General features: G+C 46.0%; 2 protein-coding genes across 3 annotated transcripts; one reads left to right on the plus strand and one right to left on the minus strand.

The window, feature by feature from the left end:
* Positions 1 to 11220: 11220 nt before the first annotated feature.
* Positions 11221 to 30061, minus strand: LOC136612248 (cathepsin L-like). Of its 2 annotated transcripts, none has more exons than XM_066592463.1 (8): positions 30043 to 30061; positions 26573 to 26676; positions 26228 to 26370; positions 23535 to 23723; positions 21836 to 22018; positions 19317 to 19476; positions 15287 to 15404; positions 11221 to 11578 (listed from the first exon to the last, which is right to left on the minus strand). In XM_066592463.1, the coding sequence occupies exons 2-8, from the start codon at positions 26673 to 26675 to the stop codon at positions 11476 to 11478; spliced, it is 999 nt and encodes a 332-aa protein (XP_066448560.1). In that variant the 5' UTR covers position 26676; positions 30043 to 30061; the 3' UTR covers positions 11221 to 11475. The 2 variants fall into 2 exon arrangements, with proteins under 2 accessions (XP_066448560.1, XP_066448561.1); XM_066592464.1 differs by lacking the exon at positions 30043 to 30061 and adding an exon at positions 26830 to 26846.
* Positions 30062 to 65659: 35598 nt separating this feature from the next.
* On the plus strand, positions 65660 to 66589 carry LOC136610073 (olfactory receptor 6N2-like). The gene has a single exon (XM_066589340.1). The coding sequence runs from the start codon at positions 65660 to 65662 to the stop codon at positions 66587 to 66589; it is 930 nt and encodes a 309-aa protein (XP_066445437.1).
* The last annotated feature ends 5500 nt before the right edge of the window (positions 66590 to 72089 follow it).

Consider the following 72089-nt stretch of genomic DNA (forward strand, 5'->3'; position numbering starts at 1 on the left):
ACCTTCTTCACCAATCTTGAAGAGTATCTACAAAAACATTGTGGCTAAGAGCAAATGTAAACTGCACCATTGTATTAATGCCTTAACGCCACAAGACGTACATTTACGTCCCGGAGGTTCGGAGTTTGTATGGAGGGTGAATGGGGTCGATCCTGATCCATACAATGTGGGTGCCAGCTGTTTCTTACAGCCGACAGACGCCCTCAGCAGCTCCGATAAGCAGCGCAGCTGATCAGAGCTTTTAACCCTCTAAATGCCACAGTCAATTCCGTTCAGAGGTCCCGCACTCCCCCCCCCCCCCCCACATTGAGATTGCAGGTTGCAATGTGGTTGCTATGGCAGCCGAGGGCCTCCTGAAAGGCTCAAGAGCTGCCACTGCGGATTTCCTATCAAGCCATGCCTGTGGCGTGGCTTCATAGATTGCCTGTCAGATTGCGGTATAATGCAATGCTATGGCATTAAATCATACTGCAGGAGCGATCAAACAATCGCAAGTTCTTGTCCCCTGTGGAGACTAAAAAAAAAAGTAAGAATTCATGTTAAGTTTTGTTATTTATTAAAAAACAAAAAAAATTAAAAAAAAAAACTTTTGCCATATTTAGAGTACAAGAATCTAAATAATAAAACCCCAAAACATATTCGGTATCGCTGCATCCATAAAAGTTAAATCTATCAAAGTAACACATTATTTAGCCTGCTCGGTGAACATCTGAAAAAATAATTAACAACGCCAGATTTGCGCTTTTTTGGTCAACCTGTCTCCAAGAAAAAAGTTATATGTACTGGAAAATGGGACCAATACAAACTACAAGACGTCGTGCAAAAAATGAGCCCTCGCATGACTATGTCAACGGAAAAATCGAAAAGTTATGGCTGTCAGAAGATGGCGGCAGAAAATAATGATGTCAATGATGTCAATCACTGAATGGCTGGGATTACTTCATCAAGCACTGGCTCTGATTGGTTAAGCCACGGCGCTCATGATCCAAGCAAAGCAATCTCTTGCTGGAGGCAGGGTATTCGAACTCCGTTATCAGGAAGAGAATGCTCTCTCAGCGCTGAGGACTACACAGAAGACTGCCGGAGCACCGCAGTCCAGAGTGAGGGACCAAGACGCCACCTGCTAGGTGAGTATTTTTGTTTTCATGTAGTGTAGCTAGGGCTTATTTTCCGGGAGGGCTTATATTTCAAGCTTTCCCCACTTCTACCGAAAATCAGGGTAGGGCTTATTTTTGTGGAAAAACGGTAGGCCATATTGATATCATTGGCTTGCTTACTGTATCAGGGAGAGGGTTCAACATGCTCTGCAGGCTATTTGTGCAATGTTGGCTTTGTAGCAAGTAAAGAAGCAGGCAGATGAAGGCTCCATTACACCTAGTGAGGGCCTATGTAAGGATTTAGGCTACGTTCAGACGAGCATATTTTTGCGCGAAAATCCGCGCGAAGAAAACTGCGCGCCTATTAAAACCATAGAGTTCCTACTAGAGATGAGCGAACACCAAAATGTTCGGGTGTTCGTTATTCGTAACGAACTTCCCGTGATGCTCGAGGGTTCGTTTCGAACAACGAACCCCATTGAAGTCAATGGGCGACCAGAACATTTTTGTATTTCGCCGATGCTCGCTAAGGTTTTCATGTGTGAAAATCTGGGCAATTCAGGAAAGTGATGGGAATGACACAGTGACGGATAGGGCAGGCGAGGGGCTACATGTTGGGCTGCATCCTAAGTTCACAGGTCCCACTATTAAGCCACAATAGCGGCAAGAGTGGGCCCCCCCCCCCTCCCAACAACTTTTACTTCTGAAAAGCGCTCATTAGCATGGCATACCTTTGCTAAGCACCACACTACCTCCAACAAAGCACAATCACTGCCTGCATGACACTCCACTGCCACTTCTCCTGAGTTACATGCTGCCCAACCGCACCCCCTCCCCCCCACAGCGCACACCAAAGTGTCCCTGCGCAGCCTTCAGCTGCCCTCATGCCACACCACGCTCATGTCTATTTAGAATTGCGTCTGCCATGACGAGGGACCGCAGGCATACACTGCAGAGGTTGGCACGGCTAGGCAGCGACCCTCTTTAAAAGTGGCGGAGCGATAGCCCACAATGCTGTACAGAAGCAATGAGAAATAGAATCCTGTGCCACCGCCATCAGGAGCTGCACACGTGGGCATAGCAATGGGGAACCTATGTGCCACACACTATTCATTCTGTCGAGGTGTCTGCATGCCCCAGTCAGACCGGGCTTTTTAATTCATAGACACAGGCAGGTACAACTCCCTATTGTGAAGTCCCTGTCGACCCACAGCATGGGTGGCTCCCTGGAACCCACCGGCGGTACACAGAAATATCCCATTGCATTGCCCAACACAGCTGAGGTAGTAATGTCGTGCTTAATGCAGGTGGGCTTCGGCCCACACTGCATGCCCCAGTCAGACTGGGGTTCTTTATAAGTGGACACATGTAGGTTTAACTCCCTGTGGACCCACTGCCTGGGTGGGTGCCAGGAAGCCACCGGCGGTACATAGAAATATCCCATTGCATTGCCCAACACAGCTGAGGTAGTAATGTCGTGCGTAATACAGGTGGGCTTCGGCCCACACTGCATGCCCCAGTCAGACGGGTTCTTTAGAAGTGTACAGATGTATTAAAAACTCAGTGTGCACCTACAGCATGGGTGGCTCCCTGGAACCCACCGGCGGTACACAAAAATATCCCATTGCATTGCCCAACACAGCTGAGGTAGTAATGTCGTGCGTAATACAGGTGGGCTTCGGCCCACACTGCATGCCCCAGTCAGACTGGGATTCTTTACAAGTGGACACATGTAGGTTTAACTCCCTGTGGACCCACTGCCTGGGTGGGTGCCAGGAAGCCACCGGCGGTACATAGAAATATCCCATTGCATTGCCCAACACAGCTGAGGTAACGTCAGCTGTAATGCAGGTGGGCTAAAAATTAATTTGATTACACTGTAGGCGAGGGCCCACAAAAATTGCTGTATCAACAGTACTAATGTACATCCCAAAAATTGGCCATGGCCAGCCAAGAGGGCAGGTGAAACCCATTAATCGCTTTGGTTAATGTGGCTTAAGTGGTAACTAGGCCTGGAGGCAGCCCAGTCTAACGAAAAATTGGTTCAAGTTAAAGTTCCAATGCTTTTAAGCGCATTGAAACTTATAAAAATTGTTCTGAAAAATTATTTGAGTGAGCCTTGTGGCCCTAAGAAAAATTGCCCGTTCAGCGTGATTACGTGAGGTTTCAGGAGGTGGAGCAGGAGGAGGAGGAGGAGGAATATTAGACACAGATTGATGAAGCAGAAATGTCCCCGTTTTGGATGGTGAGAGAGAACGTAGCTTCCATCCGCGGGTGCAGCCTACGTATTGCTTACGTATCGCTGCTGTCCGCTGGTGGAGAACAGAAGTCTGGGGAAATCCAGCCTTTGTTCATCTTGATGAGTGTTAGCCTGTCGGCACTGTCGGTTGACAAGCGGCTACGCTTATCTGTGATGATTCCCCCAGCCGCACTAAACACCCTCTCCGACAACACGCTAGCCGCAGGACAAGCAAGCACCTCAAGGGCATACAGGGCTAGTTCAGGCCACGTGTCCAGCTTCGACACCCAGTAGTTGTAGGGGGCAGAGGCGTCACCAAGGATGGTCGTGCGATCCGCTACGTACTCCCTCACCATCCTTTTGCAGTGCTCCCGCCGACTCAGCCGTGACTGGGGAGCGGTGACACAGTCTTGGTGGGGAGCCATAAAGCTGGCCAGGCCCTTAAAGACTGTTGCACTGCCTGGGATGTACATGCTGCTCGATCTACGCACATCCCCTGCAACATGGCCCTCGGAACTGCGCCTTCTGCCACTAGCGCTGTCGGCTGGGAATTTTACCATCAGCTTGTCCGCAAGGGTCCTGTGGTATAGCAACACTCTCGAACCCCTTTCCTCTTCGGGAATCAGAGTGGGCAGGTTCTCCTTATACCGTGGATCGAGCAGTGTGTACACCCAGTAATCCGTAGTGGCCAGAATGCGTGCAACGCGAGGGTCACGAGAAAGGCATCCTAACATGAAGTCAGCCATGTGTGCCAGGGTACCTGTACGCAACACATGGCTGTCTTCACTAGGAAGATCACTATCAGGATCCTCCTCCTCCTCCTCCTCCTCCTCAGGCCATACACGCTGAAAGGATGACAGGCAATCAGCCGGTGTACCGTCAGCAGCGGGCCAAGCTGTCTCTTCCCCCTCCTCCTCATCCTCCTCATGCTCCTCCTCCTCCTCCTGTACGCGCTGAGAAATAGACAGGAGGGTGCCCTGACTATCCAGCGGCATACTGTCTTCCCCCGCCCCCGTTTCCGAGCGCAAAGCAGCTGCCTTTATGGTTTGCAGGGAATTTCTCAAGATGCATAGCAGAGGAATGGTGACGCTAATGATTGTAGCATCGCCGCTCACCACCTGGGTAGACTCCTCAAAATTACCAAGGACATGGCAGATGTCTGCCAACCAGGCCCACTCTTCTGAAAGGAATTGAGGAGGCTGACTCCCACTGCGCCGCCCATGTTGGAGTTGGTATTCGACTATAGCTCTACGCTGTTCATAGAGCCTGGCCAACATGTGGAGCGTAGAGTTCCACCGTGTGGGCACGTCGCACAGCAGTCGGTGCACTGGCAGCTTAAAGTGATGTTGCAGGGTGCGCAGGGTGGCAGCGTCCGTGTGGGACTTGCGGAAATGTGCGCAGAGCCGGCGCGCCTTTACGAGCAGGTCTGACAAGCGTGGGTAGCTTTTCAGAAACCGCTGAACCACCAAATTAAAGACGTGGGCCAGGCATGGCACGTGCGTGAGGCTGCCGAGCTGCAGAGCCGCCACCAGGTTACGGCCGTTGTCACACACGACCATGCCCGGTTGGAGGCTCAGCGGCGCAAGTCAGCGGTCGGTCTGCTGTGTCAGACCCTGCAGCAGTTCGTGGGCCGTGTGCCTCTTATCGCCTAAGCTGAGTAGTTTCAGCACGGCCTGCTGACGCTTGCCCACCGCTGTGCTGCCACACCGCGCGACACCGACTGCTGGCGACATGCTGCTGCTAACACATCTTGATTGTGAGACAGAGGAGGAGGAGGAGGAGGAGGGTGCTTTAGTGGAGGAAGCATACACCTCCGCAGATACCAGCACCGAGCTGGGGCCCGCAATTCTGGGGGTGGGTAGGACGTGAGCGGTCCCAGGCTCTGACTCTGTCCCAGCCTCCACTAAATTCACCCAATGTGCCGTCAGGGAGATGTAGTGGCCCTGCCCGCCTGTGCTTGTCCACGTGTCCGTAGTTAAGTGGACCGTGGCAGTAACCGCGTTGGTGAGGGCGCGCACAATGTTGCGGGAGACGTGGTCGTGCAGGGCTGGGACGGCACATCGGGAAAAGTAGTGGCGACTGGGAACTGAGTAGCGCGGGGCCGCCGCCTCCATGATACTTTTGAAGGACTCCGTTTCCACAACCCTATACGGCAGCATCTCAAGGCTGATGAATTTTGCGATGCGGACGGTTAACGTTTGAGCGTGCGGGTGCGTGGCGGCGTACTTGCGCTTGCGCTCGAACACTTGCGCAAGCGACGGCTGAACGGTGCGCTGAACTACACTGCTGGATGGGGCCGAGGACAGCGGAGATGAGGGTGTGGGTGCAGGCCATGAGGCGGTAGTGCCTGTGTCCTGAGAGGGGGGTTGCATCTCAGTGGCAGGTTGGGGCACAGGGGGAGAGGCAGGGGTGCAAACCGGAGGCGGTGAACGGCCTTTGTCCCACCTTGCGGGGTGCTTGGCCATCATATGTCTGCGCATGGTGGTGGTGGTGAGGCTGTTGGTGTTGGCTCCCCGGCTGAGCTTTGCGCGACAAAGGTTGCACACCACTGTTCGTCGGTCGTCAGGCGTCTCTGTGAAAAACTGCCAGACCTTAGAGCACCTCGGCCTCCGCAGGGTGGCATGGCGCGAGGGGGCGCTTTGGGAAACACTTGGTGGATTATTCGGTCTGGCCCTGCCTCTACCCCTGGCCACTGCACTGCCTCTTGCAACCTGCCCTGCTGATGCCCTTGACTCCCCCTCTGAAGACCTGTCCTCCTGAGTAAGCGTTGCACACCAGGTGGGGTCAGTCACCTCATCGTCCTGCTGCTCTTCCTCCGAATCCTCTGTGCGCTGCTCCCTGGGACTTACTGCCCTTACTACTACCTCACTGCAAGACAACTGTGTCTGATCGTCATCGTCCTCCTCACCCACAGAAAGTTGTTGAGACAGTTGGCGGAAGTCCCCAGCCTCTTCCCCCGGACCCCGGGAACTTTCGAATGGTTGGGCATCAGTGACGATAAACTCCTCTGGTGGGAGAGGAACCGCTGCTGCCCAATCTAAGCAGGGGCCCGAGAACAGTTCCTGGGAGTGTTCCCGCTCCTGAGCAGGTGTCATTGTAGTGGAGTGAGGAGGCTGGGAGGAAGGAGGAGCAGCAGACAGAGGATTCGAATTGGCAGCAGTGGACGGCGCAGAACTGCGGGTAGACGATAGGTTGCTCGAAGCACTTTCTGCCATCCAGGACAGGACCTGCTCACACTGCTCATTTTCTAATAACCGTCTCCCGCGTGGACCCATTAATTGGGCGATGAATGTGGGAACGCCAGAAACGTGCCTCTCTCCTAATCGCGCAGCAGTCGGCTGCGACACACCTGGATCAGGAGCTTGGCCTGTGCCCACACCCTGACTTGGCCCTCCGCGTCCTCGGCCGCGTCCACGTCCTCTAGGCCTACCCCTACCCCTCAGCATGCTGTATTACCAGTGATTTGATTTCACAGGCAGGAAATAAATTGGCGCAAGACTGCAGGCCAAATATAATTTTTGCCCTTTTTGGAAAACGAAAGGCCCCACTGCCTCTAGTGAATGAATTATCTAAGTTTAATAACTGTGCTGTGTCCCTGCTTATGTGTCACAGAACGTGAGGGTAGCAGAGTTATTATAACTCTTGGAGAGCAGGTATTTTTTTTCCCAATTAAGGAAAGCAAATGGCGAACCCAGCAGTAAAGCGTAGCTGGGTGCGTATGATTTAGCAATGTTTTTCACGCAGCTCACACGTCTCCACAGGCGTAAGGACGGACAGAGGCTGGACAAATAGATTTGTTTTCAGTTTTTTCCCACCAACAGGCAGCACTGCGTATATTCAATGAACCTGAGAAGTTTAATAACTGTGCTGTGTCCCTGCTTATGTGTCACAGAACGTGAGGGTAGCAGAGTTATTATAACTCTTGGAGAGCAGGTATTTTTTTTCCCAATTAAGGAAAGCAAATGGCGAACCCAGCAGTAAAGCGTAGCTGGGTGCGTATGATTTAGCAATGTTTTTCACGCAGCTCACACGTCTCCACAGGCGTAAGGACGGACACAGGCTGGACAAATAGATTTGTTTTCAGTTTTTTCCCACCAACAGGCAGCACTGCGTATATTCAATGAACCTGAGAAGTTTAATAACTGTGCTGTGTCCCTGCTTATGTGTCACAGAACGTGAGGGTAGCAGAGTTATTATAACTCTTGGAGAGCAGGTATTTTTTTTCCCAATTAAGGAAAGCAAATGGCGAACCCAGCAGTAAAGCGTAGCTGGGTGCGTATGATTTAGCAATGTTTTTCACGCAGCTCACACGTCTCCACAGGCGTAAGGACGGACACAGGCTGGACAAATAGATTTGTTTTCAGTTTTTTCCCACCAACAGGCAGCACTGCGTATATTCAATGAACCTGAGAAGTTTAATAACTGTGCTGTGTCCCTGCTTATGTGTCACAGAACGTGAGGGTAGCAGAGTTATTATAACTCTTGGAGAGCAGGTATTTTTTTTCCCAATTAAGGAAAGCAAATGGCGAACCCAGCAGTAAAGCGTAGCTGGGTGCGTATGATTTAGCAATGTTTTTCACGCAGCTCACACGTCTCCACAGGCGTAAGGACGGACACAGGCTGGACAAATAGATTTGTTTTCAGTTTTTTCCCACCAACAGGCAGCACTGCGTATATTCAATGAACCTGAGAAGTTTAATAACTGTGCTGTGTCCCTGCTTATGTGTCACAGAACGTGAGGGTAGCAGAGTTATTATAACTCTTGGAGAGCAGGTATTTTTTTTCCCAATTAAGGAAAGCAAATGGCGAAGCCAGCAGTAAAGCGTAGCTGGGTGCGTATGATTTAGCAATGTTTTTCACGCAGCTCACACGTCTCCACAGGCGTAAGGACGGACACAGGCTGGACAAATAGATTTGTTTTCAGTTTTTTCCCACCAACAGGCAGCACTGCGTATATTCTATGAATAATAACTGTGTTGTGGCCCTGCCTATACAATTCTTTCCCTGCAGTATCAATGGAGGGTGGAATGCTCTGCAGAGGCGATTTTGAGAAGCCCAAAAAAAATGCAGCACAGCCAACAGCAGCCTGGACAGTACTGCACACGGATAAATATGGCCCTAGAAAGGACCGTTGAGGTTCTTGAAGGCTACACTCACTCCTAACACTCTCCCTGCCTATGCAGCACTTCTGTCCCTAATGCCAGGTGCAACGGTCTGCAGAGGCGATTTTGAGAAAAAAAAAATGCCACTGCTAACAGCAGCCAACACACAGCTATCAGTGGCCCTAATAAGGACCTTTGGGGGGTCTTGAAGCCTACACTAACTACCAATTCTTTCCCTACAGCAGCTCCGGTATAAACAGCACTGTCCCTCATCTAACTCACACCGCATCTGAGGCGAGCCGCGGGAGGGGCCGACTTTTATATTAGGCGAACACCTGATCTCGCCAGCCACTCACAGCAGGGGGGTGGTATAGGGCTTAAACGTTGCAGGGGGAAGTTGTAATGCCTTCCCTGTCTTTCAATTGGCCAGAAAAGCGCGCTAACGTCTCAGGGAAGGAAGTGAAAGTAACCAGAACACCGCATGGTGTTCGTCACGAATAACGAACATCCCGAACACCCTAATATTCGCACGAATATCAAGCTCGGACGAACGCGTTCGCTCATCTCTAGTTCCTACGAAATGTTCATATGCCCATGTTTTTACTGCGTGCGAACGCGCGCAGCAACGGAGAAAGGACATGCATGGCAGTTTGGTCCGTACTGCGCTGCTCTTAGCTTTGGCTCCTATGGGACACGCTGCACGCGGGTCCGGTCGTGTGAACGACCCAATAGACAGCAATGTAATTTTTTTTTTTTTTAATGCTAAAGCTAAATGCTTTTGTGTCTTTCCCTTTGCATAAAGCACTCCATGTTGTGTTCCGGATGTGTTTTGTTGTAAACACAAATAGACGATGTGCATCCACGAACTTTGTGCAGCCTGTTATATAAAGGAAGAAACTTAGTAATCAAAAGTTCGCTGTGGCGCCAAACTATCAATACTTAAAATACTGGCGCCGTGTATATTTGCTGGGATGCTGATAGAGCTCAAGGCATGAAGCGCATCTACATGCTCTCTATGCAGCCAAAATCACATTTGCTAACACGCATATGTAAAGCACGGATCTTCGTTCATGCGCATTTTTGCGCGCACGTTCAAAAGCGCGCATGTACTCGCGGATTAGCGCATACGCATACGCTCGTCTGAAGGCACCCTTATTGAGTAAACCGTTCTACCACTTCACTTGTTAATTTAACATCTGGCTTGGGAGAATGGTGCTGAACTGACCAAATACAACCCCGGTTGAATACTAAAGCCCAGGATAGTTTGTCATTCCTTACAGCTAAGAATAAATAGGCCTGAAAAATGTAATAAAAAAGTACCATATTCAATTACCCATTAGCTGTCAATTTTTCACAGCTGGAAAAAATCTGCAGTAAGTCTGCACCAAATATCTGCATCATTTGGCGCGGATTTTGATGCAGATCTGCAGCAGACTTCACCCCTTCAATTGAATCAGCTGCAGATCTGCATCAAAATATGTATCAAAATCCACATTAACCCTTTCCAATCCACTGTCTGACCTGTGAAGACATTATGATTTAAGGCTGTACAGCTCCGATGTTGGAAGACGTCAGTCGGGGTTCTCTTACTGTATATTGCCAGCCTCTCTGCTGTCGGAGCCTATCCAACGTGTCACCTCATGCAGTACTGGCTTTAGCCAGCATATAGTGACCTCATATAATGGCAGAAAAAGAGTAAGCCCCCTAGAAAAACCAGGATACAAATTGGATTGGAAAGGGTTAAATGTGAATTTTTATGCAGATTTAGGCCGGTTTTATATGGGCAACAAAATTGCGCTATTTTCTTGTGATGCGATAATGCTACAAATTGCATGCATGTGAAAACCATGCTTTTCTATGGGTTCCTTCACATTAGTTATGTTTTGTAGCCTGCTACATTGCGAGAAAAAAAAATTGCGGGTTGCTAAATATTGCCGTGATTTGCAAGGTTTTGTAGCCCATGTTTCCCTATGGAGCCTTTCTTTCTGTTGCATTGCCTGAAAACACAGATTTTGTGCAGTGCGATGCAACTTTTACAGTAGGAAGTCCTACTGTAAAAGCCCTAAAATAAGCCCTAGCTGCATATAAAAAAAAAAAAAACTAACAAAAAAACAAATCACCTAACAGCCACTGTCAGGTCCGGCGCACTTCTTCTCTGCAGCTCCAGCATTGGTTGAAGACAGTCTTCTGTCAGCGCTTCCTGGATTAGAGGTTCAAAATCCCTGCCCCAGGAAGCACTGGCTGTGATTAGTTTCTAAGTTCCACGGCTCAGCCAATGACTGAATGGCTGTGATTGGTTCATCGAGCGCTGACTCTGATTGGTTCTTGAGAGCTGCGGCTCAGTCAATCACAGCCAGCTCTTCCTGAAGGCAGGGATTTTGAACGTCCAATCGCTCAACTTTGTAGCACGACTCATGACTTTGTAGGGATTTTCTTGTGCTGATATTGCTCTTGCCCATGTAAAAGAGGCCTTATCCACTGCAGACAACCTACACCAAATCCAATATGTGTGAATGCACCTAAAAAGGAATAAAATTGTACTGCAGAGCTGTAGCGACCGCTGCACTAGAGGGGGGCATGGAAACATTATGTTCTGCATAGTAATTCTACATTTTTCTTTCTGCTTCTGCTCAGCAAACCTTGAATGAGCCTCTTTCCAGTGGGCCGAAAGTTTGACAGGAAGGGTTATATAACATTATTTTTCTATGTGTCCTGAATTTTTAACAACAGGCAGAAGAAGACAACTAAAAGGCTGAAATCTAAGAAAGATTTTTTATTTTTTTTTATTTTTGGAGGAATTACATTTGAGTTGTAATGTGTGTTTGTAATAAAGCACTTTTCAAGTTTGCTTATGCATCTGCACTTTATTCATTCATTCATTCAACAAATATACAAATAAAAAGGTCAATCAATCTAACTGTATATTGCTAAGCTGTACAGGAAAGTCTAATAAAGATACTGTAGCAGTAGTTACAAGGACTTGCTGTATGATACTGTCTGTCAGATAGATGGGACTGATTCTTCAGACACTGAAGAGCTAGCGTGCCAGGTCCACAGAAGATGCATCTGATCCGATACCACACTTGTTCGCATTACGCTTCATCCTCACGTAACCTTCTTCACCCCAGTCTGCACTCCAGCTGCATGAAAAACAACAAAAGGAAATATTGTTAAAATACCTATTATTAGATAAGCAAACCAATCCATAGTCCCAATTCCTGCGTTGTGATTACCACTATGGAAATATATAAACAAAACATAATTATTAATAATCATGCAATGGACAAATAGTATGGATCTAACAGGACCTTTCACACAGGACGTAACAGGCTGCATGACGCACCAGAAGACGCATCAAAACCTGCACACTGGCGAGAGCGATATCGGGATATGATTGACACCCTGATATCGCCCTCGCGATTCTTCTGAAGCCCTGGATGCAAAAAGATACGACATGCTGCGATTTTGTTTTCACGCTGATTGCAAGCGTTCAAACATCGCACATGTGAATGGAGCCATTGAAAGCCATTGGCTTCATAATTTTGTGATCATAGCTGCAGCATTAGATCCTGATGTTCTACCATTGTTCTCAATGGGGTCGGTAGCAGCAGCGCTGGCCCTATTGAAATCAATTGGAGAGGATCATGATCCTCTCCACTACTGTGACAGCAGAGGCAGGGGACTCCCCACAACGAGTATTTTCAGGGTGGGCTCGAAATATAAGTCCTACCTCAAAAATAATCCCTAACTGTAGAAAAAATAAATAAAAAATAATAATAAATCACATTAGAAGCGCTGTCATCTCTAGCGCATCTTCTAACAGGTCCCTGGCAGTCTTCTTCAGCTTCTCTTCTGGCCGGGGATTGAAAATTCCCCGCCTCTGAAAGCGCTGCCTCTGATTGGCTGGGCGCTGTGACCAGTCAGAGGCAGCGCTCAGCCATTCATTGAATTCCATGAATGGCTGAGCGCTGCCTCTGATTTGGCTGAGCGCTGTGAACAATTAAAATATTTTTTATTTTATTTTTCTACAGTTAAGGATTATTTTCGGGGTAGGGCCTACCCCAGTGGCAAAGGATCGCGATCATCTCCCATTGATTTCAATGGGACTGGCGCTGCTGCTGCCAGACCCACAAAGAGCAATGGGAGAACATCAGGATCCACTGCTGCAGCTGTGACAGCCGCAGCAGGGAATTCCTTCACCGATCGTGTTCCACTGATTTCAATGGGGCTGGTGCTGCTGCCAGCCCCATTGGAGACAGTGGGCAAGATCGCAAAAAGAATGGACATGTTGCGATTTTGTTTTCACGCTGCATTGCAAGCATTAACACATCACACATGTGAGTGGAGCCATTGGCTTCAAATTTTGCGATTGCTCGCGGCGCTGCGAAATCATGCGATTTCATCACCAGTGTGAAGGCACCTTAATAGAAACACTTTTCTAATTAGCTGCTTGCCTTGTTTTTTGGCTATGACTGGGTATTCTGAGGGGCTTATGTACTTAATTATTTATAACTTGGGGGTACTGTGCATACATTCTATTCAGGTGTTCAAGACATGCTGAAAAGTAAGAATGCTTCAAAAAACATAAGTTTATTTTTGTCAATTATTTTGATGCTGTTTTGAAGGCAAGGGTGGTCACACCAAATATTGATTTGATTTAGATTTTTGCTTTGATCATTCACTTTGCATTGTTTTCATTGACAAAAATAAACTATGAACACCTTTAGGTCTCGTGTCCACGGAGAAATTATATTTAGCAAATCCGCGCGTGAAAAAAAAGGCAAATCTGCATCCCTAAGGCCCCCTGCACAGGGGCGGAAATTCTGCAGCGGGATTTCCCGCAGAATTTCCGCCCCTGCCCACCTGCATAGGATTGCATTACAATACGTAATCCTATGCAGACGGCCATGATTTGTCCGCGTGAAAATGCACGCGTGAAACAAACCGCGGCATGCTCTATTTCTGTGAGGGTCTTGCACAGGCCCGCACAGAAATTTCACTTCCGGGCCGCCGGCTCCGCTCTGCGCATGCCTTGGCTGGCTGGCAGCCGGCACATCACAGATCCGGAGTCGCAGGAGAAGGTGAGCACCGCACTGGTCCCTGCAGGGGCTTGGGTCGGGTCCCACTACGAGAATTCTCCCTGCCATCTGCAGGCGGCCATAGAAAAAGCATTGACCATTAAATAGCCTCGGATGATATTTTAAGTGATTTGCGGATTTCACGTGCGGGAAAAAACGCAACATGCTCCATTTTAGTGCGAATCACACAGAGATGGGCTCAATTGTCCTCTATCTCAATGGATCTCTCGCATGCAAAAATAAAGACAATTTAAAGTGCACCCGCTGCGGAAATCTGCAGCAGAAATCCGTGTGGCCCATAGTTTCCCTGTGGACATGAGGCCTTATTCTTCCAAGCATTCTCACGTTGCAGCAGTTTTTTCACATCTGCCAAAAAGTTTCTAAATAAATATATTGTATAGACAGAGAAGACTTTTTATATATATTTGTATCAAATTGATTTATATTGCAGAAAGACTTGAGTTGCATGGACGTGTGATATGCGGTGACAACATGGCCGTGGACATGAGCCCTTATTAAGATAATTTCTTTTAAACCTGCTAGCTGTCCTGCAAAATAATAAAGGAACATATATTTAGCTGTCTGGGACCCCCACAGCTCCAGCACTGTACCTCCCATTCACCCGTCTGGTGCTCTTTTTCCATGTTACATTAGAACTTCACAAACTAAGGGCTTATTCAGACAAGCATATATCGGCCGAGTGTGAAAACCCGGCCGATATACGCTTGTCTGAATAAGCAAGGGGAGGAGGCGGGCCTGGCTGGGAGCAGTGCACTGAGCTCCTGCTTCTCCCCCTCCCCGCCCCTTGCCACTGCTTGCAATGGGAAAGGAGGGATGAGGGGCGGAGAGGGGGTGGGAGCTCAGTGCACTGCTCCCGGCCAGGCCCACCTCCTTCCCTTGCGGAGAGGGACAGCGTGTATCGGCCGGGCGTGAAAACCCGACCACTATACAGCTGTCTGAATAAGCACTAACTGTGGCCGAACACCGGGAATGGGAGATGTGTTGCTGGAGCTGAAGTAGTATTATTTTTTAAGGATGGCCAACGGAATTAAATTTAAAAAAAATCTTGGATAACCCCTTTAGGGCTTTGTCACATGGGCGCATCGGCACGTGTGACTGTGCTCTTACTGCAAGAAGAAGACGGCCGTACTTGAGGATGGATGACTCCCCGCAGCGCAGAATAAAGAACACATGACTGGCAATGAAGCCGGTCACATGTTCTTTCTCCCGGCGCTGCAGAGAGACTTCCGTCCTGAAGTGCGTCCGTCTCCTTCCTGCAGTAACACGGGCGCCGATGCGACTGAGCCCTCAAGCTACACCCCTGTATTTTCACTAAACAACTTTCTATGACCTCTATGTATGAATTTACCTAGTTTTACAATGCGTCAATTTATATACTCATTTTCTTATTCATCACAATCCATACAGTGTGTTAAAGGGGTATTCATAGCCGAGATGGGAAACCGCTGGTATAGCTACCGGCAACTTGGCGGTAACTGCGCTTCCACGCAGAGCTGTATGCGTAGCTCTAACTGAAGTGAATGGGAGCTACAGAAACAACATAGCCCAGCCTGCTACACTCTTCCCATAACTCCCCAAACGTATTTGCATAGCTCTCATTCACTTCAATAATATGAGGTAGGTAAACTGCGCTAGGATGAAGCGCTCGCCTTTTCCAGCAGGTAGTTGGAAACCGAGGGATGGGTTTTCCCATCTCAGCCATGAAAGGCCAAAATGGAAATACCCCTTTAATTCTACGAATGAACTTACCTGTTCTTTATAATCCAGTAATCTGTATCTTCACCGGACGCTTGATCATGTTCTGTACCGTATCCCACAACAATGACGGCATGGTTTGGTTGTGTACTACAATCGCCATCAAAAATCCCTGAAATAAAATAATAATATATTTAGTTTCATGTATTCCATTGATATGCAGTATAAACTCTTTTGTTGCTGTTTGTTTGAGAGGCATGTATTGCTAGAGAGCATATAGCTGTCATGGTGTTGACTATGGAGATAAGCATCATGACATTTTAATAGTTTGGACTTACTGATGTGATAATGCCAATTACTGTGTTTATTGTTTAGATTTTTTTACATAATAAATGGGAAAGGGGTATTTTCCCCTGGACTGTTAATATGTGTATTTTTCTTATATTTTATTTTCGTTACACCATTGCGAGACAATTTTCCATTTTTGTTTTTTCATTCTTTCAAAAAAATCATAAATTGTAATTTTTCCGTCCAAATAGTCATATGAGATCTTATTTTTTGCAGGGTGACTTGTATTTTTTTTAGAGATGAGCGAGCAACCAAATGCTCGAGTCCGTGTTATTCGAGTCGTTCTTTTCGTAAAATTTGAGAGCTCTACTCGAGTAACGAACCTCATAGGCTACAATGGGAGACTCGAGCATTTTTGTATGTGGGACGCCAGGTGCCGAGCTTTTTTTTCTCCCTAGGTCGGTCAGTCTCGGTCGGTCTGTCTCTCCCATTTAACCCCTTGAGTGGCGGGTTTCCTACCACCCTGTCGTGCCCACCAGGGCAGTTTTTTTTTAAATGGTCTAATCATTGAATTTCAACTAATTTTGCAGTTGCATCTCAAGAGCCATAACTTTTTCATTTTTCCATTGACATGGCCATATAAGGGCTTGTTTTTTGCAGGACAAGTTGTGATTGTTTTAAACAGGGGGGAGGAAAAAAAGAAATGGGGAAAAAAGAAAAAAAGGGGCCATGTCATTAAGGGGTTAAATAATGTATTAACTTCCTTCTCTGGGTCATTACGACGCATGGATACCACATGTGTGATTGTATTTTTTATTTTTTACAAAGTAAAGGGAGACAAGTGTTTTTATTATTTTTATTATAATTTTTTACTTTTTTTTTTTTTTTTAATTTTTTTTTTTGTCCCTTTAGGGGACTTCCACAGGGACCCATCAGGACCCCTGATCACATTCCGGGGGTCCGATGGTGACAGCCCTTTACATGCTGCAGTGACAGCCCTTTACATGCTGCAGTCACAGACTGCAGCATGTAAAGGGTTAACACAGCAGAGATCGGAGGTTTTCTCTGATCTCTGCTGTAAGAGCAGGTACCTAGCTGTCCTCTCAAAGCCAAGCACCAAGCTCTCCCTGCAACAGAGACCATCGGCTTGCTTCTGACAAGCCGATGGTCTCTATGGCAACCTGTAAACAAAACAGGAGATTACCGACATATCGGCAATATCTTCTGCTGGTTTTTCAAAGCCCTTGCACTGCTCTCTGTGGGACTGTGCAGGCAGAGCACACTGTCACAGCTTGTGGCATTGTGCTCTGCAGCTCCCATAGTGATACATAGCCCAGAAATCTTCCGGGCTATGTCACTATGAGCAGTGGAGCTCCTCCCGGAAAATTTCCGGGCGTGCCACCGGTTAATAGAAAAAAATTGTGCCTTTTTAATTTTTGGGATTGGGGGGGGGGGGTCTAGTTTTTATGGCAAACACAGTGTGTTCATTTATTTTGTTGTTAATTAACACTAACACACGTTGTGGGCAAATTTGTCAGCCAGTATAGCTCAGTAATCACGCCGGGGAACAAAATACATGTTAACATTATTTTGTAGCTCAGTACAACTTCAACAATGCCAAAATTTATATAGTTTTTATTGCACTGCTTCTAAAAATAAAATAGCTTTTAAAATTCATATTCTGACCCTCATAACTCAAGGCTCATGTTTTGCATGTACAGCGGTAGTTTTCATTGGTACCATTTAGAGTCATAAGTGACTTTTTGGCTTTATTCACACAAGCGTATTTCGGCTGCCGTTTTCACAGCCAGCCAATATATGCTACTATCTGATGCATTGGATTCCAATGCATCAGATCACACAGGTGTATTCCCATGGCATAAAGCCACCCAAACGGCCAGTATAGTGCCAGGCACTTTTACGCCAGTCAGGAAAGATAGTCGCTACCATAGACTCCTATGGGATCCAATGACAGCAGCCGGAGAAGGGAGGTGGGAGGGAGTTTAACAGCATGACTGCTAAACTCCCTCCCCCTTCTCCCCTCCGCCTATTGCCTGCTGTTTGCAATAGGAGGGGTGGGATGGGGGGAAGCTAGTTACTAAGCTTCCACCCACTCCTATTGCTGGCTGCCGACAAGGAGCGGAGACGGGGTGGGAGCTTAGCACACTGGCTCCCACCCCATCCCGCCTCCTTCCCTTGCAGAGAGCTGGCGAGGGGGAGAGAAGGGAGGAGACCGCTTAGCAGAGCTTGGCGTATATGCGCCAGGCCCATGCCATCTGAACTGGCACACAAACGTTAGATTTGTGTGCCTGCTCACGCATACATACAATGCCTACAGCTGTGTGAATAGACCCTTTGATTGCTTTTTTCTAAATATTTTCTTGGAGATTGGATGACCCGCCCAAAAATAAATAAATAAATCACAATTCTGGCATAGTGTATTCTTTATGAAGGCATTCACCATGCGGGACAAATAATATGTCGTCTTAATTGATTGTGGACGTTTGTGGACATGGTGTTACCTATTATGTTTTTTTTTCCTTTACCTTAAAAATGGAAAAAAGATTTTAGAAAATGTGAATTTTTTTGATAATTAAAAAAAAATCTGTATTTAACTTACTTTTTTAGTCCTCATAGAGAATTGAGCTTGCAGTCATTTGATAGTTTATACAATATACTTCATTACTGCAGTATTGCATTACTAGTTACCTATTCAGGCTATCCTTTAAGCCCTGTCACAGGGATTTTGCATTGGTAGCATGATGCCTTGTGAAGGCTCCAAGGCCTACCACACATTTTTTCCTATTAAGCCCTTCCAGTAAGTTCTCTCCCTCTGTCAAGTCATTTAATTACCACAATGAGCACTGACCGCAGCATCCAAAATTATAACAGGTGAGATTGGAGTTATCTGCAGCTTTGCTCTGACAGCTGGTACTCACTGCTTATGAAGTTAATTTGGTTCCCAAGCCCACGCCATACAAAGTCCATGCATATCCAATGAACATCAAGGAATTAAAGGGTTATTTCCATTTTATTCAATGATGGCATATTATTACTATATGCCTACATTTTATGATTGCTGTGAGTCCTCCTGCTAGGATCTCTACTGATCCTAAAAATGAAGGGGAAGAAGTGCTGGACTAGCACTGAATGCTCTTCACTGATCTTCCCCTGCATGGTGGTGCCCCGTGGCCCTCAGCTGTGCAGAGAACTGCAGTGTGGTTCAATTCCAGTGAATGAGGCTGGCTGTAATTTCTTGCACAGTTGGTCGGATGGAAGAGCTGCTGATTTCCATTCATTCTCAGTAGCAATGCCGGTCCTGGCAGTTATATGTAGCGAAAGTAGTACAGATTTCCCACATTAGAAAAACTGCAACAAAATCCACCTCATTGGTGCAGATTTTGGCGAGGATTTTAGCGCAGATCCACAGCAGATTTCACCACTTCTATTGAAGGGGAAATCAGTTGCAGATTCGCTCTAGAATCCACATCCAATGTTCAAGTAAAGGAAAAAACACAGGGCATCACATAACCATTGCAGGTTGTGAGAGTAAATGTCACATGACCAGGTGGGCTGCTATGCATCAGAAGAGATACCACCAGTGCCACTTTACCTGTACTGGCCTCATAATGTTATAAGACTATGCCTTACTGTTGTGTCCCTTGCGACCAGTAAAGAACAGCTACCAGGCCTTTGTCTTTTTATGTGACAACCCTGAATTCAGCTCTGCCCTCGACTTACAGTAGTAGTTTAAGAGATAGCTAGTTGAATTTGACTTTTATCAGATATAACTCACCATTGCAGTACATACTAAAGTCATCACTTGCATCAATTCCAACTGATATTGGTCCATCAAATGCCACAGACATCGCCATATTTTCTTCTCCAGGCAGAAGGTAATATTTGCTCACATTGAAGGCTAATGAGTTGGCAGGCTTGTATAAACAGTTAAATTGCTGCATAATATATAAACAGAATCAATCAGACAGATATTTGATTTAATTAGTGTAACATACTGGATCATTAGCAATTGCTGCATTCTAAAAATGTAATGCCGTAAATAAATCATTTACAAAATACACTTTTCTATGTAATGCATTATCGGATGGAAATTCCAGGTACTGTTGGTGAAAAAATTACAGAGGGGTTCATCTCAAACTCTTTCCAATGAAAAGGTCCTTTTACATTGAACACTTATCATTACAAATCTTGCTACATTGTGTGAATCTGAACGATTCCAGTGATGATGAATCTTTGAATGCTAATTTGTTCGCAACCGACGTGCCCTGCGCATCCGCTGGGCCGAAGAAAGAAGATCCAGCCGCGACGGGGAGAAGATGAAGCCGCGGCGAAGGGAAGATCCGGAGCGGGTGAGAGGTAAGTTAATTCTTATTTTTATGCCTCATGTCCGCGGGGCAGGAGGGCCCCGCGAATCTGTAGCGGGCCTGATTTTCCCCGTGGACATGAGGCCTAAGGATGAACACCCACCTGCGTTTTTCTTGCACGTTTTTTTCACGTGATATAGCTGCAGTTTTTTTACGTGATTGTCAATGGGACTTTCTAATGTTAAAAACGCATTGCACAAAAATTGCAAAGCACAAACTTGCAATGTGTTTTTAACATTAGAAAGTCCCATTGACAATCACATTAAAAAAACGCAGCGATATTGCATGAAAATACACGCAAGAAAACGCAAGTCGGTGTTCACCCTAATGCTTCCCCTTTCCACAGGTATCATAATATTAGCAAACTAGGGAGAGAGTAACAAGCCCTAAGGCCAGATAAGAGATGAAATAGTGTGAGGACAGTCAAGTATCAACTCTTCTGACTTCTGCCAATGGGGACTCAATCCTGTTTTTCCCTGTAGGGTTTCCTTTTTTTGTACATTCATTTCTCAGCAAGGCCAAAAATGCAAAATAGGATTATTTTAAAAAGAAATAGACACTTTCACCATTTTATAGAAACCAAAGTATTACTGATATAGCCAAAATACTTTCATGGCTTTTTAGTATGGCCGCCTGCACAGACGGGCGGAAATTCCGCAGCGGGATTTCCCGCGGAACTTCCACCCTTGGAAGCTGCCATAGGATTGCGTTAGCAAACGCAATCCTAGGCAGATGGCTGCGGTTTGGCCGCGCGAAATTTCGCGCGGCAAACAAACCGCAGCATGCTCTATTTCTGTGCTGTGCTCTCACACAGGAGTGATAGTCATTCGGAAAATGGAAACAGCATGCTAGAGAATTCTTTTGACTGGCTTCCTCCATTCACTGTGAACAGTCAGTCGTTTAAAGATGACCAACTGCCTGTTTACACTGAGCAAGAAGTTGTTCACTAGTTGCTTTGTTTCAGTGAGGTGAGATGAAACGACTAGCAACTAATGGGCGATTTCTGACTCCGCACGCTGCTTTTACACAGGAAAACTACTGTTCAAAATAGTTAGTTTGAGAGATTTTCAGGCCGCCTGCACACAAACGGGTCACACATGCGGCAGCCTGCAGTAGATTCTGACCCTGCCAGCAACCGGTGTCCGTGAGTACCTGTCTTTTTCCTCTTTTCTCCGTACCGCGGATTGTCACGGCGAGCTGCTGTCGGACATGCACAGTACAGATTTTTTTAAAAAGTTTATCTTTCACTCGCCGTGGAATCCGCAACGTCAATTGCGGATGGGCCATGCGTCGGATGGCTTCCATTAACTTCAATCCACACAAAAATGGAGCATGCTGCAATTTTTCATCTGCTCACGGAAACCGCTGTTGGTTTCTGTGAGTGCGCAGGAAGAATCAATTTCCCATAGCATGCTATGAGCGGCATTTGCTGCGGATTGGCGGTGTGGATGTTGACCGCAGATTCCGCAATGTAAATCCGTTCATGTGCAGGTGGCCTTAGGTTGATAGTTGGCCGGTGTAAAAGTACCCTAAGTTACTAGTGTTCTTTGTGTGAACCTTTTCACAAACATGATCCACTTGTTCCTCTACTACAGATGGTCTTCCTGAACTTTGTCCCTTTGCATAAACGGCCGAGTGTTATAAACTTTCTCTCTCCATGTGCGCTTACTTGATGCTAACTTCACAAAACAGCAGATGCTACAAAAACTTTCATTCCAGGGCTATGTTACTATGCATATTGTTTGTCTAAGTGTTTAATGATTTGGGCTTTTTGTAACATTGAAAGTGCCTATTTATTTTATAGTAATCCTGTAAATACCAAATTTTTCAAGTCTAGATCCTTCTCTATGCAAGACAAGAGGTACTTATTTTTTATGATGGATGATATTCATATCTCCAAGAAGAGTATGAAAAATATGGAAAAGCTTACCTTGTCTGCATATTCATAATCTTGGCTTTTCATGATGCCGTGCTTTGTAACATACGCCATAGCTTTCTCTGGAAGCCCTCCGCAGCAGCCATCATTTCCTGTGTCGCAGTCTACAAGCTGCTGCTCACTGAAATTAATCAGCTCTTTGGTCTTGATACAATGATGTGACTCGAATACACCCACCTGAAATACATAAGATAGCATGTTTACATGCCACATATGTGCTCATAGCAAATCCAACGTGTATTCTACAAGAGGCAAGTGGCAAAGATTGGCTCATAGATATCTGCCACAGATGTGCCATTGATGTACAGCAGATCTACGCAAGGATTAGCCCCTTTGTCACTTAATGAGGTTGGTCTGCCGCTTTCCCACAAATCAGCTGAAATAATCTGCAGACTCATTCTCTATATGGATAATTTTGCTCAACGATGCATACAAAAATCTACTCAGATATTTTTCGGGTTACGTTTAAGGATGAGCGAGTATACTCGCTAAGGCACTACTCGTCCGAGTAATGTGCCTTAGACGAGTATCTCCTTGCTCGTCCTTAAAGATTCGGGGGCTGCGGGGAGCTGCGGGGGAGAGCGGGGAGGAACGGAGGGGAGATCACTCTCTCCCGCCCGCTCTCCCCTGCTCTCCGCCGCAACTCACCTGTCAGCTGCAGCGGCACCCGAATCTTTATGGACGAGCAGGGAGATACTCGTCTAAGGCACATTACTCGGACGAGTAGTGCCTTAGCGAGTATACTCGCTCATCCTTAGTTACGTTACAAAAACTCATTCACATGCATTGTATGTAGATGCTGATTACATGAGGATGAGCGCTTAAACAGACAAATGTTTTTGCGAGCATGAAAATCACACCCGCAAAACGTTGCGAATAGAACCCATTGATTTCATGTGAAAAGATAGGACTTGCCCTATCTTTCTGCATTTTAGTGAGTTTTAGTTGAATTCAATTAATGGCTATGCGCTGCCACTGATTGGCTGAGTGCTGTGACCAATCACAGGCAGCACTGAGCTATCATTCAATGAATGGCTGAGCACTGCCTGTGATTGATCACAGCGCTCAGCCAATCAGACCCAGGAAAAAATGCTTCAGAAGAGTGCTGGGGAGCCAGGGAGAAGACGCGCCAGAGCTGGACAGCGACGGAGAGGTGATGTATATATATATATTTTTTCCAGCAGCTAGGACTTCTTTTTAAGCCCTTACTCGAAAATACATGCGGGGGTTGCCTTCATCCCATTGGCAGCAGCGCCGGGCCCATTGAAAGCAATGGGATAGCATCACGGTCCTCTGCCACTACACGGAGCTTCGGTCACACACATTTGACAGATCAATGGAGCGCACTTTTATCGTGCACTCCATTCAACTATCTATCCCAGGTGCTTCAATAAGATTATATAGCCAGGTATCCTGCTTTCTCTGAGTTTATTCAGAGGCCTTTGGTCCAAGGAGAGGTGTCTGTTAGAGTTATGTATGCATCTAATAAGGTTGGAAGTGATAGATAGGCCCAGATTTTTTTTTAATCAAGATGTCCTCTAAGAACCTTGTATTTTGATGCAGTTACTACAAAACGACAGTTGTGTAATTTTATTCAGATGTTAAGTGTATGAGTGCTGAAGCGTGTGTTTCTATTATGTTATGTTTTGCCTTTATATGTTAATAGTAATAGTACATTAAACAGGTCTCTTACGGTAGCAAATGCCCAGCAGGATCCACAATGACCTTGGTTCTTTACATGGGTCACACAATTTGAATCTCTCCAGTCCTTTGATTTCGGCATATTAAGAGTCCTGTAGGAATCCTGCACAGGAACATTATCATGAGATGTTGACATTCTATTTGAATTGAAGCATTTTCTGGAAGTCCGTTCCTGTGGTGTCTGAAATAAAAAAATTTATTTTGATACACATGATAACAAAACGATTCAGTACAATAACAAGCAGTTGTCATACTACTCCAAGGATGGTTTCACGTCTGCGTTGGAAACCTCCGGTTAGAGTCTCGATCGCAGATCTGGGTGAAGATACCAGATATAGCACTTTTTCTTCTGTCCAAAAACAGAAAGCGAACAGACCCAATTATAGTCAATGGGGTACGCCTGGTGCTGTTTTGTTCCATCCAGATTTGGAACAGCTTGACCACAGGAATTCCCTTTTACTGATCCCCAAACAGAGCAGGTAAGCGGAATTCCCAGCGCAGGTGTGAAAGCACCCTAGTCTGTTGTATCCATGGATACACATTTAAAAGACCTTTCGTCAGAGTTGATTTGTTGGTAATTAATGGTAATTAATGTCATAGGGCCTTGTTTGGTGCAGAGTGTTAGGGCAGCAGTATGCGGTCCTAAGCTCTCGCTCACAACCTGAAGGGTGTGAGTTCAATCCCCACATGGTTCAGGTAGCCGGGTGAAGGTTGACTCAGCTATGCTGCAGAATACCTTCACAGTTATAAACATATTAAAATAATATAATAATAATAATCTTTATTTGTATAGCGCCAACTTATTCCGCAAAATAATGATATTTATTAGGATTAAATTAAAATTAGACTAGGGCTTAACATAAACAACACGCAATTTCTTATTGTTACTGGATCATATTTGCAATAGGCTTCAGTAAACAAAAATTAGAGGGGCTAGCCTCATGTATGTGAGTCAGTATAGTTAAGTCTCAATAGAGGAGACTAATTCACTGTAAAATGACACGAGCCATAAAGTAAGTTGTACTGAGAACTATTAGGCAGAACAATTGGTCTACCATATGATTCATATAGCTCAGATGCATAAATTGCAGTGTCCAAATTCCACTACTGGACTCAAAGAGGACTAGCTGACACTGTCTGTGTTACTAGATCATGTGTGCAAATACAGTTATTGAGCGTGATATATAGCTATCACCTACAGAGCTGGTTTAGCATGCACCCTCATGGTGAGTAAATAGCCCTAGCTGTATTATGCAGGCTAGGTACCAAGGTGTCACAATAGAGCCATGCATAGAGTTATAGTAAACTAAAAAATGATTTTGGAGGAGAACTGCTAATGTACTATAGGTTGCAATAGAGACCTTCTGTTCTAGCAGAAATAGAGATGCTCTGCAACCAGCATCAATGCTGAATGTTAGAAAGGCCCTATCCCTAAGTTCAACTCCTAAACAACTTCTGGTTCAAATGACTAAGAGCCCAGAAACCGGCTAACTACCTAAATAAAGGGGATATGGTGCAAGACAGAGGAGAGATAGCGCCTCCGGTCTTGATGGTAGGTCGGAGGTTATGCTGCAGAATAAGTTGGTGCTATACAAATAACAAGTCCCTATACCAGTTTAAGCTACACAAGCTAAAGCTTCTAGGTAAACTATAAACCAGGCTCTACCTGGATTGCATAGCCACACCGTTTGCTGCTTTATGTCTTCGCCTTCATACTTAAATGGTCACTGCATTATGAGACAACTTGTGTTAATATGATAGCAAATATAACTAGCAAAAATTGCAAGTTTTTCGTTTCCGTAAAATGACATTTTGGGCTGAAAAACCCCTCAAAAGTGCTGTCCACTAGGGCTCTCCCTTTCTTCTAATTTGCAGTCCACTGCCTGTTGGTATAATTGGCCCGTGTTCAGTAACAGAGACACAAGAAGTGTGTGTGTGTGTGTGTGTGTGTGTGTGGGGGGGGGGGGGGATGAGTGAGAGACTCACACAGATATGGCTGCTGGAGTTGAAATTGAGTAATTTACACCTACTAAAATCACATCTACACTTCTCAATACTTCTGTATAATCTCCTCCATTATGCTGTTATTTATGTGTGTATTATAGTTAGGGACACGGAATCTGCTATTTTTATTTGTGCAATTTATTAAGCCATCATAGCAGCTAGTATTCACCCCCAAGCTCAGGGCCAACTGAAAATTAAAGATGAAGCTTAGAGAGAAAAAAAATGATTACAAATTCCACATACAAGTCATAATATGGCCAGTAATAGTGTTATTTCTCATATACATGACAGCTTATTCTGAAAGGTCACTTGAAAGTTTAGGTATGCTTTAAAGGGAACCTGTCACCTCCCTTCAGCACCATAAACTCAGTTATTGTACTTCTAGGAAGGCTGACGAAGATTGCATGCCGCATGAAAATCTGACTCTTCAGATTGCTGTGCGCATGCTCTCCCACAGACTTGTATGGGATAGTGTGCGAATGGCAATCTGAAATGAGCCTGATTTTTCTGAGGAGCGTGAACTTAACTGGTGACAGCGCTAGAATCACGGAGCAGATGAGTACATCACCCAGATCACCGTCATCCCCCCGAACAGCACCGTAACTTAGTTTATGGTATTTTAGGATCCTGCCAGGTTCCCTTTAAGGTTATACTATTATTAAAATAGTTTTGCAAACTCACCATATCTGCAAACTTATTCATGGCCATTCTGTATTTGGATAGACCCTGGTTGGCCAGTTCATTGTGCTTCTGTACTTTATGCCAGGTTTCCTCCCAAGCCTTCCTTCGGAACATCTCATCACGAAAGTTACTATACTTCTTTTCTATATTGCATTTATAAATAAGATCAATAGTTAGAATGTGGTTTATTGTGCTTTACAGATTACTACATGCTGCATGTGTTAGGATGGTTTTGCATCTGCATCGGAAACCTCCCTCAAGCCCCTATATGATGATGGGTGCAGGGTAATTGCCCCATGTGTCTTCCCTATAATCTGATCCCACATAGAAAGGAACATATGATACCGTGTTTGGCTTTCCATGCTTGCCATTCCTGGTCAAGTAACTTTGAAGAAAATACGCATGCAATGACAGCAGACAAAATCAGCAAAAGTTTCTCCAGCTGCATCCTAGAAAGAAGAGAGAAGGACTTACAAAAAGTTAAAGGTTTTTTTCAGGAAAATACTATTGATGACCTATTTGCAGGTTAGGTCATCAATAGTTGATCAGCTGCGGTCCACTGCTTATGACCCCAGCCGATTAGCGAAAGTTGATGCACTGACCTTGGTGTCGTGGCCGACTCCTGTAACTGCAGATGCAGCTCTCATTAAAATCCATGGGAGCTGCGCCTGCAGTTACAAGCCCTGGTCACTCCAACCCTGTGTATTGCAGTGCTGACATAGGTCGCCCAATAGAGATGAGCGAGTATACTCGCTAAAGGCAATTGCGCGAGCGAGCATTGCCTTTAGCGAGTATCTCCCCGCTTGAAACGGAAGGTTCGGGTGCCGGCGCGGGGGAGCAGTGAGTAGCGGCAGTCAGCAGGAGGGAGCGGGGGGGAGAGAGGGAGGGAGAGATCTCACCTCCGTTCCGCCCCGCTCTCCCCCGCAGCTCCCTGCCCGCTGCCAGCACCCGAACCTTCTGTCTCGAGCGGGGAGATACTCGCTAAAGGCAATGCTCGCTCGAGCAATTGCCTTTAGCGAGTATACTCGCTCATCTCTATCGCCCAATCAACTGATCGGCCTTTAAAGGGGTATTCACATCTTAGATTTGTATGGTCTCACACATTTGTCTTAAGTTAAGGCCCCCACCACTCTCATCCCCTATGAAAGCAATGGCTAGGGGTGGTCAACAGGACAGAAATAGCCAAGCGCAATGCACTATGCTGTTTTCATAACTCACTTAGGGCTCTTTTACATGGAACGATTATTGTTCCAAAAAAATTGTTGGATCGTGCAAATTTGAACAATAATCTTTCAGTGTAAGCATGGCCGAAGATTGAAAAATGAATTTGTTCTGTTTGTTGTTCATTTTATGCAGGCATAAAAATAATCGTCCACACGTTGTTTTGTGTAAACAGTGATTGTTTAGTCGTTCACATTCACTAGTACAGCAAGCTAAAGTGTTTCCGTTACTCGGTATGAAAACATAAACAGCAGAGCTGGTGAGCTGGTTCATTTTCTCTGTATAATACATTTCAATTGACCACAGCATAGAGAGTAGAAGTGTAGAAGCACTAAGGCCTCATGTCCACGGGGAAAATCAGATCCGCTGCAGATTCTACATGGAGAATCTGCAGCGGGTCCCTCCTGCCCCGCGGACATGAGCGCCGAAAATAGAAATTTAAAAGCATTTACCTTTCCGTAGCGGGCGGCGAAGGTCAGCTGTTCCTCACGGCCGGATCTTCATTTTCGGCCGGCGGATGAATTCCTGACGCCGGCGGCACGTCGCCGGCACGTCGTCGACGTGCCGCGCGCATGCGCCGGGCACATCCGCCGAGCCGAAGCAAGGGAGATGCGGCCGTGAGGAAGAGCAGAGCTTCGCGGTCCGCTGCGGGTGAGTAAATGCTTTTAATTCCTATTTTAGGTCTCCCGCGGATCCGGACGGCTTCCATAGGCTTCAATAGAAGCCCGCGGGAGCCGTCCCCGCGGGAGACCCGCATGAAAATGGAGCATGGTCCAGATTTTTTCATGCTCCATTTTTTTTTAAATGCCTTTTATTGACGATCCGCGGGTATTTATCTACCCGCGGGTGGTCAATGCATCCCTATGGGGTGCGGATCCGCGCGCGGGAGATCCGCTGCGGATCCTAAATCCTATTTTCCCCGTGGACATGAGCCCTTAGAGAAACTTAGCTGTTAATTGGAAATGATTTCTCTTTTAATTTACCATAAAAATAGTAACTATACGGCCATAAATCAGTGCTTAGGATCTCAGGAGTCTGCAGTTTGTAAAATAGCAATATAGTGATTATTATCCACAATATAACAGCAACATACTAGGCATGAGGCTTTTGCTTCAGTGTTCCTACGTATTCCCAGAAAGGACTGTCTTAACTTTCTATTACCATAAATTAGTATTACTAGAACATTGTGCTTTTGCAGCATAACACTTATGTGCCTAATAGTATTTGACAGGCATGTACTTCCAGTTCAGACTGTCTCATTAGATGTAATGGTGAGGCATAGATACAGCAGAAGTGATTAATTTGTCATTGTGTATTATGTTAATTCCTGTTTATTTTACACAGCTCGAATATGTATTGTATTATGTAAACCCCCAGAGTTGTAGTCTTAAAAGATCTCCAGAATCCGCCCTTTCCTCACTTTCAAGACATCAAAAACTCTTATTGTTGCCCTTATCCATTTTTGGCTTGATTAATGCAACTCTTTTATCGTTCTTCCTCTCACTAAACTCTCCCCTCTTTAATTCATCCTGAATGCAGCAGCCAAGCTTATCTTTTTGTCTAGCTGCTACAGTGATGCCTCCACCCTGTGCCAGTCAATATATAGAATACAATCTGAATCATCGCTCTCATCCATAAAGCTCTCCACAGAGCTGCACCACCCTATATCTCCTCCCTCATCTCTGTCTATCACCCTAAGCATACTCTTCGCTCTGCTAATGACCTGCAACTAAATTTGCCTTTAACTTGAACCTCTCAGTTCTCTGGAATATGCTTCTCCAGATAATTAGGTTAATTCCAAATGCCCACAGCTTTAAACTTGCCTAAAAAGAACATCTTTTCAGGGAGGTCTACCATATTCCCTAATCTAGACTCTTCACCATCTATCCCACTTTTACACACAATATAGGAAATAAGACTCCCTTATTCCCACAGCACCCTATTTCATCTCTTACCTGTCTTTACACACTTACTCTTTGTATACATGTATAGTAATAGCTAGCTAGCTAGATAAATAGAAGATAGACAGATAGATATGAGATAGATTAGATAGATAGATAATGTATAACAAGCTTTTGCACCTCTTGTGTCGCCTCTACTTATTTATAGTCTGTAAATTCATTGCAAGCAGTGCCTTTACCCCTATTGTTCAAGCTGCCTATTGCTTTAATACTGTATGTTATGTCCTATTTTGTGTATGTTACTTCTGAATTGTAAAGCACTGTGGAATATGTTGGCACTATATAAAGATTATTATCTTTTGTGATAAATGACAGCTTAGCTTTGTTACTTCTAAAAACCTTATCTACATCTGAAGCACAGTAGCTACCAAATAAATAAATTAACGCAAAGTACTATATTATCACTGAATAGTTGCCGTTACACAATTAATTTGTCATGTGACATACGAATATATTGATATTTGATACCTAGTCCATGATTTCCTAAAAAAATTGTGAAATTACATGCAGTATGTGCAATAACGAGAATGTGCAAGTGTACCCTAGTAGTTGCTACATTATGTTATAGTGTGCACATTACATTAAACAACATGTAAACACAAACTATTAATATAAATTCATTGCAGTACTCACTTGAATGATTTGGGGAAAGTGGCAGTTACATATTGAGTATGTATATATACTATCAGATTTTACAGTTGATATTATCATTGTCACGTGACAAAGGAACTATTTGATCTGCTAATCAGTCCGATAGCTAGTAACAGTTGAACATACCGCATAGATGATAAGATAGTTGTCTTACATGTTTTAATTTCAGATTTACTGCTAAGAGAAATATGTAATAGCTATGTGAATATATCACTTCTAATATAGTCTACTTGGCTTAATTTTGTAGGATTATAGTTAGAGATGAGCGAGCACCAAAATGCTCGGGTGCTCGTTATTCGGGACGAAATTATCGTGATGCTCGAGGGTTCGTTTCGAATAACGAACCCCATTGAAGTCAATGGGCGACCCGAGCATTTTTGTATTTCGCCGATGCTCGCTAAGGTTTTCATGTGTGAAAATCTGGGCAATTCAAGAAAGTGATGGGAACGACACAGCAACGGATAGGGCAGGCGAGGGGCTACGTGTTGGGCTGCATCTCAAGTTCACAGGTCCCACTATTAAGCCACAATAGCGGCAAGAGTGCCCCCCCCCCCTCCCAACAACTTTTACTTCTGAAAAGCCCTCATTAGCAATGCATACCTTAGCTAAGCACCACACTAGCTACAACAAAGCACAATCACTGCCTGGATGACACTCCGCTGCCACTTCTCCTGGGTTACATGCTGCCCAACCCCCCCCCCCGCACGACGCAGTGTCCACAAACTGTCCCTGCGCAGCCTTCAGCTGCCCTCATGCCACACCACCCTCATGTCTATTTATAAGTGCGTCTGCCATGAGGAGGAACCGCAGGCATACACTGCAGAGGGGTTGGCACGGCAAGGCAGCGACCCTCTTTAAAAGTGGTGGGGCGATAGCCCACAATGCTGTACAAAAGCAATGAGAAATAGAATCCTGTGCCACCGCCATCAGGAGCTGCACACGTGGGCATAGCAATGGGGAACCTATGTGCCACACACTATTCATTCTGTCAAGGTGTCTGCATGCCCCAGTCAGACTGGTAATATGTACCTTAACAGTAACCGCGTTGGTGGTAATGTGGTGGTGACTGCGGACCTAGTAGCGCGGTTTTATTTTGTTGGTTTTCGGAATGTGGCCAGGATTAAGTGGGCCGTGGCGGGGGGATGGTGGGGGGGCTCTCTTGTAGTGTTGGTAAGGGTGAAATTCTTGGACTGCCACCAGACGAACCAATGCAAAGGCATTTGCCAAGAATGTTTTCCCTGTTGGAGGAGGAGGGGGATGTTTTTGAGGCACTACGTGTCCTCTCCACGTGTCCGTGGTTATATGCACCTTAACAGTAACCGCGTTGGTGGTAATGTGGTGGTGACTGCGGACCTAGTAGCGCGGTTTTATTTTGTTGGTTTTCGGAATGTGGCCAGGATTAAGTGGGCCGTGGCGGGGGGATGGTGGGGGGGCTCTCTTGTAGTGTCGGTAAAGGTGAAATTCTTGGACTGCCACCAGACGCACCAATGCAAAGGCATTTGCCAAGAATGTTTTCCCTGTTGGAGGAGGAGGGGGATGTTTTTGAGGCACTACGTGTCCTCTCCACGTGTCCGTGGTTATATGCACCTTAACAGTAACCGCGTTGGTGGGAAATGGCCTCGCCGCCATCATGTCTTTGGGAAGCCTCTGTTTCCACTCCCCAGAGACATACCATTAGCAGCGGTATAGGCAGAGCCCATAATTCGTAACATTTCAGCCGTAGCATTAGGACAGGCCCCACTAACATATCACTAGCAGCATTATAGGAGGAGCGCAGTCTTCGTTCCATGTCAGCAATAGTAGCACTCAAGACAGGCCCCAGTAACAATTCCGAAGCAGCAGTATAGCGGGAGTGCAGTCTTCGTTCCATGTCAGCAATAGTAGCACTCAAGACAGGCCCCAGTAACAATTCCGAAGCAGCAGTATAGTGGAAGCGCAGTCTTCGTTCCATGTCAGTAATAGTAGCACTCAAGACAGGCCCCAGTAACAATTCCGAAGCAGCAGTATAGCGGGAGCGCAGTCTTCGTTCCATGTCAGCAATAGTAGCACTCAAGACAGGCCCCAGTAACAATTCCGAAGCAGCAGTATAGCGGGAGCGCAGTCTTCGTTCCATGTCAGCAATAGTAGCACTCAAGACAGGCCCCAGTAACAATTCCGAAGCAGCAGTATAGTGGGAGCGCAGTCTTAGTTCCATTTCAGTAGCTGCAGTATAGCCAAGGCCCAAGTTACATTTATGTAGCTAAAGTGTAGGCCAACCCCACACACACTTCTGTACCATGAGTGCAGGCGAAGAACATACAAATTGGTATGATTACACTGTAGGTGAGGGCCCAAAAAAATTGGTGTACCAACAGTACTAATGTACCTCAGTAAAAATTGGCCATGCCCAACCAAGATGGCAGGTGAAACCCATTAATCGCTTTGGTTAATGTGGCTTAAGTGGTAACTAGGCCTGGAGGCAGCCCAGTTTAACTAAAAATTGGTTCAAGTTAAAGTTTCAACGCTTTTAAGAGCATTGAAACATATAAAAATTGTTTAGAAAAATTAGATGAGTGAGCCTTGTGGCCCTAAGAAAAATTGCCCGTTCAGCGTGATTACGTGAGGTTTCAGGAGGAGGAGCAGGAGGAGGAATATTAGACACAGATTGATGAAGCAGAAATGTCCCCGTTTTGGATGGTGAGAGAGAACGTAGCTTCCATCCGCGGGTGCAGCCTACGTATTGCTTACGTATCGCTGCTGTCCGCTGGTGGAGAAGAGAAGTCTGGGGAAATCCAGGCTTTGTTCATCTTGATGAGTGTTAGCCTGTCGGCACTGTCGGTTGACAGGCGGGAACGCTTATCTGTGATGATTCCCCCAGCCGCACTAAACACCCTCTCCGACAAGACGCTAGCCGCAGGACAAGCAAGCACCTCCAGGGCATACAGCGCTAGTTCAGGCCACGTGTCCAGCTTCGACACCCAGTAGTTGTAGGTGGCAGAGGCGTCACGGAGGACGGTCGTGCGATCCGCTACGTACTCCCTCACCATCCTTTTACAGTGCTCCCGCCGACTCAGCCTTGACTGGGGAGCGGTGACACAGTCTTGCTGGGGAGCCATAAAGCTGTCCAGGCCCTTAAAGACTGTTGCACTGCCTGGGCTGTACATGCTGCTCGATCTCCGCACCTCCCCTGCTACCTGGCCCTCGGAACTGCGCCTTCTGCCACTAGCGCTGTCGGATGGGAATTTTACCATCAGCTTGTCCGCCAGGGTCCTGTGGTATAGCAACACTCTCGAACCCCTTTCCTCTTCGGGAATGAGAGTGGGAAGGTTCTCCTTATAGCGTGGGTCGAGCAGTGTGTACACCCAGTAATCCGTAGTGGCCAGAATGCGTGCAACGCGAGGGTCACGAGAAAGGCATCCTAACATGAAGTCAGCCATGTGTGCCAGGGTACCCGTACGCAACACATGGCTGTCTTCACTAGGAAGATCACTTTCAGGATCCTCCTCCTCAGGCCATACACGATGAAAGGATGACAGGCAAGCAGCAGGGGCACCGTCAGCAGTGGGCCAAGCTGTCTCTTCCCCCTCCTCCTCATCCTCCTCATGCTCCTCCTCCTCCTCCTCCTGAATGCGCTGAGATATAGACAGGAGGGTGCTCTGACTATCCAGCGACATACTGTCTTCCCCCGCCTCCGTTTCCGAGCGCAAAGCGGCTGCCTTTATGGTTTGCAGGGAACTTCTCAAGATGCATAGCAGAGGAATGGTGACGCTAATGATTGCAGCATCGCCGCTCACCACCTGGGTAGACTGCTCAAAGTTTCCAAGGACCTGGCAGATGTCTGCCAACCAGGCCCACTCTTCTGAAAATAATTGAGGAGGCTGACTCCCACTGCGCCGCCCATGTTGGAGTTGGTATTCCACGATAGCTCTACGCTGTTCATAGAGCCTGGCCAACATGTGGAGCGTAGAGTTCCACCGTGTGGGCACGTCGCACAGCAGTCGGTGCACTGGCAGATTAAAGCGATGTTGCAGGGTGCGCAGGGTGGCAGCGTCCGTGTGGGACTTGCGGAAATGAGCGCAGAGCCGGCGCACCTTTACGAGCAGGTCTGACAAGCGTGGGTAGCTTTTCAGAAAGCGCTGAACCACCAAATTAAAGACGTGGGCCAGGCATGGCACGTGCGTGAGGCTGCCGAGCTGCAGAGCCGCCACCAGGTTACGGCCGTTGTCACACACGACCATGCCCGGTTGGAGGCTCAGCGGCGCAAGCCAGCGGTCGGTCTGCTCTGTCAGACCCTGTAGCAGTTCGTGGGCCATGTGCGTCCTATCTCCTAAGCTGAGTAGTTTCAGCACGGCCTGCTGACGCTTGCCCACCGCTGTGCTGCCACGCTGCGCGACACCGACTGCTGGCGACGTCCTGCTGCTGCTGACGCATCTAGATTGCGAGACAGAGGTTGAGGAGGAGGAGGAGGAGGGTGCTTTAGTGGAGGAAGCATACACCGCCGAACATACCACCACCGAGCTGTGGCCCGCAATTCTGGGGGTGGGTAGGACGTGAGCGGTCCCAGGCTCTGACTCTGTCCCAGCCTCCACTAAATTCACCCAATGTGCCGTCAGGGAGATGTAGTGGCCCTGCCCGCCTGTGCTTGTCCACGTGTCCGTAGTTAAGTGGACCTTGCCACTAACCGCATTGGTGAGGGCGCGTACAATGTTGCGGGAGACGTGGTCGTGCAGGGCTGGGACGGCACATCGGGAAAAGTAGTGGCGACTGGGAACTGAGTAGCGCGGGGCCGCCGCCGCCATCATAGCTTTGAAAGCCTCCGTTTCCACAACCCTAAACGGCAGCATCTCAAGGCTGATAAATTTGGCTATGTGGATGGTTAACGATTGAGCGTGCGGGTGCGTGGCGGCGTACTTGCGCTTGCGCTCCAACACTTGCGCTAGCGACGGCTGGACGGTGCGCTGAACTACACTGGTGGATGGGGCCGAGGACAGCGGAGGTGAGGGTGTGGGTGCAGGCCATGAGACGGTAGTGCCTGTGTCCTGAGAGGGGGGTTGTATCTCAGTGGCAGGTTGGGGCACAGGGGAAGAGGCAGCGGTGCAAACCGGAGGCGGTGAACGGCCTTCGTCCCACCTTGTGGGGTGCTTGGCCATCATATGTCTGCGCATGCTGGTGGTGTTGAGGCTGTTGGTGGTGGCTCCCCGGCTGATTTTGGCGCGACAAAGGTTGCACACCACTGTTCGTCGGTCGTCAGGCGTCTCTGTGAAAAACTGCCAGACCTTAGAGCACCTCGGCCTCTGCAGGGTGGCATGGCGCGAGGGTGCGCTTTGGGAAACAGTTGGTGGATTATTCGGTCTGGCCCTGCCTCTACCCCTGGCCACCGCACTGCCTCTTGCAACCTGCCCTGCTGCTGCCCGTGCCTCCCCCTCTGAAGACCTGTCCTGTGTAGGCGTTGCACACCAGGTGGGGTCAGTCACCTCATCGTCCTGCTGCTCTTCCTCCGAATCCTCTGTGCGCTCCTCCCTCGGACTTACTGCCCTTACTACTACCTCACTGCAAGACAACTGTGTCTCATCGTCATCGTCCACCTCACCCACAGAAAGTTCTTGAGACAGTTGGCGGAAGTCCCCAGCCTCATCCCCCGGACCCCGGGAACTTTCCAATGGTTGGGCATCAGTGACGATAAACTCCTCTGGTGGGAGAGGAACCACTGCTGCCCAATCTGAGCAGGGGCCCGAGAACAGTTCCTGGGAGTCTTCCCGCTCCTGAGCATGTGTCATTGTAGTGGAGTGAGGAGGCTGGGAGGAAGGAGGAGCAGCAGACAGAGGATTCGGATTTGCAGCAGTGGACGGCGCAGAACTGTGGCTGGACGATAGGTTGTTCGAAGCACTTTCTGCCATGCAGGACAGGACCTGCTCACACTGCTCATTTTCTAATAAAGGTCTCCCGCGTGGACCCATTAATTGGGCGATGAATGTGGGGACGCCAGAAACGTGCCTCTCTCCTAATCGCGCAGCAGTCGGCTGCGACACACCTGGATCAGGAGCTCGGCCTGTGCCCACACCCTCACTTGGCCCTCCACGTCCTCGGCCGCGTCCACGTCCTCTAGGCCTACCCCTACCCCTCAGCATGCTGTATTACCAGTGATTTGATTTCACAGGCAGGAAATAAATTGGCGCAAGCCTGCAGGCCAAATATAATTTTTTAACTTTTTTTTAAAAAGGAAAGGCCCACTGCCTCTAGTGAATGAATAATAAGTTTAATAACTGTGTTGCGGCCCTGCAAAAGTGTCACAGAACTTTACTGTTGCAGAGTTATTAACTGTGGCAGAGCAGGTATTTCCCAGGCAGGAAAGAAATTGGCGCAAGGCTGCACTCAACCGTAGCTGGCTGCGTCTGATTTTTTTACGTTCTCCACGCAGCACACACGTACCCAGAGCCCTGACGGCTGTCAGAGGCAGGGCAAATATAATTTTTTCCCTTTTGTTTTAAAGGAAAGGCCCACTGTGCCTATTCAATGACTAATATAACTCTGTTGCGGCCCTGCAAAAGTGTCACAGAACTTTACTGTTGCAGAGTTATTAACTGTGGCAGAGCAGGTATTTCCCAGGCAGGAAAGAAATTGGCGCAAGCCTGCTGTAAAACGTAGCTGGTTGCATCTGATTTTTTTACGTTCTCCACGCAGCACACACGTACACAGAGCCCTTAGGACTGACAGAGGCAGGGCAAATATACTTTTTTCCCTTTTGTTTAAAAGGAAAGGCCCACTGTGCGTATTCAATGACTAATAACTGTGTTGTGGCCCTGCCTACACAATTCTGTGCCTGTAGTATCAATGCAGGGTGCAATGCTCTGCACCGCCGATTTTGAGAAAAAAAAAAAAAAAGCAACACAGCTAACAGCAGCCTGCACAGTACTCCACACAGTTAAATGTGGCCCTAGAAAGGACCGTTGAGGTTCTTGAAGGCTACACTCACTCCTAACACTCTCCCTGTCTAAGCACCACTTCTGTTCCTAATGCCGGGTGCAATGCTCTGCACTGCCGATTTTGAGAAAAAAAAAAAAATTATCCACTGCTAACAGCAGCCTGCACACACGTAGATGTGGCCCTAAGAAGGACCGTTGGGGTTCTTGAAGCCTACACTCACTACAAACACTCTCCCTACAGCAACTCCAATAGAACAGCACTGTCCCTCAGGTAACTCACAAGGCATGTGTGGCGAGCCGCGGGAGGGGCCGACTTTTATACTCGGGTGACATCTGATCGCCCCAGCCACTCACAGCAGGGGGGTGGTATAGGGCTTGAACGTCACAAGGGGAAGTTGTAATGCCTTCCCTGTCTTTCAATTGGCCAGAAAAGCGCGCTAACGTCTCAGAGAGGAAACTGAAAGTAACCAGAACACCGCGTGGTACTCGTTACGAGTAACGAGCATCCCGAACACCCTAATATTCGCACGAATATCAAGCTCGGACGAGTACGTTCGCTCATCTCTAATTATAGTCAGATGTATAATTAACAATTTATAACAAATAAGGAATGATGATCATCATTTTCATACGTAGGTTGAAATACATCAATAACTGAAACAAAAACAGCAGTGTAGGAAGCTTAAAACTGGGTGAGCAACAGCCAAACTCTACAAAGGGAAGGTTGTGGAAGACAGTTTCCAGTCACAGGTCATACACCATGGCAAGACTGAGCACAGAAACAAGAAACAAAGTCTTCATCAGCAAGGTCTACATCAGCAAGTTGTCTCTCAGGCAAAGATTTCAAAGTAGACTGAGATTTCAAGATGTGCTGTTCAAGCTTGTTTGAAGAAGCACAAAGATTCTCAGGTACAATCGGACAGCACACAGACAAACACTTGTGCGCTGTCCAGCCTCTACGGACAGTGGATATTGCATGTTCTATTCTCTTCCCGATACGGACAGTAAGTAGTTTATGTGCTGAAGGCTGTTTATATAATGGTACATGCAACATCCAAGTAGTAAAATGCTGCGGAAGGCCACATTCATATGGCTGTGTGTGAGTTGTGACCATACTAAATGGACACAAAAAAGATTGCATAGCATATCAATACAATCCATGTGCTGTACAATTTTCCTGCACCCCATACACTGCATGTCCTAACCTAATCCTTGATAAATGACTAGAATAGCTTACGCAGAATTTTTTTCACATGGGTCATATGTCCATGTGAAAAATCAGCTGTCTGAATAGTTTCATAGGCTATTATGGAGCTGAATTTATGATTTTAACAAAAGGGCTTTTTTTAGGGAACACATCAAGCACAGCTGTTCTGCAGCACAGAAAGCAAATTATGATTTGAAATTGACTACAAACTATTCCTAGTGTCTCAACTTTTGTAGATTACTTTCAAACCCTCTGTTGTATATATCCAATCCTGGAATAGACTGCATCACATTACCCATAATTTCTCATGCATTTTTTTCACGCGATTTTTTAGTGCGAGAGTCACTAGGACTTTCTAATAAAAACGTATCGCATCACATGAAAATCGTAAGTTTGTGCTTTATGATGCGATAAAAAGGCGGCTCCATAGGGAAACAAGGGAGATTTTAAAAAACGCAAAGCGCAAAAAGATAGGGCATGCCACGATTTTTTTTCTCGCAACATTGTATGACAGAAAACATCGCAGATGTGAAGGAAACCATTAAAAATCATTGGTTTCATAATTCTGCATTTTCACTCACTCTTGCATTGCACGAAAATTGCACAATTTTATCGCCAGTATGAAGGCAGCCTTAGGCCGGGCTCACATGCGTGGATTCCAATTGTGAAAAATGCTATTGGCATCCGCATGGAGGATCTGCAGCAAAACTCTGCTGCGGACACTGCTCGGATGGCCTCCATTGAAGTCAATGGAAGCCATATGACCCAAAGGCCATATGCAATTAACATTGCGCTAAGCGATGGCGCGGAAAGATACAAACTAGAGATGAGCGAACGTACTCGTTTCGAGCAATTACTCGATTGAGCACCGCGATTTTCGAGTACTTCCGTACTCGGGTGAAAAGATTCGGGGGGCGCCGGGGGGCGGGGGGAGGCGTGGCGAAGCGGGGGGTAGCAGCAGGGAACAGGGGGGAGCCCTCTCTCTCCCTCTTCCCCCCACTTCTTGCTGCAACCCCCCACTCACCCACGGCGCCCCCCGAATTATTTCGCCCGAGTACGGAAGTACTCGAAAATCGTGGTACTCGGGTGAAAAAGGGGCGTGGCAGAGTATGCTCGCGCATCTCTAATACAAACGTTAAAAACAAACCCTGTACTGTACATGACCGATGGCAAGCTGCTGCGGTCATCTGCAACACAAATTATTCAGGTATGCAGGGTCACCGGCAGCCTTTGACTTTTGAAAGTCCACAGTAAAGCCCCATTTAGACAGGATGAATGTCGGGCAAATGAAGCCAGACACTCGTCTCCACACATACTCAGTCTCGTGCTGCTGCACAGGAGCTAGTATTGCTGGGTCACAGCAGGGACGCTGGAGGAGAGTGCTCTCCTCGAGCTCCTCTGCCCCTCTCCATTGACTTAACATAGCGGCCGTTCAGTACTGAACAGCTGCTATTTACACTGAACGATCAGCTCATTTTCCATGGTTTATGCAGCATAAATGATGGACGATGAGCTGATTGCTCAACGTTCAATGTAAATAGCGGCCATTTAGAATTCAACGGCTGCTATGTTAAGTCAATGAAGAGGGGCAGGGGAGAGCGAGGAGAGAAATCTCCTGCAGCTGCCCCACCTGCCTGCTGGCCGCTCTGTGAGCGAGCCAGCAGTACTAGCTCCTGTGTGACAGCATGGGAGTGAGGACATGCAGGGACGAGTGTCATGCATCGTTTGCACGACACTCGTCCCGTCTAAATGGACCCTAAGAAATCCACTGCTAAGATTGCAGAAAAAAAAGACTTGCCTGGACCATGCAGCACTTCCAGTTGACTACTGAAGAGTGGAAGAAGGTCTTATGGACTGGTGAATTAAAATTTGACATTTTTGGTACATCAAAGGATGCTTCCTAAGTGTGTGACACCAACTGTCAAACATTGAGTAGGAAGCATGATGGTCTGTGGCTCTTTTGCTGGATCCAGAATTAGCAAGGGTGACTGGCACACTGAACAAAAAGGGCTACCATAGCGTTAATATTACAGCAAGACAATGATCCAAAACAAACTTGTAGGTTATGTCAGAACTACTTAAGAAGACAAGAAGCCAGTAGGCTTCAAAGCATGGAACGACCTGCACAGTCTCCAGACTTAAACCCCATTCCGCTTGTTTGGGATGAACTGGGCAGAAGGGTGAAGGCAAAGCAACCTACAAGGGCAGCACATTTGTGGGAACTTCTGCAACAATTTTGGGAAGAAATTTCTGAACAATATCTGAATGCAATTGTAGAAAGAATGCCTCAATTGTGTAAAGCTGTTATATCAGCTGGAGGGGGCTACTGTTACGTCTCCTTCATACGTGAACTGCACACACAGAACACCAAACTCAAGTAAACTGCGAACTAGACTTTTGTGTAGACATAACATAATGACAGACAAATGCCCAAAACACTCACCTAGTATCCCTGCATAGAATAGAGTAAGTACGAAGTATTGGTTCGTGTTTTGGCTAAAACACTTAAGCCCACGAGCCTGTGAAAAGGGTCTTTGTTGTCTCATAGGTTTCTATTCTAACAAGACAACTAACCCCAGGAAACCTGCCTGCAAGAGGGGTGATCATCCCGCCACACTCTGGAACTTAGGGACCTACCTCACCCTAGATGGTAAACGGTCTAAGCAGCACAGGACACAATTCACACCACACCAACACACCAGGGATTGCATACCACACAGAACACCAGTTACACTTAACAGGACTGTTCACCTACTATGTCCGGCCACCTGCACAGACACTCAGAACATGTCGCTGTACACACCAATTCACATTGAACAGGACTGTTCACCTCCCACTGCCGTCCACCTGCACAGACACACACCCACACAACAACATCCTTTAGTGCAAACACCAGGGTAGTAGGAAACCAGCATCCTGTAAACAGAGGGGCTGATTTATATGTGCAGCAGACCAGTGGGGATTGGCTGGCTGAAGAACTCCACATCCAGCCAGCTCAATTAGTCCACACATGTGGCAGTGTGCTCCTGGAACCTCATAGAACTACAGGTCCCAGCAGCACGATCTGACAGTACCTCCCCTTTAAAAAAAAGGGGCCTCTGGACCCTTAGGGCATAAAAAAAATAGCCCCTTCTCCAACAGACTTATTCTACGGGCTTGACACCAACGCATGCACACCATAAACAGGAGGGAATCACCTATTGTGTACCTCCAAGCTGAATCACTGCACTTCACACAACGCACCAATGAAACAAAGTGAATCCATTAATCCATTATTTTTATGCATTGTGGCTTGTTGGGGTTACTTGCCCCGGATCTCTTGCTTATTTTACCCTGACCAGGGGTGGCAGCACCGCAATGATGTCCAGAAACAGGGTAAAGTCCAAATGCTGGTTCCTCCAGCGTTTATTTCAGCATAGGTATTCAGTTTACAAACAGTCCAGCATATCATATGCAACATGCAACTGCACACTGTTGTCCTCCACAGTGCTCAGAGCAACGCACACCACTTCTTCCAGCGGATCTTCCAGGAAGGTGACTTCGCCCTGACAGGCGATGAGCGAGGGGCCGACTACCCCGTGTCTGTTCTGTGCTTCCAGGTCCCTCACAGACCAGCACCAGGTCTACATAGACCTCAGGCCCCACAGGCCTCTATGGACCTAAGCTCCACAGCTTCAAGGACACTGAGTTTGTGAGGGAGGGGAAATTTAAACTGTGTAGCTGCACCCTTGTAGGTGCAGGTTAGCTAAATCAAACACAATGACTGTGCTCAGAGGCCCTCTGCAGGCCACTCTTGCTACTGCACTGTCACAGCATTTTAACTTGTTTATTTTTTCTATGCTTTCATTTCAAAGTACATTTGAGACAAACTGTGTAAATATCAATAATAACTGGAAAGATTGAGATGTTCTAAAACTTTTGACCAGTAGTGTATGTAATATATACACATACATACATATTGTCTTACTTACAAAGCAAAGCACTCATTACAATTGTAATTAGATGTGTATAAATGTTAAGAGAACGTAATGCTAATAGTTGTGTCAGCAGTAGTATTCTAGGTACTATACATTGACCTAATGCTTAGATAAGATAATAAACCTAAACGTACTGATAGCGCACCAGTACAAAGCTTACTACATAAATAAAGTAATAGATCCAAGCCTTCTGATTAGAAGCAGGCTTATGCCTAATTTAGACACAATGATTATCCCTCAAAAGATGTCTTTCACTGTGCAGATACAATTTTCACATCTGCGTAGTGATTTAACTTCAGGTTTCATAGTGTTATCCATAGTGTTTCTGATGATAAGAATAGTGCAGCACGGTGGCAAAGAGTGAAACTACCAGCCGTCATTGTCCCTAAAAAGGCATTATTGTCTGAATTGATGAGTGGGCTACTATTCCTCAACAGCAATTTGACAGACTGACAACACATTATAGTAAAACCTCGGTGAGAAAACCATTCCTCTATCCAGACCATATTTCTTAGAGCAGCTCTTCAGTTTAACCATATATTGTGCATACTGAGTATCTTCTTTGACCAGACTACCCCTGTGGCCATGTACGGTCTGAGAACTTCAGATACAAGAATCATTGGGCCATTGGGCAGTACTGGATGCTGCCTGTGTGATGTCCAATCTTAGCCATTCACTGCAAGTCCTACTCTTGTTCGTGAAAACAGCGATCCATTTTTTCATATAGACCGTTGGTCTACGAAAAAAGCATCCCTGTGAATAGTCTAATAGTCTATTACGGATTCATGTGCTGTCTATGAAATGCAAAGACAACTCACAGACTGAAAATATCTAAATGGGCCCTTAGAAGACTACTTTTCAATGCCATTTTGGGTTTCAGTGTATAAAGTGTTTAGTTGCAATGCTTGTATGCACACAATATTAATGAATATTCATTGTGGTTACATACTATGCAGGTCCAGAACTGCAGTGGCTGTAGCAGTGTATTTGCTTCTCAATTGATATAATCTTATCATTTGATTCGCTATTCGGTTAGATAATGGGTAACCGTTAGACACAAAAACGATAGGATATATAAAAAACTGGTTAGGACACCACATGAACTCTTTAACGACCATTCACTATCTTTTACCATGTTTGTTCATGAGCTATGGCAATGCCCTCAACCGTACCCATCATATGACTGCAAAGGGACAAATGAAACCAAATATACTAATACATAGATACACAAGGTCAGGTACAAACACCACTTCAAAGCAAAATGCTCCATATATTGTAGGAATGTCTGTTTTGTATTTTAAGGTCCATTTAGACAGGATGAATGTTGGGCAAATGATGCCCGACACTCGTTCCGGTGTGTCTTCGCTCCTGTGCTGTTCCACAGAAGCTAGTAGCACTGGCTCACTCACGGAGCAGCCAGCAAAGGGGCGGGGAGGCTACAGGAGATTTCACTCTTCGCATTGACATAACATAGAGGCTGTTCAATACTGAACTGCTGCTTTTTGCACTGAGCGATCAGCTCATCGTCCATTGTGTATGCTGCATAAACAATGGGCGGTGAGCTGAACGATCATTGTTCAGTGTAAATAGCAGCCGTTCAGTACTGAACGGCCATTATGTTAAGTCAATAGAGAGGGGCAGGGGAGCGCGAGGAGTGAAATCCCCTCAAGCCTCCACACTTTGAGCCAGCGATACTAGCTCCCATGCAACAGCACAGGAGCTAGCAAGTGCGGGGACGAGTGTCGGGCATTGTTTGCCCGACACTCGTCCTGTCTAAATGGGCCTATACTTACACATAGATAAGGCATACAATGGGTGCCAAGTCCCATTGATACGTGTAATGCACCATGCAGGCTTACAACCTATTAATGATGTTACATACAATTCAGCCTGGCTGGTTGCCCTGCACCTCAAAGTGAACCACACTGGCACTAACACTCTAGGCTCACCCAGTATCTAAAGCCAGACTGCTTACTGCAAATACAATTATAAAAACGAGGAATTAGTTAATATTGTGGCTAAAATACGTAAGCTCACAACTACCATCAAGAGTCCTCGTTATCTTGTGAGTTTTTAACTTTATTTTAATTAAAACCAAATATTGAAAATATTTTGTTGTTGGCTGTTTTTATTTTTTCCTTGTATGCTTTTTTTTTTAATTCTGTTTTCTCTATATTAATATAGGGCAGCCTTGTTTCCTGGGCTGCTGCTAACATTCAGAAATACTCCTTACAGCAGCCACGTAGACATAGCTACATGTAGTCTGGAGTAATTCCTTGAGTTACTCTGCGATCTATGCAGAGGTCATTGTGCAGGAATAGGCAGATGTAAGGTGTGACTATGTCCTATTGTAAGTTTGGGTCCACATTGGGCGTATTTGCCACGGAACTTCCGCAGTATTTACTGTAGCAACAAAGTGGATGAGATTTTGAAAATCTTGTCCACAGGCTGCAGAGATAATCCACACAAAACTCGTGCGGAAATTGACATGCGGTGCAGAATTCAATTTTAGCGTCATTTCCCCTGTGGAATTCACCTTTTATCAATGAAGGGGTGAATTACGCACAGGAATCTGGATAAAACTTTCACCAACTGGTATGAATGTGGAGGCAGGTTTTTCTGTGGCCGATCTGCAGCAGAATGCCCACTGTGGATATTCTGCTGCAGATCAGCCCTTGTGTGGACCCAGAATACTAGGTATTACTTTTCATTGCAATCCTACCTGTGATTATAATGAGATGACTGCAGGGGCGTAACTATAGAGGGTGCAGGGGATGTGGTTGCACCCAGGCCCAGGAGCCTTAGGGGGCCCATAAGGCCTCTCTTCTTCATATAGGGAACCCAGTACTATGAATAAAGCATTACAGTTGGGGACACTGTTACAGGTTTTGCATTGGGCCCAGAAGCTTCAAGTTATGTCTCTGTGCAGCATGGTTTAGGTATGGGTACGGGTACAGATACAGATAGAGGGGGGGCCCCAGCTCACGTTTTGCATCAGGGCCCCTGAGCCTTTAGTTACGGCCCTGGATGACTGCTGTGAAATGATCTCTACAGAGCAGGATATGTCAGCCTATTATGAGCCTCAGTGGTCAGGTTTTTTTTTATAGTTGGTAAATAAAAACAACTAATCACTAAAAGTTCTTTAAACACATATTTAACATGAAAACTCAATTTAAACACAGTGCTATTTTCTGATGGCACATTCTCTAAAAGGCATAATAAGCAGTACCAATATCCCATAGATTTTAACTGTGCTGCTCTCATGTTGCGCGTGAAAAATGCATACCGTATCTTGACACATTTTATGCGCGCTTACATGCACACATGTCATTGCGTACTGGCTGCGTGCTCGTGGGCAGTTAAGTACGGTCAAGTGAGGCTGGCCTAAGTCTATGTTCATGTTAGCATCATGAGTTCCTTTTTTGTAGAATGCACAATAGATATCATATTACGGATATGTTTCCTAGGACACTTTCTATTAGATTGTAATAATGCTGCAGACTCAGTGCAGCCAAAAGCTGCAGACTCAGTATTAGCAAAAGTGTGATGGAACAACGCTGATATCAATGGAGCTTAAGGGTAGTATTTGTAAAACTTGTAATCTAGAGTGGAAAAACTTGCCTTTTCTAAATATTTATAATCTTTCACCTTCATTATACCATGACGCAAAATATCCTCCAGGGCATCTGTTGGCAGAACTCCACCACACCTCTTTGTTCTGGATACAATAATGTGACTCCACCACACCCACCTTAATCATGCAATAAAGCATTTTACTGTAAATATTGAAAGAAATTTCACAAAGAAAAATAATTGGCTTTCATCAGTATTATCAAATAAGAATTACAAATTACCAAGGCATTATCTTTATGAACATCAATTAGTCCTGCAGAGCAGTTCAGGCAAAAATACACTGAACATGGGTGTAACGTCCAAGGTAGAAAGCACAGCAGCTGCCATGGGACCCAACAATTATTGGAGTTCCTTACCACGCAAACACAAGCTGCTGGTAATGATGACTATGGATGATACAATGAAACATGGATAATTAGGGCTTAAACACATGAGATGAAAACATTGATTTCAATGGTTTCGTTTTCACTATCGGGATTCTTGCATGTTAATACTGCACGCAAGAAAAGATAGGACTTGCCCTATCTTTCTCGCATGTAGTAGGGCATGACCTATCTTCTCACTTTTTTTTCAAACTCGTGCAAAGTTTAAATAGTCAAAAAGAAGAAAAACCCTGATTTATGCGCTAATATGCTCTATATCGGCGAGCGCATTAGTGCATGCACCCATATGTTTAAGCCCTTAAATTCAGCTCCATTCTAAGATTTACTATAGAAGCCCATGGTTCCCCTTGTATGCATTATCCTTTCTCTATTACACTACTTTTTGTATTATTTATGTGTTGTGGTATTAGTATTTAACTCCTCGACTGTGATATTATGTGTGCATTATATCTGAAAAAAAAGACCCAAGTAGATGTGCTGGGTGATTGAATAATTTTATTTAATTTCCAGGTTGCCCATTTAGGCTATAACCACTTTTATTAACCCTTTGCAATCCAATTTTGGATGCATGGTTTTCTAGGGGACTTTCTCTTTCTGCCATTATACAATGGCGCCATCTGCTGGCTAGAGCCAGTACTACCGTGTGGGACATGCTGGAGAGGCCCCCGACAACAGAGTGGCCAGTAACCTACAGTAAGTATACCCTGCCGGACGTCTTCCGACATCGGAGCTGTGCAGCCTTCAATGAAAATGTCTTTAGATGTCAGACAGTGGATTGGAAAGGGTTAAACCACATTAAAATATATATGATGTTTGTGTTTTATTCCAACTTCTCTCAATCCTCAAACCCCATAACTGATGTTCCTTTTGGACCAGCCGATCCTTATTTGAACGAACCAGTGACGTCACCGCTGACCCGTTCGCACTCGTGCTGCCTGTTTATTCGCTGTAAGTGATGAGAAGGACTGAACGAGCGCTGGTAGAATCGAACGATAAGCGAACGCGCCAAACATGATCTTTATACCTGCTGAAACTGAACGATAAACGAACGATTCTGATTCGCTGTTCAGTCGTCGGCTGCGTTTAGACCGAACGATTAACGTTCACTTCTGCTTGTTTGAGCGATAATCGTTCCGTCTGGATGCGGTTTCTGGCGCTGCGGGAAGCGACCGTTTTCCGTTGAGCAGCTTCCTCATATTCATGCCTTTCAATTCTTCACCATGTTAATTGCTCTGCTTGCTGTCAGTTAATTGCAACACAGCTGTGTCTATCTAGAAGCGGCGCGGCTGCCTGATATCCGGAGGAAGCAGAGGCCTGGAAAATGGGGAGAAGCTAAAGCACAACGCAGATTTAGTGAGTCCGAACCTTCAAATATCCGTGGTACCTCGCCGTCCGCGGCACACAACGCGTCTAATATACGCGGAGGCCTGCGCCTCTCCCACATTAGGCAGCCCGCAGCCTCTCCGTGTGTCTGCACAGGGAGCTACGCCCACCGGGTAAACTATGCATGTATGGCACGGTCCAGAGGCTGGCACAGCTGTGTGGGTGATAACCAGCTAGTGAGCGGGCAGCGCTATCTGCAATGAGGGCTTTGGGACGGATGTAGCTGCTGCCAGCCATCACACACAGGGCTGACATGCTATGGACATGTACATTACACAATACTGAAGGTTGCCCGCCTCCAGGGCAGTGCAGGGTAGAGGGAGACTCGTCACCATGCAGGACCACCGCCACCCCATAACTGGCACAGAATGGGACATTGAAGCGGAACCGCTGCGGTTACTGCACAGCCGTCACGTGACCACAGAGCGCACCCGGCATTATCAATGACCACAAGGCGCCCTCCTCACCATGTCGCTAGAGCCTGAAGCCTCCCCAGTCAGCTGACCAGGCGGCGGTCACGTGATCTTCAACAACTCTCTTTTCAATAAACTTTATTCAAACGCGCAACATTAACATTCTTTTAGACTAGAGGTGGAGGGAGGGAGAGACCCGATGGCCGGGGGTGGGAAGCGCAATGTGTAAAGAGCATGCATGCAATAATGCAAGATTTGTGTCCTGAGAAAGCTGTCGTCGCCCAGTAGTTGTACTGATTCCCCATTACACACCCTCCAATAGTCAGAGAGGATGAGGTGCAGCATATGAGATATCCGTACACGATGAAAATAGCAGCCAGACATGGCGCAAGACAAGAGTCGTATAGTGAATTACAGAGCTAATGGCGCAGCATTACCAGGCCTCACAATGGGCAAATAATAAAGTTTGCACAGTTAGGTGGCTTCGAGAAAATCTGGCAAAAATATGAACCTCATTCTTTTGATGCGATGTGGTAAAAAAAATAATGGCATGTCCAATCTTTTGGCGTTCCCTCAGAACACCTCGCCCATTGTTTGCAATGGGGCTGGCAAAAACATTGCACGGCGTGCGAAGCGATACGGAGGAAAGTTTTCCACTGAGAACAATGGGAAACACTTGCCGATCCTCCGATGCAGCTTTTAGCCGTGCTGGAGGATCGCTACTTCTCTAAAGTGATGCAGGGGGGTTGTAACACAAAAACGCCTCACATCCACGGGGAAATTGCACGTTCACGGCCCTATATCGCGCTCGCCAGTGTGGAAATTAGCCTCAGAGTTGCCACCTTTTGGTATGTTTACACGTTGCAGAAATGCTGTGGAATTTCCACATCCACAACTGAACGGATCGGCAGCTGATTTCAGGAAATCCGGCATTCCCCTCACCGTTGAAGTCTTCGCACTGGCAGCGCTCCCCGGAGGCCTATAGGGAGCACAGCACCGCTAGTCAGATGATGCCGCTTCACCTGGCCACGGCGCCTAGGGTATTTTTTCCGCCAAGCCGCTGCCAGTATTTTTTGTTTTACTGGTATTTTGGTCGGTTGCCATGTTCCCCGCGGGGATGAAGAACACATCTGCCACATGTGGTAGATGTCTTCTTCATACCCGCAGGGAATAAAGAATTCCCTAGCGCAGCTGTCACAGATGACAGCTGTGGGGGAGGATCCAGCTGGTAGCACCCCTTAATTGTTTCTCAGGGAAGGACTTTAAATATAAATCCTTCCCTGAAAAACAACCCAAACTGGTGTAAAAAAAAAAATATCATACTCACCTTTCTTCAGCTGCCGGGGCTCAGCCGCATCCTCTCTGCGCTGTCCCCAGCTCTGCACTTAAATTCTTTTAGCAGCGGGGAATTAAAATCCTGCCTGCTGAAAAAGCTGCTTCTGATTGGCTGAGGTGCTCAGCCAATCACAGGCAGCTCTCACCTGTCATTCATTGAAGTGCAGAGTCGGGGACAGCGGAGACAGTATGTGGCTGAGCCCAGGCAACTGAAGTGAATTTTTTTAAATGTTTTACACCAGTTTGGGTTGTTTTTAGGGAAGGATTCATATTTAAAGCTCTTCCCTGACAAACACTTAAGGGGTGTTGGCAGCTGGATCATCAAGCGCAGCTGTCATCTGTGACTGCTGTGGTAGGGAATTCTTTATTCCCTGCGGGGATGAAGAAAACATCTGCTGCATGTGGCAGATGTGTTCTTCATCTCTGCGGGGGACACCGTTACTACAGGGGTCACTCTGAAATGTCACCATTACTACAGGGGGACACTGTGGGATGTTACTGTGGGATGTCACCATTACTACAGGGGGCTGCTCTGGGATGTCACTATTACTACAGGGGGCCGCTATGGGATGTCACTATTACTACAGGGGGCCGCTGTGGGATGTCACCATTACTACAGGGGTCACTGTGGGATGACACCATTACTACTGGGGGCCTCTGTGGGATGTCAGTATTACTACTGGGGCTGCTGTGGGATGTCACTATTACTACAGGGGGCCGTTGTGGGATGTCACTATTACTACAGGGGCCACTGTGGGATGTCACTATTACTACAGGGGGCCACTGTGGAGTGTCACTATTAACGCTAGGGCCGCCCTGTGGGAAGTCACCATTAACGCTGGGGCCGCTCTGTGGGAGGTCACTAATAACACTGGGGCGTCACTATTAACGCTGGGGACGCTCCGGGGGATGTCACATGTGCCTGCGTGTAGATTGTATGCGGTGCCAGCATTTGCAGACAGCAGCGTGTACTCGCGAGTAGATGACGTTTAGTGTGAATCACACTAAACGTTATCTACTCGCGAGAACACACTGGATCACACTGCCCTGGATCCCACGCATTCGCACAGCCGCTGGATGGGATCCAGGAGATAAAGGACAAAACAAATGCCACGATAAGCCATGCCCCCTTTTAATTATGGCTGGTATTTTTTTCGTTACAAAGTTGGCAAGCCTAACGGCACCGTGCATACTATAGGCCACAAGCATTTCCACTACATGTAAACATACACATAGTCACCAAAAATAAGTAAAATGGGGCGTGGCTTATCATTTTTCCTCTGCTATTTCACCCGGAAATGTATGAATTAATTGATACCTGGTTACCACCAATCTTATATTGCGGCACTATGCAGTACTGCCTCTTGTACTAAAGCGCTATCCTCCAATGCCCCCTGTATTGCAAGCCAGCTGACGATGGGCCTGTAATGGTGCACCAGCCACAGACGCCCCAAATATTGGGGCATTGGCTCAATAGTAACATAGCACCACTTAGAAGCCCTAATAGTATACAAGTAATACGGGAACAGCACTCCTCCACAGAACCAATAAGGTAGGACCCACAGATACAGAGCTGCCAGCTACAGCAGGAGTCTGGATCAATAGACTCCACAAAAATGTCATCCAAATTGTAGATATGCTGTAGCAGCAATAATGATGCAGGAGTTATGCCAAAATAGTCTTTATTCCTCTGTGCAACGTTTCGATCATTCAGTGATCTTTGTCAAGCATGACAAAGATCACTGAATGATCGAAACGTTGCACAGAGGAATAAAGACTATTTTGGCATAACTCCTGCATCATTATTGCTGCTACAGCATATCTACAATTTAGAAGCCCTAATAGTGATGGCATGGCCCCAATAGTAGCAGTGCACCCCCTTAGTGGCTTAATGAGTAATTGTTGGCCCCTTTAGTTGCCCCAATAGTAACAGTGTACCTCTTAGTGGCCCCAATACTGGTAGTGCCCCCTCTTGCGCCTCTCTCACACAGGGTGTTTGCAAAAACGCAGCGTTTTTCAATGCTGCCTATTCATTTCAATGGGAGACACACAGCTGAAAACGGCCAAGAATAGAACATGCAACACTTTCAAAATGCAACCTTTTTCAACGCAGCGTCTTCAGCCTTGTGTGAGCAGCCCCATTGAAATGAATGGGAGCCTAGTACAGCGTTTAGCACAGCAATGAAAATGCAGCACTGAATGCTGTACAAAAACGCCTGTGTGAGGGAGGCCTTAGTGCCTCTTCACCTCTGAACCACCAGCGTGACAGCAACCACGGCTACAATTGCTTTACTCACTCAAGCAGCTCTGGTCCGGCCACCACGGCTGCTGTATGCAGAGACCCTGTCTCCTTCCCCGCCGTCTGCACTGTCTACTCTAAATGCAGGAATACGGGCACCAGCAGGAATGCCAGGAGGACACAGGGTTTTGGCTGGATGGAAGCTGTTTGCGTGAGTCAACTGCTTGCTGCATATCTGACAAATTGGAGCACATTTTACTATTGGTGTTGCTCCAGAATTCGGGCATAAGTTGTGCAAATCACTTTAGACCAAAAGAAATAGATGCTGAGCTTCACTAGACACTGTTCAAAAGTGTCTGAAAAAGGGGGATAGGGTTTGAATGGAATGAGGTTTTTAGAGAGATTTATCAGTTGAGACATTTTTTAGTCTCACAAATTTTGAGCAATCTCAGACCAGTAGGTAGAAAAAGTTTAGGAACATTTCTTGATATATTTAAAGATGCAACACATTTATCAACCCCACTGCAACAATGGTACATTTGGTAAATTTGGCGCATTTTGCACTGCAGAGAGGAGAAAATGTATGCCAGAAAAGTGGCATCAAAAATTCCTCTAATGATAAATTTACCCCAATGGGGTCAGAAAGTCCTTGTAAACAAAAAATATATTGTGGAGAGAGTGAGGCCAATATGAGTATAACAGCAGATGGTAGAACTCTGAGTGGTATCAAATGTGCAATGTTTAAAAATCTGGTCTCCATCACCCAGATGGCAATCCATGGAAATGTGAACCCAAAGACAATCAGTCAATGGAAGTCAGGAGGCATTATTTTGTGCACAGACAGCGCAAGATGAGTCTTTTACCTCTTTCGACAACTTGGGTATTTAAGAATTAGGTTCCAGAGACTTGCAAATGCCAACACAATTTGCCCCTTTGGAACTACAGTATGTTCCCATTAAAGAATTCTTAATCTTTGCAGTTTGGTGCAGAGATTTTACCTGGAGGTACCTGGAGGTTCGTCACCAGATGAGTTGCAGAACTTGGATCCTGCGTGGAGCATCAATAATTTACTGTGGTTTAACACCAGCATCAACAGGTCTAGACAAAGCATCAGCCTTTAAAGGAAACCTGTCAGATTGCACACACTGCCCAAACCGCAGGCAGCATCTTGTACAGCCCGAGGAGCTCAGCAGATTAATGTATAGTTTTGTGAGAAAAGATTCAGTATAACTTGTATTTTGTACATTTACAATAATTTGTAAAAGTTTTAGACAGGGGTAGAAAAGTTCTGCAAAGTACAAAGTTTTTTCAAAAATAGACAGGAGAATGATCCCAAACATAAAGCCAATGTCAGTAACATCTTCAGCATAAAGAAGAACAGGGGGTTCTGGAAGTGATTATATGGTTCCCACAGAGCCCTGAACTCAACATCATCAAGCCTGTCTGGAATTACATGAAGAGAGAGAATGATCTGAATAAGCCTTCATCCACACAAGATCTGTGGTTATTTCTCCAAGATGTTTGAAACAATTTCCCTGCCGAGTTCCTTCAAAAACTGTGTGCAAGTGTACCAAGAAGACCTGATGCTGTTTAGAAGATGGTGGTCACACCAAATATTGATTGGATTTAGATTTCTCTCTTGTTCATTGACTTTGCATTTTGTTAATTGACCAAAAATGTATTAACACTTCTATTTGTGAAAGCATGCTTATCCTGCTGGATAAGAGACCCGCACAGAAATAGCACATGCCGCGATTTGTTTTCCGCGTGCGTTTTCAAGCAGACAAATTGCGGCTGTGTGCATAGGATTGCGTTTTGCAATGCAATCCTATGCAGGCGGGCACGGGTGGAAATTCTGCGGGAAATCCCGCTGCAGAATTTCCGCCTGTGTGCTGGGGGCCGAAGACAATTGCCAAAACACCCATTCCTTCTAGTAGATGTTGCTGCACTTTTAATACCGATTTAATGCTGAGCAACTCCTGATCACAGGTGAAGTCATTTCTGTTAGCAGAAATAAACATTTTTGAGAAGAAGAAGCAACTCCAGAAATATTTGCGAAAGGACAGCACCAATTCCCGTAGATGAAGTATTGACTTCCTGACAACTGACCGCTGGGATTAGAACACAGAAGAACTGGAACACAAGCAAATCCCTTCTTTAACTTTTGAAAGACTTTCACAACTGTGTTTTTTACTATTTGCTCTCTTGCAAGTCAGGGCCGAAAAGAAAACCACAAGGATGGAAAATATCAACTGGCTCTAATGGACTTGTATCAGGAAACAGAGGGCACAGCAATAAGTGACCGAGCATTACTGGTAGCAAACAAAACTCTAACATAGGGTATCTGCACATGACCAGTTCATACTTACATATGGACATTCCATTGGAAGGCACACGTACAGTACTTGAACATTAATGGCAACGGTCTCAGTCATCCATTATGGCTACATCAGGTGACAGTCTCTAATAGAACTTATTCAGTCTCTTATGGCTTCAATGGCAGATTACAATTGGAATGTTTTAGACAGCTGCCCCAGGCCTGAGGTTCCAGGGGAGCCAAATGGCTAACTAAACTGCCCCTATTAATAATCCACCTCAATTGTTTAGGAAAGTACTGTTAATTAACAAAATGCAAAGTGAATGAACAAAAGAGAAATCTAAATGAAATTAATATTTGGTGTAACCGCTCTTTGTCTTCAAAACAGCATCAATTCTTTTAGGTACACTTGCACAGAGTTTTTTTTTGGTTCAAAAATATTTTATTGAGCATTTTTAATAAACAGATATACATTAGCAGAATGAAAAGGGGTTAACAGGGTGAGGATGGGGGGTAGGGAGGGAGCGGGGGGAGGAAGGTAGTCGTGGACTATAATCAGTACTTTGGGTTCAATGGCAATGTATGAGTGGAACATTAAGAACATCAAGAACATCTCCTGGATCAGCCTCTATAGTCTAGTGTTAGCGCAATTTTCGCTATCTCAGATATACTGTGCGTTCCAAATTAAGATAATATGTGCAGGCCTGGAGAGCCTTTCAAAGACCACACGGCTTACATCATGTGTCCCAAAAGAATCTCTAGCTTTATTAAGTGCGGGTAAAACTTAAAATCAGTTTCAACACAGGAAGTCAGGCAATTTAGCAGTTACAGTGAGCTGATAGGCCATTTCTCAGAGGGAGGTATTTGTGAGGTAGCTTGTGATGTCATCCATCTGGGAGGAACTTCAGTGAGCACGCTCAGTTCATTCTTGAATTTGGTCTCATGAGAAGAACATCCTGTTTCTCCTCTCTGCTTGACCAAGACAAAGACAAAGATATTCCTAGATAGGTTTCTGCCAGTTAGAACTGGTTTAACCAGTTCTTGGACACACAGCACTGCTTCTCCAATTCTTGTGGAGGTGTGTGTGTGTGTGTGTGGGGGGGGGGGGGGGGGGGGCGATGTTCCCTTCCCCCAAAGGATTAGACCATACACAAAATACAGTATATTCACAGTTGACAACAGAAAATACATACAAAATGGTGAACATATAGGATATCTCCCACACTAGTAATTCACCATTTTAACTGCTTCCCACATGACAGGAGCCCTCCATCTTCAGGTTTCGCTTCTCAGGGGAAAGCCTTAATTTACCACTCTCCCACTGAACACACTTGAGTAATCCCTCTGTACTGAGCTGGGCTATATCTTTTTGATTTTCCCCCTGTTGGTCTGGAATATCCTGGTCTCTCTCAGATATCCTGTAGAATTTCTTCGTGTGTTTCCTTCTCACATTACTTCTCATTCATCCACAGATTAAATTTAAGGTTGGGGCCAAAGCAAACAAACATATAAACATATAACTGGCCCATCAGACACTTTGAACACCAAGTGGGAGTCACACCCGGGCTTCCACACAAGAGGGATGTAAGGGTGGGAAGAGTCAGTGGCCCATGAATATGTCGTCGCTCACAGGGTCTATTTTCTGGAGCCCTGTTTTCTCATTAGAGGGTACCTGTTTCCAGCCACTTTCCAAGTGCGTCCAAGGACCTGAAAGTTATCCAGGTCTGCCATGTATGGTAGTACTCCTCCCAGGCTTCTGGCCCATCTGCTCCCAGTTCTTCAAAATGCATTAGGGTGTGAATCTCCTCGACCCACATTATTCGGGTTGGGGCGACGCTGGAGCGCCACAGGCTTGGGATAATCCTCCTAACTGCAATGATAAAGAATCTGAGGAGGCCCCTCTTGGTTTTGCTTATCGGTCCTGGTAGCATAGAAAGAAGAGCTAGTTCCGGGGTAGGAGACACCTCACCATGGCAGATATGGTTGTATAATTCTATCACCTCCTTCCATAGGTTTGACACCTGAGGACACCCCCACCAGATATGTAGCATTGTGCCTCTACTGTCATTACATCTCCAACATGCGGAAGAGGTCTGGGGGAACATCCTCTGGAGCCTGTCTGGTGTTCTGTACCACCTTGACATTATTCTAAAGTTTAGGTCCTGGACTCTACCCGCCGTGGATAGCTCATGTGTCAAGAGCCAGGCTCTTCTCCAGCTCTCAGGTCAGAGGCTTCTATCCAATTCCCTTTCCCAAGCCCCCACGTACTCAGGGTCTTTGTCCTCCGTCTCCCGAGACAGCAGCATCCCGTAGAGTCTGGAAATCATATGTTTAGGGGGTGTGGGGGCAAGATAGTCATTCAAACTCTGTTAGGGGTTTTAACTCGCTCACTCGTGGTATCAATATGTTTACAAAACTCCCCAGCTGAAAATATTGCAGCCACATCCCTGGCTTGGTCTCGCTGTCTCCCAGGATCTCCTGCATCCGCCTCAAACCCGATTCCGACACCACCACTTGCACAGAGTTTTTAAAGGAACTCAGCAGGGAGGTTGTTCCAAACATCTAGGAGAACCACAGAGTTTCTGAGAATATAGGCTTGCTCAAATTAAAATGTTTTCACAGTACTGTAAATGATATCCAGGGATCCCATCCTATTCCTGTTTTCAGAACTAAGCCGGGAGCGGACTCATGGACATAAAGGGTAAATGCAGTGTGAATGAGGCCTGCATGTCTACAGAAAAAATATATTTGGACACGTGTACAACAGCTTTAGATGTAATATCGTTTCTATATAGTAATCTTGATTCTGTTGCTATATCTATGCACTAAGCTTGGTTCTGGTACTGTATGTACTAAGCTTCGTTCTGTTAGAGTATCTATACAGTAAGCTTGGTTCAGGTATTGTACATTTGACATAGTAAGCTCAAATTTGTTAATGTTCCATGTAGTAAGCTTGGTTCTGAAGCCATGTCTATGCAGTAAGCTCAGTTCTGGTATTGTATCTATCTATCTATCTAGTAAGCTTGGTTCTGTTACCTTGTTTAGCTAGCAGATCATTTAAAAACTTTAGACTTTAGAATCTTCATACAGTCCAGGGCCCATTGTAGACTTAAATATATGACTAAGGCCGCCTGCACACGAGCGTTCCGGATTCCACTCGCGGATTTTCACGCGCGTATGGTACCTAAATGTGCTTGCGGATAGGTGCGGATGCGTGAAAAATCACGCGCGGATATACGCGGATGTGTTGCGGAAAAAAACGCGCAGAAAAATCCGGAAGACACCCTTATTGTAAACCCAACCCCTAGAGAACTGCCCATTCCCTGGAAAACAGCTTAAAAACCAACACCCAGACTCCGTTCTGTCCCTCTTGCTTGTGTGAGCACCGTTAAATTATTCTGGCAACATGCTTTCACCCGGTGAGCAGATGTCTTTGTGGGCATGGTTGATCCATGTAACTTTTTTCGGACGTACTGCGGTAACGGAGGAGGAAGAGCCCCCCAGGAAAAAAAGGATGTACTGGGTGCACCCTGGCTGGTGTCTGCTGGCTGCTCTCTGGTAGATGAGGGGACTGAAAGGACAGATCTGCAGTTGAAATGTGCCTGTGAAGCTCTGTGCTGTGTGTTGGGACGCCTCCTACCATGCCTACTTCCTGTAGTCATAGCAACCAGTGACTCCATCCGCAGCTGCACTCCGGATGTACTGCGTGAAAAAACGCACCTATTCACTTGTATTGGAGGCTTCACGCGCATGATCCGACCAAAATTAGAACAGGTCGCAGATTTTTTCACTCGCGTGAAAAAACGCGATACACATCCGTCCGTCTGGGGACAACTGCGGATCCTCATAGGAGTATATTGGCTGCGGTCTGGGGCGGATTATGTGCCTAAAATCACGCGCTTAAAATTCTGCTCGTGTGCAGGCACCCTTATGCTAGGTCGCATGTAGCTTCTATCACTGGTGACATCACTTGTAAAATGAAAACAAAGATCTGGTACCGTGTTAGCCAGTAGAGCAAAATGTGATTGTTCTCAGCAAGAGAAACGACGTAATCTTGTAGATATGATACCTTTTAATGGCTAACAAAAATACATGATGTAATAATAGCGAGCTTTCGTACCAACGCAGGGTACTTCTTCCGGCTTAAATGGATTGGATCTGAAGAGGCATGCATATTTATACACACTTATAACATACATACTTATGACAAGGCACAGATATGGATGTGATTGGTTCGCACTTAAAAGGAATTCTGCAACTAGACACTAGACCATAAAACTTTCACTCCGCTATCAGTGTCTAGTTGCAGAATTCCTCCAAGCATGGAGTCCTTGTATTCATGAGTGGCGGGCTACTCAGCCCTCTTGCTTTTGATTGACAGGTTTCTCCCCATACTGCACTTAGGCAGGGGCGTTCGTCAATAAGTGACCGGTATATCATTAAATGGTTTAGCAACAATGTATGTACAAAATTTGTGTTCATAAATAATAATGCATAAGATAAAAATAAATTAATCTTGTTTTCTTTATCTGATTAATTGAACAACATCATCATTGAGTCCAATTTATTTGTCCATCTCCCTAGACAGTGAGAATAAGATAGGGAATAGCGTTCTTTCAAAGGAGGACGTTGGAAAGCTTTATAAATTCTACACAAAAGCTTCTAATGTCATTCATTGAGATATACAGAGGTTTGTTGTCTCTACTGTGTATATTGTAAGACAGTGACTGACAAAGTGCTGGAGGGTGGATACGTGCCACCGAGCGGCCTGGGCTCGGTGGAGGAAGCCAGCATTTCTGTGTCAGTAACGCTATGTTACTGACACGTTGTAGTTTGGTAAGTGGCTCCAAGCCGCATAGTCCGGGCCAGCTTTCCGGGAGTGGTCAAAGTGAAGAGTGGGATGGCCACTCGCACGTACCAGGTGGGGCTGGTACCAGGCCTTATAAAGTCTGGGCCTGCAGGTTAGAGCCAGAGAGAGCGCGCGTCTGGCTGAGAGCCAGGGAGAGCGCGCGTCTGGCTGAGAGCCAGAGAGAGGGCTCTGTGGAGCAAGGAGCCCGGCTGGCCCAGCGTGTGGGCTGAGAGAGCCAAAAGGCGAGGTTGACAGGGTGACGCCCCTAACCTCAACACCCAGGAGGGTGTGGTGAGACCTCCACAGGTCTGAGGACTGGACTGGCTGTGTGCAGCAAGCAAGAAGTATTCTGACATTTTGGAAGTGAGTAGTCAGGAACAAGCATATGTATAGTGAGTGCTCAGACGAGCAGGTGTTTATTTCCGTTTTGGTTTTGTTTCTGCTGCAATAAACCCAGGCAAAGCCTGGACTAAAGAACGTTGTTGCCCGGTGTCACTGTCTCTGGCCGCGTATGCCCACGCTGCTACTGCCCCTAAACGCTAATCCCTCACATATGTTGTTTGGATGCGGGCAGCGGTCTTAAAGAGACATACACCAATTAATGGACATTTTGCTGCAGCAACTGGAGAACCGTTGCTAAGGGCAACCGCCCAAAAAGAGATTGTCTGAGCGTGCCATAGCCCCATGTCCCGGGTGGAAGCTGCAACGGCGCAGCAACCAGATACAGCCAGTATGGAGGAATGGCTGAAGCAATGGATGCAAGAGACAGTGCTGCAACAGGAGAATGTGGTGCAGCAACAGGAGACCATGGCTCAGCAACAGAAAGCGCAACAGGAGACCATGGCTCAGCAACAGAAAGCGCAACAGGAGACCATGGCTCAGCAACAGAAAGCGCAACAGGAGACCATGGCTCAGCAACAGAAAGCGCAACAGGAGACCATGGCTCAGCAACAGAAAGCGCAACAGGAGACCATGGCTCAGCAACAGAAAGCGCAACAGGAGACCATGGCTCAGCAACAGAAAGCGCAACAGGAGACCATGGCTCAGCAACAGAAAGCGCAACAGGAGACCATGGCTCAGCAACAGAAAGCGCAACAGGAGACCATGGCTCAGCAACAGAAAGCGCAACAGGAGACCATGGCTCAGCAACAGAAAGCGCAACAGGAGACCATGGCTCAGCAACAGAAAGCGCAACAGGAGACCATGGCTCAGCAGCAGAAAGCACAAGAGGAGGCCATGGCCCAGCAGCTGAAAGCCCATGGAGAGGCTATGCGGGTGCAGCGGGAGGAAAGGCAACGCCTAATAAAGCAGTTGGCTACACTGACAGTCACTCAAGACTACAGGGAATGAGCCCCTTATACGACAAACTGAAACGGATCACACGGCTGTGTTGGGAGAACAAGCCCCTAAGTGTGAAAATTTGAAAACACAGTTTGAGAAAGAAACTAGTCTTCAAGAGGTGGAGCAGCTGAAAACAAAAAGTGCAGCTCTCTTAAAGGAGAAGGAGCATTTTGAGAGGTTGGCTAAGGAGGAAGCTGATCACCGAGTGTTGCTGCAACAGATGAATGTTCAGTATGAACAGCGCTTAAAAGAGATGAGAAGTAAGAAAGAAAAGTTTAAGGGATATCTTTCATCAGCCCGTGAAGAGATACAAGACCTCAGAGATGTAGCCAGAGATGAGGCTGACCGCAGAGTATGTCTGGAGGCACAAGCTGCGCAGTATGAACAGGACTGTAAGAAACTGCAAATGAAAACCCAAGAGTTGGAGATGACGTGTTGCAAGTTAGAAAGAGCTTCTACAGATGCACGTAATCAAACTACAGGTTTGCAGAATCAGGTTGCAGAGTTGAAAATGCAGCTAGCAAAGAAAAATGGTGACTGGGAGTGCCAAGTAAGTCAGCTCAAGGAAGAGCTGGAAATACAGAAAGCTGCGTGCAGTCAGACCAAAAAGCAAGCAGAGTTCTTGGAAGACTTACTGGGTCACAAGGAAAACCAGTAAGTGCTGCTTGAGAGACTGGTGTCCCAGCTACAGATGAGCTTGGATGAGGAAGCTGAAGTACATGCAACCCAAATCCAGGAGCTGGAACGGAGTCATGCTGTAGCTGTGGGAAAACTGTCCAAGCTGTTGAAGCAACTTGAAAAAGTGAAAGAAACATTGGAAAGTGAGTGTCTTGAGCTGTCCCAAAAGGTGAAGGCGTTGTTGGAAGACAAGTACGCATATGAATGCAAGAAAGACACAGTAGAGATGCAGCTTCAAGAGCTACAAATAAAGATAACGAAAGGTGACCGTGTGCAGACAGCGTTGTCTGAGCAGGTGAGCAGGCTGCAGGAGAAGCTGGAAGCTCAGACTGAAGAGTCTCAGAAGTTACTGCAAGAACAGAAGCAGCAGAAGCTTGGTCTCAGTGCACACCTGAAGGCTATGCAAGATGAGAAAAATGTGCTCCTCAAGCAAGTAGGGGAGGATGCAAAAGCTAAGAGAAACCTATCAGAGCAGATTGCAACACTTCAGGCTGAGGTGGTGGATCTGGAAGATAGACTGGAGAAGAGTGCTTTGTGTCTGGATTCTGTGGAAGAGCAGAAAAGAGAAATACAAGGAGAATTAGAAACTACAAGGCAGCAGTGTGAAGAGAAGACAGCTGCCTGTGATAAACTCAAGAAGGTTAAAGTACATCTTCAGCAAGAGATAGCAGGTGCTCCTGTGAAGCTTGGTCTCCAAAAGGACCTTGTGTCCAAACTAAGAAAGACACAGCAACTATGTGAACAGCAGCTCACAGAGGAGAAAATCAGGTCGGCAAGATGTTACTGAATATGAGCGTGCTGAAAAAAGGGTCTGTATGAAAGAGACCGAAGTGTTAACTTTAACGCACACCCTGAAAATGATGTCAGAGACGGAAGAGAAACTGTATGAGAACCCTGCATGCTGGGTCACGGTTGAAGAGCAAGACAGTGAAATCCTAGAAGAAGTGGAAGCGCTAAATCAGCTGTTTTGTCTTCAAACTGATGTCTATGATGAACTTGAAAAGTTTACAGTGAGTCTTCAGCAGGAAGTAGAAGACATTAGTGTGGAGCTTGGTTACCAATGTCAGATGGCATCCAACTGGGAGAAGAAACAAAAGAGGTGTGAACAGTGGCTTACTGAGGAGAAGTCAGTGTTTCCTAAGGTTGCAAAAGAAAGGCGTAACAAGCTTGTGCACACTGAAATGCAAGGCTGGATTAGCGCTAAGACAGATGCTAAGAAGAGAACCCGGACACGGGAAAAGCCCAAAGGAGTGTTCCAACGACCGGTAGCAGAAATGGAGATCCTGCTAGAGAATATTAAGAAAGAGACTGAAGCGCTAACCCTGAAGCACCCCCTGAAAGTAGTGTCAGGCAGAGCAGAGCTTCAGCAGTTCTCAGAGAAGTTGTGCATGAAGATGAAATGCTGTAAATCAGATAGCCAAGCGGCTGAAAGAAGTGTTCTGAAACCAGACATGTCTAAAACCCAGTTCAGACAGAAAAGAAAAAAGGGGATTTTGTTAAAGAATCTGAAAAAGTTACAAGTAGTAAAGAGTGCCAATTTATGTTTACAAAAGGAGACTACTGAGGCTCAGAAGGTCTCACAAGTGGACGCAGAAGTCTTGAAAGAACTGCAGCAAAAGAATAGTGACGTACAAAAGCAAACCCCAAAAGTGAAGAAACTGTTTGTCCAAGTGGTAGAAGCCTATCGCAGGGATGCTGGCTCCAAAGACCAGCTCATCAGCGAACTGAATACTACCAAGAAAAAGGCAGAGTCAGAGGTAAAGGAACTGGAAGAACACAGAGACAAGGTTCTTGCACTAGAAAGAGACCCCCAAGCCTGGAGCTTTGACCCTGGAGGGCCAAGAAGAAAAGACTTTGAGCATGGGACCGAAGCCCAACACCCAGGCCTTGTCAAGGACGCATTTCAGGACAGCTAAGTGTCCGAACCCACGGGCTCGAACAGAGGGGGAGGGTATGTAAGACAGTGACTGACAAAGTGCTGGAGGGTGGATACGTGCCACTGAGCGGCCTGGGCTCGGTGGAGGAAGCCAGCATTTCTGTGTCAGTAACGCTAAGTGGCTCCAAGCCGCATAGTCCGGGCCGGATTTCCGGGAGTGGTCAAAGTGAAGGGTGGGATGGCCACTCCCACATACCAGGTGGGGCTGGTACCAGGCCTTATAAAGCCTGGGCCTGCAGGTTAGAGCCAGAGAGAGAGAGCGCGTTTGGCTGAGAGCCAGAGAGAGAGAGCGCGTCTGGCTGACAGCCAGAGAGAGAGAGCGCGTCTGGCTGAGAGCCAGAGAGAGAGAGCGCGTCTGGCTGAGAGCCAGAGAGAGAGAGCGCGTCTGGCTGAGAGCCAGAGAGAGAGAGCGCGTCTGGCTGAGAGCCAGAGAGAGAGAGCGCGTCTGGCTGAGAGCCAGAGAGAGAGAGCGCGTCTGGCTGAGAGCCAGAGAGAGAGAGCGCGTCTGGCTGAGAGCCAGAGAGAGAGAGCGCGTCTGGCTGAGAGCCAGAGAGAGAGAGCGCGTCTGGCTGAGAGCCAGAGAGAGAGAGCGCGTCTGGCTGAGAGCCAGAGAGAGAGAGCGCGTCTGGCTGAGAGCCAGAGAGAGAGAGCGCGTCTGGCTGAGAGCCAGAGAGAGAGAGCGCGTCTGGCTGAGAGCCAGAGAGAGAGAGAGCGTCTGGCTGAGAGCCAGAGAGAGAGAGAGCGTCTGGCTGAGAGCCAGAGAGAGGGCTCTGTGGAGCAAGGAGCCCGGCTGGCCCAGCGTGTGGGCTGAGAGAGCCAAAAGGCGAGGTTGACAGGGTGACGCCCCTAACCTCAACACCCAGGAGGGTATGGTGAGACCTCCACAGGTCTGAGGACCGGACTGGCTGTGTGCAGCAAGCAAGAAGTATTCTGACATTTTGGAAGTGAGTAGTCAGGAACAAGGATATGTATAGTGAGTGCTCAGACGAGCAGGTGCTGCTTTCCGTTTTGGTTTTGTTTCTGCTGCAATAAACCCAGGCAAAGCCTGGACTAAAGAACGTTGTTGCCCGGTGTCACTGTCTCTGGCCGCGTATGCCCACGCTGCTACTGCCCCTAAACGCTAATCCCTCACAATATGTAAGTGGTATAGACGCATTACTACTATATACACCTGTTCTAGGTTTTACTAATTACCATTCCCATAGAGCAACTTTGTGCATATTTCAGAATGTGAATACACCAACAAGTAATTGGAGCAGCCTGCAAACATTTGAATGTGATTTCTGTAGTCTATGTAAAGCTGGGTTTCCATTTCAAGTGTTTTCCACATTTATACTGTTTTTATTGCAGCTTTACAGTGTTTCTAAGCTTTTTAATCTACATCAAAAATGTATTATAAAATCTGCATGTGGTTCTGGGACATATAGCTTTTACAGGTGAAGCACATTGAAACCATGTATTCTACCTGTAAGACAAAAAGAAATAGCAAGAAGGATCATTCATTATTCATGGTTTGGCAGGTAAAAACCAGAGCTAGTGAATGGAAAGGTCAACGTCCTACTCAATTCTGGTTGGTTGAAGAAGATTAAAGGAACTCTTGGCGTGACTAGAGTATAAAAGATCATTAGGGGAACGCACAATAAGACTAAAAATACTATGTACATCCGTTACCTGCTTGCTATGTGTGTAAGGTCTCGTACATGTACTGTTATATGGCGCTTTCATTCAGCATCAGATTGAGCTTGTGGAGGAAATCTAACAGAGGAAGGTACAGAATGGCCGCTCCAGCGCGCTCCCGAGCAGTGACAGCTCGTCTGCGCATGCGCAGAAGAGCTGTAGCGGGGAGCACACTGAAGCGGCTCGTGCTGAATGGAGAAGACCGGACTGCGCAAGCGCGTCTAAAAAAGCAAGCTGCCGGCGAATTTAGACGGAACCATGGAGACGAGGACGCTAGCAACGGAGCAGGTAAGTGAAATAACTTCTGTATGGCTCATATTTAATGCACGATGTATATTACAAAGTGCATTAATATGGCCATACGGAAGTGTATAACCCCACTTTGTTTCGCGAGACCACCCCTTTAAGTCTGAAACAGAAGTCTTTCATTTCAATCCCCGTTGTCATACACATAGGAAAGGTAATGCAATGTTACATTATATCACACATCAATTACATAGAGGGTATGATTTTTGGTGAAAAAATAAATAAATAAATACAAATATATATAAATGTATCCATATTGCAACTAATTGATGTAGTGATATTCTCTGTCCCTCATCTTTAAATCATTAACTCATTTCTTTGAGAACTGAAAGGTTACTGGGAGGCATAGAGTAAGTGAGTGTTCACAACAGCAGCACTTATGTGAAAAACATTCTCATGTCTTTGACTATAATATAGTATTGATGTGTTAGGGCTCAGATGTAAGCCATACAGCTGTATTCATCTAAATATGGTACACAAACCAGTTGTTATCTCCACGGTTTAAGAAGGAGGAACAGTCATTTTCCAGACACCATGTCTAGTTAGTCCCTCACTTGCTTTTAAAGGGACTTTTCTAGTTTCCCGGATATATGTGTATACTGGCCTTCCATCCACTATATGAATAAGAGGGCTTTTAAATTACTGTCTTTAACCGAATCCCCTAGTCTCTGTGTTAGCCATTTTCTCCATCCATACTTACGATGATTTTCACACAGTGCCTAAACTCCATCCACAAAAACTGTATGAGCTTCACAACTGAACGCTAAGGACCAATTAATCTGTGAAACACCTCTGGAAGAACGGTAGAAGCAATTATCACTATATGTACTGTATTACATTTTTTTTTGTACACAGGAGGACTCTGAACACAACAGGTATATTCACGCAGACTGATAGTCTATTCTACCTAACGGCCATAAGCAATTGATTGTCAGTTCTGTAAAGTTTGTGATTTTACATGAAAATTGATCAGTTTCTCCTCTGTAAAGCAAAAGCCTAACAACAACACATCGTGCTGCTACCATGAATGAAAGTGTTTCTGGCTTTGTTATTTTGGGATTTTCAAGCTTGGGGTCCTTCCGCCATCATATCTTTATCATTTTGCTTCTGCTTTATTTTCTAATCATTACTGGGAATGTAACCATAGCTCTTATTGTCTGGGTTGAGCCACGTCTGCATACACCCATGTATATGTTTGCAGGAACGCTGTCCTTTCTAGATATATGTTACACTGCGGTCACAATTCCACAAATGCTAGTCATTTTTTGGATTGGCAGCGTCTATATTGCCTTCAGTGGCTGCCTACTTCAGATGTATTTCTTTCATTCCCTGGGAATAACCGAAAATTATCTTTTGACTGTAATGGCCTATGACCGCTACATCGCCATTTGTAACCCTCTGAGATACTCTACTATCATGACTTCTAAGTGCTGCAAGCGTCTTATATTTGTCTGTTGCTTATGTGGCTTTATGAGTCCTGTGACTAAATTGATTTTAATAACATTTCTACCGTTTTGTAGATCTAATGAAATACACCATCTTTTCTGTGACTTGTCTCCTCTTCTACACCTCGCTTGTGCAGACACGTTTCTCAATGTCATTACTGATTTTGCCATCAACTCTTGCATCTTTTTTTTAACTACTACATTCATTGCTTTGACCTACTTAAAAATCGTGATTACGATAATAATGATGAAGAGCACAGAAGGACGTAGAAAGGCATTCTCAACATGTGCAGCTCATATCACTGTTGTGCTGATATTTTTTGGAAGTGTAGCCTTCATGTATGTAAGACCACAGAGAGTATACGCACCCGAATTTGACCAACTGGTAACGATCAACTATACTATTTTGACCCCATTGTTAAATCCTGCTGTGTATAGTCTGAGGAATAAAGAGATAAAGAAAGCAATTAAAAAGTATGTTCAGCTTAACGGTACTAGTCGTAGATAATAGATTGGTTACACTTAAATTCTGTTGGTTTTATCCAAGGATGATCCATGTTTAGACTCGGAGATCTGATTGCTTTCTTTTTTAGTCATACTTATACATTTTTATGTTTTTTTACTGCACCACAAAGTGGCCATGTTCTTCCAAGAGTGGGCATTGTCACCAAAGGTTTAGATAAATTAGGAGCACTTTCACATATGACATAATTGCTGAGGGTTTGAAAACAATAGGAGATGCGATGAGGGAACATGCACAAGATAGAACATGCCACAATTTGTCTCCTGCACCACATCTACTTTTTTAATCCGCAGCAAAAACCACATGCGCTTTTTAAGAAAACACCAAGTGTGAATGGAGCCTAGACAGAGATTTTGAAAATGAGGACGAACAAAAACACAAAGGAAGAGATTTATTATGACGGGCCTTTCAAATGCCAGTCTTAGGGTTTCTTCACAGTAGTGAAGAAATAGCATGATTTTCTCATAATGCGACAGTGAGTGAAAACGCATGATTATGAAACCGATGATTTTCAATGGTTTCATTCTCATTTGCAATGTTTTCAATCTTGCAATTCTATGTGGAAAAAAAAAATCGCAGCATCTCCTGTCTTTTTGCGATATTGCCCATGGTTTTCTATAGGTTCTTTCAGATTGTGCGTCAACAGATAGTGCAGTAGGCACGTTCTCTCAGTCAAAGAAAGGACATGTCCTATCTTTTGACGGCACAGTGCTGGTGGCTTCCATAGACTCCTATGGGAGTCAGCTGGCATAGGTAGTGATGTGGGGTTGGGTGAACAGCATACTCGCTTATAGAGGCCGTAATGTGCTCAGGGCTGCTATTTGTTCACCCGATTTAATGCTCAGATTTAATATTGCTGTAGATGGGAGGTGGAAGCAGAGATAGAGGCACCCGATAGCCGGAGATGGGGGAATAAGTGCAATAGGTAAAAAACATGAGTGCAATAATGCAAGGTTGCTGACATAAATGTGGTGATTTATGTTCAAAACCTGAATAGTCGAACAGTGCAAATTAAATATCCTTGCATGTTGAAAAGATCAGCCAGACATGGCTCAAGAGAAGAGTTGTATAGCTACTTAATTACAAAGCTATATGGTGCAACATCACATGTCCTCACGATGTGCAAATAATAAAGGTTGCGCATTGCACCAATATTACAGAGTATGTCATGGTAATATACATGAGGTTTCTGCCATTTCCCTCGCTCTCTTTCTCAGGGTTACGTCTCAAATGGCAATGGGACAGAACAATGGAACCTCTTTAATGTGGGACATAGAGACAACTTTTGTCTCCATTTCACAAGCTTTACACCTTTTTCTGTCGTAGGAGGATAGAAAAGTACAGTCAAGTATAGTAGGCTATATTCCATCCAGCTTTTTGTCACAATGCCAATTTCGGACCATTCACTTATTAGGGGCATAATATGGGCTGGGAAACCATGAGACTGAAGACCAAAAAACTGGTTTGTTCTACAGGGCAGTTATAGTAAGTGGCAGACTCAGCTATTGTCAAGGGCCTCCCATTTCTTAGAGGCCTAGAAAAAGACAAAGTCCTCTCTGTGGTCAAATGCCTATAAGTAATGGTGCATTTATACCACAGAGATGATCACTCAAAAGATGGCTTTTGAGCGATCATTTTGCATAAACTAAACTACTGTCCAGACACTACTCAGACGCCTCTGCCCTGTGTCGGTCACTACTACCTTCATCCACAAAGCCCTCCACAGCGCAGCGCCCCCCTATATTGCCTCCCTCATCTCAATCCATCACCCAGCCCGGGCTCTCCGCTCTGCTAACGAAACTAGACTGCGCACCCCTCTAATTCGAACCTCTCACTCCCGCCTCCAAGACTTCTCCAGAGCAGCACTGGTCCTCTGGAACGCACTACCAAAGGATACCCGGGCAATTCAGGACTCGAAAAACTTCAGGCATGCTCTAAAAACACACCTCTTCAGGGAGGCATACCGCATACCCTAAACAAACCCCTCTGTACTCCGCCTGATAACATACTCCCTGACCTATTGACTGCAATCCCTGCTAGCCATCATAAACCGCTCCTGTAGTCATACTGATCCTGCCGTCACATGGCTAAATGTCTGACCATTGTCTGTGTGTATAACATCGCTCACTCTCCACCTCCCCATACCATGCACATCTCCAGCCATTTTACCTTCTGTATCACCCCATTACTTGTAGTATGTAAGCTCGTTTGGAGCAGGACCCTCACCCTTATTGTTTCCATCAACTGATTACGATTGTAACCGTGGTTCTGTAATTTTTTGTACTTTTGTCTTTCTGTATTCCCCTTGTCTATGTAAGCGCTGCGGAATATGTTGGCGCTATACAAATAAAGATTATTATTATTATTAACTACTACTTGGTACTAATGCCTATTAGTACCAATTAGTAGTCTGTGAGCCGCTGGGAGCTGTAATCAGGGAACACACCACCTGCTGTTCCCTGACTACTTTCGCTTTGTTCTGCTGGTGGGGCTGACCCCTGAGAACAACTGAGACAAAGCAATCAGCTGTTATCAGTGCTCCCTGAGCAGAACACAGTGTGCGGTCTTGCTTATCAGCTGTTCTGCTGAACCATAGTTTTCAGGTAGAACTGAAATTCATTATTCGTCCGAACAGTGAAAGATGGGCACATTTACACACAACGATTATTGCTCAAAAGATAGTTTTGAGCGAATTTTGAGTGATAATTGTTGTGTCTAAATGGGCCTTTACACTTGGCCATACAACAGCTGACTAATAGGTGTCTATGCCAGGAAAATGCCTGACACCCAGTATTGCAGTACATGGTATTTTTGTCAGAGTTCTATTAGGACGCGCTGGAGGCCCATATTAATAGACAGGAGTACATGGCAGCCATGAGGGTCTTCAAAAGTCCCTGGGCTGCCATGACAAACAAACGGCACATCAAGATCACATTGCAAGGGGGACGTTCGGGACACCTGAACACCGGTTGAGGCACTTAAATATAGCGGCTGCTGCAGGCTTGGGTTGGCTGCCATAAACAGCCAACAGCCCGCCATGTATGGAGAGATATATGTTTCAAATTTATACTCTGTCCCAGTAAGTGAAGCTGTAGAATTTAGGCTTTTGTAGACTGTACAGATGTAGATTGATTTCTACTATCACAGAAAAGATCTAGTAGTTCAATCCATAAAGAGGTTGTGTGGTTTCAACTTGAGGGCATGATTTAAAGTAAAAAAAACAAAAACGCAGATTCACTTGCCTTTGGTCCCCCAGGGCACCACTAACTAGCTCCCACTACTCTGTGCCCATCTACCACCACCAGAAGTCAGGTGACCTCCTGGTATCATGGCCCAGGATGTGAGCGATGATGCCAGGAGTTCGGAAGGTTACATGCTCTATGGCTCGCACCGTTATATATCTATGGTTAATATAACTGGGGTGCAGGAAATAAACTCACACTATGATACCTGATGTAAACATAGAAGCAAATGTTTGAGAAAACATATAACACTCCACAACGAAATGTCAAAAAAATCAGGAGTTCGGAAGGTGACACTGCGGCCAATGAATGGCCACAGTGTCACCTGACTTCTTGCAGCAAAGAGTGTAAACAGAGCAGCGGGAGACGGTTAGCAGTGCCACGGGGGACCAAAGACAGGTGAGTATGCTTTATTATTTTCTTTAACGCATGCCCAGCTTTTATATATCTTTAATTTGAAACCACAGAATCTTTTTAACCTAGAAATCCCATTTTCAGAATGTGATGCTTCTTCCAGTGTCTAAAGTTTCTTTGGCAAATAAGTTTTCAAAGTCTATTTTATTAGTTTAAAGAAAACCTTCCTACAAAATAATTAAATGTAAAAAGTAAAATTATTGGACATTACATTACTCTAATAATTTGAAGTTAAGAAATTGTCTATGGTGTATGTGTGTTTGAAATAGGGCAATAAGATTGTGAGCCCCACTGGGGACATAGAATGGTGACACGTGATGTACAGGATGACAACCTACAGCACTGTGGAATACATTGGCAGAGGAAATAAATACTGTAATTGGTCCTTTTATATCCTTTATCAGAATCATTCTTTTGGTGTGAATTAGTAGGAGACAGGGGAAACAGTGGGAGGAAGAGTTGAAGCCACAGAAAAGTATCTCTGGATCACGGGTTTGTCGTTCAGTGTAAATGTATATTGCTTGGCGCTTTGCGTTGAATGTGAACTGCTGAGCAAGAAGCCTGCGATCTGCCAGTCTAAAGGCTCTGCACGAGCGCTAACGACCTTATTGGTGACATCACTGATCGTGCAGCCATTTCGCCGAAAGTCATCCCATTTGAAAGATACATCAGATGGTATTTTACCCGCAGACTCCCCCTGAAATGGAATTGCTTTCAGTAGAAGAAACAACATAATCTTGTAGATGTGATACCTCTTAATGGCTAACAAAAAAAAAAATGTGCACGCTTTTGAGGCTACTTAAGTTAATTTCGCACAGGCCAATAATCGTTTGGATTCCTACGATTGAGTGAGAATCTGAACCATTATCTTCAGTTTAAATGCATGCCCCGACTGAGCGACGAATGAGCAATTATTCACTTCTCATTTATCATTCAGTTTCTGCATGTAGAAAACTGAACGATGGATCAGCCCGTATAAACAGGCAGTCATTCACTTATGAAGGATTGCCTGCTTTCTGTGAATGCAGGTGGGCCACAGCGATCCCCGGCCCGCTCCGTCTTCATTCACCATTTCTACCAAGCAGGTGATAATGATCATCAGTTTCATATGTAGGTTGAAACAAAGCCACCAAAAGGCAACTTGAATGATTTTTTAAATTCATTCATTATGCAGCTATGCCCCCTAGTATGTATAAGTAGGGGTGGTTTACATCTGTGTAGGAACCTCTGGTCGGAGGTTCTGTCGCAGATCTGGTACAAATATCGGAAGAAAAAGAGCTGCATACAGTGCTTTTTTCTTCTGCAAAAAGCCGGGCAGCTGAGCAGAAAGTGAATGGACCCCATTATAGTCAATATGGTCCGCTTGAGGATGTTTGGTTCTGTCATAAGACAAAGCTGTTCAGTCAGCGGATTCCCCTTTCCTGCTCCCCAAATGAAGAAGTAAACCGGAATTCTTGACACAGATGTGAAACCACCCTGAGCTAGTGTTATCTTTATTAGTTATTTCTTTCTGTCTGAAACTCCTGGCCTCTTTTTCCTTAGATGGTCATGTGATCTCAATTCTGACAAGCTCAGATTTACTTAGTGTTAGGCTGCCTGCAGATGAGCGGGTCGGATCCGGCAGCGAGAATTCTCGCCGCGGGACCCGACCCGAGAGCCTGCAGGGACGAGCGCGTACTCACCCGCGCCTGGCGGCCCCAGCTCTTTCATGTGCCGGCTGCGGCGCAGCCGGCGCATGCGCAGACCGGAGCCGGTGGCCGGGTGAGTGCGTGCCCTGCACAAAAATAGGACATGCCGCGGTTTGTTTGCCGTGCGAGATTTCGCGCGGC

Source organism: Eleutherodactylus coqui, chromosome 2, assembly GCF_035609145.1.
Source record: "Eleutherodactylus coqui strain aEleCoq1 chromosome 2, aEleCoq1.hap1, whole genome shotgun sequence".
Classification (NCBI taxonomy): domain Eukaryota; kingdom Metazoa; phylum Chordata; class Amphibia; order Anura; family Eleutherodactylidae; genus Eleutherodactylus; species Eleutherodactylus coqui.

Excerpts from the sequence above, each read along its gene's own strand:
- LOC136612248 (XM_066592463.1), bottom strand. The coding sequence starts at position 26,675 with ATGCAGCTGGAGAAACTTTTGCTGATTTTGTCTGCTGTCATTGCATGC. Across the intron at positions 19,477-21,835 it reads ATTATGAATATGCAGACAAG|CAATTTAACTGTTTATACAA; the intron begins GTAAGCTTTTCC and ends TATATTATGCAG. Across the intron at positions 11,579-15,286 it reads TACTGGATTATAAAGAACAG|CTGGAGTGCAGACTGGGGTG; the intron begins GTAAGTTCATTC and ends TTTTTCATGCAG.
- LOC136610073 (XM_066589340.1), top strand. The coding sequence starts at position 65,660 with ATGAATGAAAGTGTTTCTGGCTTTGTTATTTTGGGATTTTCAAGCTTG.